The 66,787-nt window shown below is 35.9% G+C and overlaps 1 protein-coding gene and 2 long non-coding RNA genes across 3 annotated transcripts; all 3 read left to right on the forward strand.

Annotated features, from left to right (window-relative positions):
• Nucleotides 1–16,828: 16,828 nt before the first annotated feature.
• Nucleotides 16,829–19,263, forward strand: LOC127839447 (uncharacterized). Its single transcript, XR_008030355.1, has 4 exons — nt 16,829–16,901; nt 17,718–17,789; nt 18,720–18,787; nt 19,205–19,263. It is a non-coding gene; the product is annotated as an uncharacterized LOC127839447 (long non-coding RNA).
• A 386-nt stretch (nt 19,264–19,649) lies between these two features.
• Nucleotides 19,650–30,846, forward strand: LOC127838260 (protein kinase 4-like). The gene is made up of 4 exons (XM_052365886.1): nt 19,650–19,655; nt 20,531–20,812; nt 21,664–22,812; nt 30,787–30,846. The coding sequence occupies exons 1-4, from the start codon at nt 19,650–19,652 to the stop codon at nt 30,844–30,846; spliced, it is 1,497 nt and encodes a 498-aa protein (XP_052221846.1).
• A 317-nt stretch (nt 30,847–31,163) lies between these two features.
• Nucleotides 31,164–44,846, forward strand: LOC127839446 (uncharacterized). Its single transcript, XR_008030354.1, has 8 exons — nt 31,164–31,288; nt 31,575–31,686; nt 32,238–32,339; nt 32,600–34,440; nt 34,718–34,830; nt 35,375–35,455; nt 36,862–36,927; nt 43,478–44,846. It is a non-coding gene; the product is annotated as an uncharacterized LOC127839446 (long non-coding RNA).
• The last annotated feature ends 21,941 nt before the right edge of the window (nt 44,847–66,787 follow it).

The following is a 66,787-nucleotide window of genomic DNA, read 5'->3' on the forward strand; positions in this document are numbered from 1 at the left end:
CAAAAATAGGCAGTAACATTGTGCAAGTTCAACCAAACACATAAAAAGCCGTATTTTGTAGCAGTGTGGTTATGATTACAAACCAGTTTTGTTTTCCGCTTTCGACATTTACCAGGGACCTGTTCACAACATAATAATGATTATTATATATTATGAAATCTACATATTTAAAATACATATTTTAGAATCTTAACCTATCTACTGTATTCGCCCCATTTACGCCCATACTATATTAAGCGATCATGAAAATTTTTTTTAAGTTGTTGGCTTATAACCGCCCAGTTCCTCGACGAGAAATATATATCAACATGTACATGAAATAATGTCATAATGGCATCTAGGTCCGTTTGGGTCGTTTTTATACCTTCGTTTAAAACACCTGAACGATATTTATACACCCACAAACGAAGTTTAAGGGGTAGGTACTGTATATAGGTGTGAACTTGTCGGTCTGTCAGCCGGTTCGTTTCATGGTTTCTGCTCAATAACGTGAGTTTGGTTTGACATGAAACTTGGTAGGATAGTACCTTGTATTTTGGGGTTCATCAGGTCAAGGTCAATGTCACTCCAATCGATAATTTCAATTTCATATGAGATACCGTAACACAACTTAATTGAAAGGATGCTAATGAGAAGGCAGCGCCTCGGATTGCTTTTAGGATCTCTGGGATCAAGGTCAAGGTCACTGTGACTTAATATAAGAGAATTGATCCGTATCATGGTTTCCACTCAATAACTTGAGCTTGGTTTGACCTGTCAACATAAAACTTGGTAGGAATGTACCTTGAACCAAGACTGATTTTGGGATCCGGTAGGTCAAGGTTAATGTCACTGTGCCTAGAAATTGAATATAATTAGCTTTGATTCTAATAAGCGCCCATCGTAGTTATATTCAGGTATTAAACATGGAAGTTTCGTTACTTAAGGTTCATGTAGAGGCTTCAATTTGAAAAATGTGTGACCCCTAGCATTGAACTCAAATTTGACTAAAGGAAGAGTGCCACATTGAAAATGTGTACATATATGCTTTAAAGGATGTTTTTCCTTCAAACTGCTACCAATTTGTACATCAACGTATCATAACATCCACAAAATCAATCAAAATACAAAGCGATTTTAACAATAAAATATACATTATTTTCAAAATTCTGAAACATGTTTATTCCACGTATTCCGGCGGAAAATTATATAACTAGTGATTAATATCGACATTGACGAGGGCAAGTTACGCTAAAATAGTAAAAAAAGTTTACATATTTAGAAATATCAAAACTCGAACACATGTCATTTCATCACCATGGGGGCAGCCATTTTTAAATTAATAAATTAGAAAGAAACATGCTAAAAACTCACTCATCGCTTAATTGACATTCCAAACGGTTGACGATGACAAATGCATTGGATTGTAATCTTTCCGTTGATGTTTGCAAACTGCACGATCAGACCTCATAAACACTCAAAAGAATAACTATGTAAGAAGCATTTCACCAATGTTTACAATCGTTGTCGAATCACATTACTTATATTATTGCGCATAAAATAGTACGCTTACAGACTGACAGAAAGATCGATACGTAACTCCGTTCAATTCATCACGGTATACTATTATAATGATAATATATAATAATACATCGCTTTAACAATCTAAAAGTAGAAATAATTCTTTTAAACGGAGTTTTTAATAACGAAAGTGAAAACAACGGAAGTTGGATGGATATTCTGTGAGATGCACTTCGGCTCCAGAAAAACAATACAAATAAACTAAAAAAGACGTGTGGGATACAATTTTCAGCTGGAAAATATTTGAAATAGGGTAAGTGATGATATCTCTACGTGGTCATTTCTGTTATTTAGTGCGATCTCTTGCTGAGTTATGTTAAAATTTGTTTTACTAGTTGCCACCCAACTGTCAATATAAGTTATGTGTTATCTCAGGTTTGTGTATACACATACCCGGTTTTCTCACCACTGCACGTGGTTTCGACCGATTTGTTTTGCACGTTTTTCTACGGAGCTCAGCGATGGCCACGCTTTCAAAATGGGTAGAAGGAAACGAAATATAAAATCAATCGGTTTGCCAATTTCTTTATATTCCTTTACAATTTTATATGTCGTCTGCAACCTATTTCAATTTGAGATGGTTTAAAATTTGCAATTTGGTTGAGAGGTAGTCTAAATAACAAAATTGTTAAGCCTTTGAAATAGAATTGTGACACTTATTATCCACCATACCTGGATTTTTAAAAAGTAGTTACGTTTTAGTTATTTTTAGAACTTTGTTTAGGAAATTTATCCAAAAAAGGCAGTTGAATAAAAACTCATTTGTTGTTTTATGACAATAATTTTCTGTGAAATGTTGCTAACTTGACCTTGTATATGTATATAGCTTTGTATTTATTCAACTTAAGGTAGTGCATATCCTTCCTAACTTTAGATTGAGATTTTGTAAATTAGTGTAAAAATGTATTGGTTTTAAACCAAAATATGAATAAAACACACAAATATTGAATATCAAAAATGTGTTTATGTTATTCTATCCGTCTTAAGCTTTAAAATGATATATAGTTTGACCATATTGTACCACATTGAATGAAGAAAATCCAAAGCGAAGTTTTAATGAATTTTATCCCCCCCCATGAACCTTAAGCAAATCAGCAGGCTTATCTAAAATATGTGGTTCTTATGGATATGGATATTGCCCCTATTAACATAATGTTCAGTTTAGATTAGAAATACATATTTTGTGCACATACAAATTATTAAGGATGTTGCTCCCGGGATGTTGCTGTTCATTAAGCAGAGCGGTTCCAGATGATGTTACTTGTATCAACTCATTCAGCTCTGAACCTTAATTAAAACGGAGGATTATCATGAATACTTTTAAGTAATTTTAACAATGAGTCATTTAATATGTTTAATACAGTTATTATATCACCTGCTAATATTGTTGTGTGCATCCTTGGGATGCCAAGGGTTCACTAGATTTCCTAACATTACGTAAAAACCCATAAATTAAATAAATGCGCGCAATTTGTCAACCTCTTAGACAGGCGTGAAAGAGGAACTCAACTTTTAGCAAATATACGTCACCGGGATCAATCACTCTAAATATACGGTATACACTGGCCTACATTATAATATACATAATTGTGAAATTTTAATAAGTCGAGAACGATCTTATGACGTCGCGAATTTCGTGACGTCATTGTCGGGTCATTGATCATGTGACTGCTAACCTAATACACGCGTGTAACTTCAGTTCGGCGGCAAATGAGACGGCTGACTGGGAGAGAATGGCAGCTTCACGGAGAAAACGGATTAAAATCAAGTACGTATATATTATTTGTTATTTTCAATAAAATAGTAATGCTAATTATAATAAAATGCATATGTAATACAGGTCTTTATTCATCTACGTGCATTTATATATATGTATTTTGTGTTTTTTATACCGTCGGTATGTACAAAACATATCATTACCACGTGTTTTATGCGCGGTAGAATTTGTGAAATTCTGTGCTATTTGACGTGATCAGGTGCTAAAAAAGTATGATGATTATGTTGTTTTTGATGGGTCCGGCTGCCTGTATAGTCGCTTTATGCCAGACCCTGGCCACAATAACTAAGAATAGTACGACAACTCATTGTGCCGTTTTCCCCACCACTTCTTTTAGGACAGCTGGCTGCTACATGCAGGTAGTTAATTGGTAAATGTACGAAAGCACCAGATGCGTTTGTTAAATGACAGAGAATGTTAAAACGGCGTTAAACCCAGACCAATTTCATTAATCTCTCAGTTAAAAATTCTGCCTACATTTTCGGTCGAATCAATTTGCTTCTGAATCAAAGTGGATTAAACATGTGTTCGACCACTGTTCTGCAACATGTTTTCCGGCATTGTTATTTCAAACTTTTTATATGCCCGTCCTAAGACGGGTCGTATTATGGGAACCAAATTGCGCCCGGCGTCAGGCGGCGGCGGCGTCCACAACGATGCCCGCTCTCTTAATCAAACAGTTTCATCTGATCCTCTTCAAATTTGGTGGCATGTTTGTGGCCATAATATCTCGGTCAAGTTCGATAACAAGTTAGATCTGCCCAGGCACTTCCGGATTATGAATTATCCAAAATTGGCCAAATTGGTTTTGTCCGCTCTCTGTGTCAAACAGTTTTAATCCGATCCCCTTCAAACTAATATCTCGACCAAGTTCGATAACCAACCAGATCGGCACATGCACTTCTGGATTTTGGCCCTTAAATTATCCAAATGGGCCATATTGGTCTTATCCGCTCTCTAAGTCAAGAAGTTTTCATCCTCTCCCGAACTTACTGACGGACGTATATTGCGGGCCGCGGCACTTTATTACATATTTTTTTCGCAGTGTTGATTATCAACTTGAACAAGCGAAGTTAGCGTGCAATGACTACTCTGACCCACCAGGATTTGAGGTGAAATACATAAATTATTTCATAGGTAAGTCTTGTTTTGACAAAAATGAAATGTGTTTTGATATGGATATATGGTAGGATATTATCGCTCACTTAATTCAATGGTTACATATAGAAGGCTGTAAGTGTTAGACTAGTTCTGGCTTCCATAACTGTAAATGTTGTTTTTTATGATTTTTGACTGGCTCGACTTTATAGTTATGGACCAACCCCATTAGGAAAGTCAACCAGAAATTCCCGAAAAGTTGACAGTTAACAAAGACCGGTCCAAAACAGCTTATAAATGCAGTTGTTGGCCCAAATCAACCACTTGATTGGAAAGATTGACATTTTTCACATTTAACTGATATATTCTTTCACAAAAAACTATCTTAAACATTTAAAATGTATCTATTCTGCTCATACATATCGAGAAAAACAGCGATGTGACAGACTTTCTTGAAATGCGAATCTCCCGAGATTTCACGGTCATATGACGTTATTTCTATTTTTAGTAACAAACCATATGCTCAAGTGTTTTCAAATTCAGAATGACATTTCCCGGTATTTTAATTATTCTGGCTTATTTTGTAAACAAATTGTAGTGCCAATACAAAGTCAAAGTAAATATTATTTAAAACTACCTGATTCACATTGAAATCAGTCTTATAATCCACCAGACGTAAGTTGTTAATCACAAATAATAGATTTCAGAAAACGAAAGTAATGTTTACAATTTCAGTATATAAATATTACATGGCTGACAGGGTGACAGTAAATTTGTCAACTTGAGGAAATACTGTCAACCGAGGCGAAGCCAAGGTTGACAGTATTTTTCCGAAAGTTGACAAATTTACTGTCACCCTGTCAGACATGTAATATTTATTTTATTATACCGAATAAACTATTCAAGCATGAACAATTTATATGAACCATGAACAATTTTAATATTCAATAATTGAATTTAATTTCAGCAATGAACAACCATTAATATGTTGAGTGGTTCAGATTTACGGGCAGAGCAAAATGAACTTCGCTTTATTCGGCACCGACCTAGTAATCAATTTATCCCATCAATTTTCTTAGTCGTCAATTATTTCTTTAAAAATATAGATCTATTACAGAACCAGCTTTTCGTATTTTATTTTCATCACTTGATTACGCAATTTATGACGTACTTGTGTGACGTCATTTCGGTGACGAAACATTTTGGGACAACAATATGGACGTGGTGGGTTTTTTTTACAGTAAAATATTTGTTTAAAGCATCGAACGAATCCAAAACGTATTTCGGATTGTGTGTTTGTCATGCATAACACCTTAAGAACAGACACTGGAAGTGTATATCGTTGTAACTTTATTGTTATAAGCATTGGATTAAAGTTGCCTTTGAGGTAAGCGTGTCGTTTATACTAAATTGAGTTTCTTTTTGACTCCTGTCAAAGCTTAAATAATGGCATTAATCTATTCTACAGCACAGTTACAGCTGCAGTCGATATTTTAATTATCCAAATACAACGGACACGCAAAACTGCGTACTGCGGATGCGCGAATGGGACAGTATAATTTTCGAACATTCGGCACGTGATTGCTAAGGCAGCGGGATACAGTATTTTTTGTCAGTAAATTTTTTCCGCTGGTGGCACGTGATTGCTATGGCAGCGGGATACAGTATATTTTGGACAGTAAATTTATTCCCGCTGGGTCTGACAGTATTTCTTTGTCACGATGGCCTATGGGAGTTTAGCATTGTAAATAAAAGTGAGGTATAATAACATAAAATGTCAAGGTTTATCCGAAAGTATCCAAATGAAAACTCGTCACGTGACAAAGCGACAATGGCGTCAAAATTGTGAATTTCAGACTGATGAGAGTTATTTTCATCTAATGTAAGATGCATTTGAAACATCTGAACCTTAAAACATTCCTCGATGCAGTAATTTATATTCATTCACTAATATATGTAGAAATGTATCCAAGAAAATGAGCTTTCTTTGATTTATAGCGTGACATAAATATGTTACGACTCTGGTTGACTTTCGATACGGGGTTAGCTTCAGCGAACAGGTCTGTCAATACGATATAAACTGTACGCTGAAGTTTCTTTAGCTAGTGTTAGACAAGTCAAGATCATTCACTTGAAACCAGAGATACTTGTAAGGCACAAGTTACATAAATAAAGCAACTTGGCTTGGTGTAAGCCATATATAGTTGAAGACATATTTTATAGGTCTATTTCAAAATTACATTTAATTAATATATGAACGAAAGTTTCTACATTTCCCTGTTTATATCAACTGCTAATAACACATATTATAATGCTTAAGCATATTACTTAGTTTTCAGCAAACTTGTCAGAACAGCCTGAAAAATGAAAATGTTATATATTTATAAACTGTATATACAGAGGTCAAAAGGAGTTTCGTCAAAATTCTAACAATTGTACCAAAAATTTATGACAATTATCAACATTTTTCCAGACTTCTTTAATCTTTATTTTATAATATATGTGCTGCATAGTTTTAGTTTATTTAGTTGTGTGTAACCTTTTACTGTAACCTCAGTTGTTTTTTTCGGGAATCGTGAGTTTACAATACATTTTTACCTTAACTTCAGAATTGTTGCCTTATAATGTAAGATATTTGATTTATATCATGTGTAAAATCATTTCTGTGTCTTATTTTTATATTGTCTTTTAAAAGTTTTTCTGAGTTTGCCTACCTTAGACGTTTTAAAGATATCCGAATTTTGACTGTCCGAGACGTGTGCCAGTATGCGCCTGCCAGTATTGTCAAATGCTTGTAGATAGACATGTTGCACTCATTTTTCAGGGCTTGACACTTACTTCTTTTACCTACTGCCCCAAGTGGTCTGACAATTTCTATGTTATTTTACCTAAATTTCAACTTACTTTCCGGACTATCCACAATGTATTGTGCATTTATTCAAAGACCTTTAGATTACAATCTAATCTATAGGTCTTTGATTTATTTACAGAAAACTATGCTGTTTTACCGTAAAACGTTGTGTATAAGGCGCACATTTTTACCCCCAAATTTAATATTAAAAACTTGATGCGCGTTATGCACAACTACCGCCATGCCAAGACATTTTTTCCCTGTCAGTTACCCAGTTACGGTAACTCGCGTCATTCTGTTCCCCGTTGTTTTAACTGTAACTATGTTAATAATTGTGTTATATTTACGATCTGAATATAGATGGACAAAACAAACGTTATAAAGTTAACATTAATATTTTCTATCTTTTTCAGGTACATACAGAGCATTGAAATCAAATAAATTTGAAGAAGAAAATGAAAAACAAGGAAGCCATTTTTATTTAAACTTTATTGTTTTTTCCCACAATATTATACCCTACTGTACTAGGGTTACACAATTTATTTGGGGGGGCACTCGTCGATTTACAATAGCATGTCGGCAAGGTCTTTCACAATATATTTATTATTATTTTTCTTGCTTTTCAAATGTGTTTATAAAATTGATGTTGTGTTTGTTTACACGTTTTCATACGTCTTGTTAAGATTGGGGTTGTGATTATCAAGCAATTTGCGTCATCTGTCAAGTTTTGTGTAGCTGGGCTATTATCAAAACATGCGAACCTGCAAACGACTTCACACCTCCATTGTTTGTTTAACCCCGGATATGTCAGTAATGGTGTTGATAAATTTGAGTCGTTATAGTCTCCTGTCAATTATAGACGCTAGAAAAAAACATGTGAGATGGGAAATGTAAATTGAATGCGCGGTTTTGAATAAGTCATTTGTGAATAACCCCCTGCCAATACCAATACAAAATTTCAGTGTCTTAGTTATACCAAGCACACTAATCGGTCTGCAATGTGTACTCTTCCACGATAAAATCGTAGACAGTTACTTCGGAGACTTGATGGTATCCTCGTGGAAATTGTGCATTTCATGCATAATTAATTTAAATCGAAACATTTACGTGTAATATTATAATTAAAAAAGAAACACTAAAACAAGTTGTATCTTTATCGTTATCGTCTTTAAGATAATTAATTATTGAAAAATAAAATAACAAGTGAGATCGGCAATATAAATTAAACGATTTTCAGTTAACCTACAGTTCGGAAATTTTGCCTTAGTTTTTTTTTTGCTTCAAAAACTTTTTTTCCCGATTTTTTTGCTTCAAAAAGTAGATGCGCGTTATACATAAATGCGCGTTATACACAGCGTTTAACGGTAATTTAATATTCTTTGTACACATGGTACAATAACGTAAGTCTAGCACATAGGCTAAACACTATTACATTCAACCAGAAAAAAATGTGTACCTTAATCTTTATTCAACTACCAGCAAGTCCGTCTTTAGTTTGAAACAGAATCAAATCTTTTTTTTATAGCGTTTTTTTATATAGATTTTTAGATGACTGGCCTCGGCACAGTGCTTTACACAAATTCTACATGTCATATGTTTTTGGTTGAATTATAATCAACCCAATTGAATTCTATCCTTTTCATATTTTTGCTGTACTTCAAGCTTCTCTTCATTAGTTTAGTCTATTTATATCCCGGTCTCGAGTCGTCCCATAAAATAAGGATGAAATTATAGGTTTATTATGAATATATAAAGATGTTTTATTGATGATAACGGCTTTCCACCAGTGTTTCACAATAAGCTGGCCAAGATTTTTTACTGGTCTGACAGATCAACTAAATTTCTAGTTTCACAGGTCCACGCTTTTTTTACTGACCTTGAGTCAACGGACCACCGTTAGTGTCGAGCCCTGATTTTTAGGTATTGAAGCTTTATTGTCTTGTTTAGTTATGTGAAATAAGATCTTTGAATTCTGCTAAATCTTATTTTTTAATTACTGGTAGATTTAAACACAGCAGCAAATGTCTTTATTTTCATATCATTTTTGACATGGTTGTACAGTGATATTTTCTCCTTTGAGTCCTTGGACTTGATAACTTGCAAATCTATGAGTCCCCGAATTGAAAGAATGAGTCCAAACATTAAACGACATTATTTTGTGAGAAATTTCAATGCATTTTTGGGGCTCACACAATTTGAAACTTTGCATCCCAAGAGGTTTTTGTGAGTCCTGCAGGACGTTGGACTCGCAGGTAAAAAAATCACGGGTTGTATTATATTTCCAGTGTCGATTTCATGCGTTGGCCAAATAAAAAGATTTAACCATGTATTACTCTGGCTGTACACTATAAGAAATACATTCTACTCTCGTTATCTCGAAGTCAGCGGGAACATGAAAAAATATCGAATTTACGAGAGTTCGAGATATCTGATAAGGCGTTTGCAAAGAAAAAAATGTGACGAAAATTTACCTTGTTTTTAACATCTTAATACCTGCTATGTGGTCTAACTAAAGCCGTCACCGTGTGGCATAATACTTTCTTCTACCCTATATATTACCTGATATATAGGCGTTTTTACGAGGCACGATTCAATTTGCTATTTAAATGCTTAAAATGATGTTTTAAGTGTTACACAATTGCATGAACACATGCGGTTATCATTTTTCTAAACTGTCGAATACCCAGCGGGTAATGTTGCAGTCAAATCCAAACTTGGCAAATATTTACTGGACAGTAAGTCCTGTAAAATGGGAAAAAATAGAGGACCTCCTCTTTTTTATAGGACCTACTGGCTACAGAATATAATGGTAAAATAACTTTGTTTCATTGCTGGGATCAAGGTGTTTATGATATAAAATGATAAAATTATTGAATAGCTATTAATTTTAAGGTCACACATTTGTATCTGACGTTAAATAATAATACACGCCATACATGGTACTAGTCTTGTTTAGTTGAATTTTTTTTTTTTAAATGCTGAACGCATGTTAACAGTAAATATAAACAGGAATCGCTTCTTTGTAATATCTTAATTTTATAGGAACAATTTCCAAAACAAAAGTAGCTGATACTTGTTTAACTAAGCTACGCTTAGCGTGCATGTCAGGTATGAGTCTGGTCAATACAGCCTAAACCAACAACAGCCTCGATAAATGACAACCGGCCTGTTTCACGCATGGACATTGATAGCCAAGATAATGACGGTTTTAATGACAATGATCATTATTATACATTACTATTGCTATTAAAACCACACAAATTGATATCTGCATCATTTAAATTGTAATAATCAGATTAATGATTATCTTGTTAAGCGACTAGGCCGTCATGGATTGGGACCGTCCTGACCCGCATTCGTAAGATGCACATAAATAGACCAATCAGGTGCCCTCGGAAAATTCCGTCAGCAGAAAGAGCTTTGGTACGGAAAAGCAGGTGTATAAAGATGCTATTGCTATTTTTGCACCTCAGAAAACTTTTAGAGCCATAAACAAACCTATACAAACCTATGAATTTGTTGGGTTTTTTTTTACCGGACAATCGGTCCTGTAAATTTGACAGACAGGCCGGACCTTACACAATTTTACAGGACATGTCTGTCGGTCCGGCCATGTTTGGCCAAGACTGATGTTGCTTTTTAAAGTTACGATGCAATTGATGTAAAATCAAAACGAGGGTTTTCCATCTGATTATGCGTAAATCACATTCTGGAATTCTGAACTGTACATGTACAATTTGTATTTTGAAATACAAAGTTCACTTGATTATTAGTACAGGATAAAATAAATATGGTTGGATACCCTGTGCTTCTCTGAATTGCTCGACCGACAACTCATAATAATCTTTCAAGTTAGCCATGCTAATGACTGTTGGAGTTCAAGGATGAACAACATTTTGCAAATTTGCGACGGTATACATACGCAAAAATATAACTCAATGCATTTGGGAATGTTGTTTATAAAACAATAAGTCTTTCAGCCTTTCTACAGGCTGTGTATTAATTGTAGTTAATAGCAGATAAAGTGACAGTTAAATTGCCAGGCCTTACTCAAGTGTAAATGGCTAAAGACATTACACACGTGTGGTCATTGATGCAATTAACGGATCAATTACCACACAGTATCAGGAGCAGCCGGGAAAAGCGGGACAGTAAAGTATCAAAGAAAAAATTCTCACCCTTGCCGACACAGTTATTCGCACTTCGATATAAACCACAGTAAATACATGTAAAATCGGGACTCAGGACAAATTTTTATATCGAGATATCAAATTATTCGACATTACGAAAATCGAGATATGCAATGTTTATTATTATATTTAAAGAAGGAAAAAAGTTGGGACATTGAGCTTACCTCGAAATATCCAGAAAATTGAGATATCCAATGTTGAGATAACAAGAGTAGACTGTACTTACAACTCAGCTCAATACATTTAAGATATGTTATATTTGTTAATCTGAAAGAATGTTATATTGTACAGCCAAGTTACCATTACCGGATCAGTAGCATAATAAAGTTGTTCTGGTGAAAAGCAATAACTGTTTTGAGACTTCTTTAACACCAGTTTGATTAAATATTACCTTTGCTTACTGATTCAGCACATAGTCTTATTTTTAAAAGCAGGCAAAATGTATTTGTGATACCTTTTTTTTGCCGCAGAATTCATGCATTAACGGATCAGTTGTAGCCATAACGGATCATGTGATCGAAACCACTTAGAGGGCATCCAACGAGCTATTTGAACTGTCAAAATATGAACTGTGTTGTTTACAATGACCAAGTTACATTTCCAGTAATAAATCATATTCATTTTTGTTATTAATTGTTTTTTGTATGTTATCTTGTAGCTACACTTTATGCATGGTGTTTTTGTTGATTTATCTGTTGAAAATCCTTAATGGATCGAAAAGATATGGGCATCTTATAAACTGTGTAATTTGTTTGAATCATATCTTATCATCAAAATTGAACATGGTAAATAAATAAAACATTAAAATTGAGATCATTTATTGTAAGAATCAACAAGATTTGCATATATTTTAGTATAATATTTGATCAATACGCATATTATCACTCTTGATCCGTAATTTTCCAAAATCTTCATTTTATTTAATGTGTTGCAAAATCTTCAATACAAATCAAAATTGAAATGTACTTTTGAAGACAGAAATAATACTAAATGTACTTTAAATTAATGCGTAAACTTCTTACTCTCCAACAGAGTTATAGAATGTAGCGCCGAAAAATGTTCAACCTCGTTTTTGAAACAAGACGGAAGTCAACAAAGTCTTATATACATGTCAGCAAAACATACCAAAATGTTTGTCAAAGAGTAGCTTTGATTACGACTCAATCAATTCGTTTTAAAGATGCCTTGAAGATGCTGTGTGCAAAATATCATCTTATATCAACTTTTTATCGTGATATGCAGTCTTGAACATCAAAGTGATCCCTTATGGGCAATGATCCGGTAATGGTAACTTGACTGTATTGTATGAAAATCGTTTTCAGGTGAAGGCTTTTTCACTTAAAAAATGTTTCAAGAAGGAGATTTCCTTTTGGAATATAAAGGTGACTTGATTACAAAGTACAGAGTTGCCAGACAAGTAGAAAAAGATTATGAGGAGGAAAACAGAGGGTGCTTTATGTATTTTTTTTAAATACAACAGCAAAAGTCTGTGGTATGTATGTTTTACTGTTTTCTTTTTAATTTTTTAATGCCCCCTAGTAGGGTGGCATATAGCAGTTGAACTGTCCGTCAGTCAGTCTGTTCGTCCGTCCTAAAACTTTAACATTGCCCATAACTTTTGCTATAATGAAGAAAGCAACATGATATTTGGCATGTATGTGTATCTCATGAAGCTGCACATTTTGAGTGGTGAAAGGTCAAGGGCATCCTTCTATGTCAAAGGTCAAGTATATGGCTTAAAAGCGGCATAGTAGGGGGCATTTTGTTTCTGACAAACACATCTCTTGTTTTCAAACCTCTATGCAAATTGCTTTGTATTTGTATGTCACTGTCTACAACCATATATTTATATATAAAGTATGACACTGTGACATTAATTGTTTTGCATGTGTACTTTTGTATGTCAGTGTCTATAATTATGTAAGTCGTGTTCTGAGAAAACTGGGCATAATGCATGTGCGTAAAGTTTCATATATGGCTTCAAAGCGGCGCAGTAGGGTGATTGTGTTTCTGACAAACACATCTCTTGCTTATTTATCATGTTCAGTAGATGCATATAGAGTTAAGGTGGAAGAATGCATTCTTTGTGAAAAGCATGCTGTTGAAGCTTCATATTGATCATGCCCGGATCAAGAAAAGTTCAACTAGAGGGGTATGAACATGAGGTCAAAACATCGTTTCGTGTGTCGGTGAATCGGGGTAGGCAAATAGAGGGGTAGTCCGCTCCTGCAAGGGGGCTGGGAATGTTAAAAATACAGGCCTGAAATGCTTACGCCTGCTGCATTCTTAACCCATTATGAGTACCATTAATATTTCATTTGTGTTAATACAAGTATATTTTGTTGAAAAACATTGGCATGTTCCACATAAAAGCTCAATTATTTAAGTTGTAATCAATGCGGGAAAGAGTACTATAACTCTAATATTTCTTCGAAAAAATTGATTTCAAGCAACCAGTATGCATTTATATGGCTGCTGCCTACTAAATAACATTAACTGTCACATTTTTAGCATCGATGCAACGCAGGACATATTTTCTGCCGGCCGTATGGTAAACGATGCAATAAAGGGAGATATAAGAAACAATGCAGAGATGAAAATAGTTCTTGTACATGGAAAACCCCATCTATGCCTGTTTGCCACCAAAGACATTTCAGTTAATGAGGAGCTGCGGTTCAATTACGGAGTGCCAAATTTGCGATGGAGAAAGGTTTGTTGTGTTCATTTGATTTTTATATACTTGTAAACCGTGACATTCATATCATGGAATTTCCCACAATTTTAACTGTATACAAATATGTCAAATTTGCATCTTTTAAAGTCACGTTTGATGTTTAAAGCCCAATAATACTAAGATATCATAACTGAAGATATATTGTATATATCATTCGTACGAATTCTCAATTTAAATGACAATGTTTCCCCACAAAGGATCGGTTATGAACTGTGATATTACTTGTTTGTTGGCTTTATATGTTTTGAATTTCAAATAATTCTATTTTCACAAATGTGTTATACAAATATTGTCCCCAATTGTGTTACGTGTCCTTATTTGGCTGTGCGTTAGTTTCACTTACATGTATGTATATGTTCTTGTGCAGGCTGGTAAAGACCTTGTCAATCATGAGGGAAACGCCGTAACAAATGTGAAGTCACAGAAAGATACTACTCGTTTGGTAAGTTCTACATTTATGAACATGGATGGCATGCTATCTGTGGAGTATGCTATTTTGCTGAAAATTTTAATTACAACAATTGTCTATGTCTTTTGGAATTTCCTCAGAAGTTATACACAAGGTAGACAAGGCATGACTTGTAGTTATAAGCAGACCAGCAGCATGTTTTGTTGCAATGTTTGCTTCACCATGTACTGGAAGACCTGGTCAATGATAAATCAAATAACATTAGAATTGAATAGACGCAGAACGATGCGTTTATATATTTATGGATGTAAACTGGTTGTAGCCTATAGGCTATAATAATATTCACTGAAAGAGTCGATTTGATTTTCTACTATTTCATGAAGTATCTTTTATCAGAGACAAAGAACAACACAACGTAACTTACTTTGAAAAGGATGTTTATTATAAGGCTGAGCGAACAGTACGTCAATGAACGTGGAATTTTCAAGTATGTGACGCTCACAAGACAGCTACATACACCTACAGCATTAACATACAATTAATCCTGTAACATAATTATATTTTACCTGGATACATGCTTTGCAGCTATAGTGATACATGTTAATGTCAAAGTGAGCGTTATAGGGCATTAAAATTTTATTTGTATGGCTTGTTTACCGATTATCTGATATGTATGATCTTGTCTTCATTTGTGATCTCATTTGGGTGTGTATTGGGTGTTGGATGTTCATTATCTTGGTCACGATACCGGTACTGGGTAATCATCAGCTCTACTCCATTGTATGACTATCATTGTAAAAGTATTTATGTTTTTAAAATAAGGTTTTCCTCTACCAGTAATATGCCACTTTTTGTTCCTGGGTGATTCCATTAGCCGCTACTGGAGACTTGAATTATAGTGCTAGGCGTACCATCATTATAGTTTGTATTTGTTATAAGTTTCATGTTGCAACAATATTTGTGGCTTAGGTATATTAATTTGATTCACCGATTATTTGATGTATGTGATAATTATTATTTTCCTCATTTGTGTTCCTTGTCCCCATTTGGGTGTGTGTTATTTCTGCAAATCTGGTCCACATAGTTGGAAATGACATGGTAAATGTAGGGTCAAGGATTATTGTCTTTATCGGCCGCCTGGGGGGGGGGGTGCAAAATTTGTGGCTATACCATATTTTCAAATGAACTATTTCCCACAAAAACGTATTCGATACATGGCTATAGTTGTTTGCGTTGATTGTGTGTGTGAGAACTGTTTGGAGAAAGATTTGCATTACTTTATTCTTTTAATTACTTTTTTAACAATAAAATTGGTAACCTCTCATAATCGCCTATGCGTAACATATATTTCATAGAAATTTGATAATATTACAATAGCAGGTATTGTTTTATGTTGTCCTCTTTCGAGTGGGTGTTATTTTCACTTGTGTACTTTTGCAGTCTGATGAAGACGTGGCCCATGAAGTTAGAAATGGCGTCAGGCATTTGGAGTCCCAAGCCGAAATTTTTGTAAGTTGAGCTTCACCTAACATGTTTGTGATATCAGCAGAGAATGGTATATTTTAGCATTATACATAGTGATACTGTGGCCGTCTCATGGCAGCTTGTCAACTCTGCATATTGCTGGCCCAGTAACTACTATATACAATAATGATTACACTAACATTATTGTATTAATAATATATATTTGTCTGTATCATGTCATATATATCTTTGTTGCTGGCATTGGGACATCAAGTATACAACTCTGGTAAATGTAATTTGGGCCTTGTGAGCTGAGATGAGAGATAGTTTACAAAACAAAACCTGAAGTAAACGCTTAATTTTCTACTTATTGGTTGTGATCACAAATCATAGACACATATACTACACATACCATTCTCATATGTAGAGCAAGAAATATACGCACCTGATTTGTTATATGTGTAAAATTGTCTTCATTCGTGCCCCTTGTCCCCATTTGGTGTGTGTTATTTTAAGTTTTGTTCTTGTGCCCTTGTGAAGGCTGATGAAGATGAAGTCTACGAAGATGGAAATATTCTGAGAACTGTGGATTCACGAAAAAGATACCTTGGTAAGTTCTTGAGAATTCCAATATGAAATTATGATAGGAAAATGTACTCGACTTTCTGATATGTGAAACATTGTCCTCAATTGTGTCCTTTGTCCTCACTTAGCTGTGTGTTATTTTCACTTTTGTACTTGTACAGGCTGATCAAGACATGATCCACGAATTAGAAAATGACGCCAGACTTGTGGAACAGTCCCAAGCCGAAGTTGAAGTAAGTTCCACATTAATACACTTTCAGTGATATCAGTAGAGTATTATATTTTACAGAAAATGTGAAATGAAAACTTACCTGTTTACCTACTGGTAATAAGATGTTATAACATGTCACAGAAGACACATTCGGTTTTTGCTAAACATATTATCCTAACATTATATATTGCGTCAGCATATGTTGCACTGGCAGCTGAAGTATACCCATCTCATTTAATGATTTGTAATGCGTGTGAGATTGTCTTCATTCGTGCCATGTGTCCCCATTCGGATGTGTGTTATTTTCACTTTTGTACTTGCGCCCTTGTGCAGGCTGATGAAGATGTAGTCTACAAAGATGGAAATACATGTAGTCTGAGAACTGTGGATTCACAGAACGATACGTCAATAAGCACTTGGGTATTCTAATCTGACGTTATGATAGGAAAACTACACCGAGTGTCTGATATGTGTGATATTGTCCCCATTTGTGCCCTTGTCTTCATTCAGTTGTTTGCTAATTTCAATTTGGAAATAGTCAAATACACCATAAATAATCTATATATTCGTTGTAAGGTTTTATTTTGAGTCACAGAAGACCCATAATTTTTAGTGCTATATATTTCAGCCAATATATGTTTTGACGCTATTGGTAACTGCAGTATGTTCGTCAGTGGTTTAATACTGCGGTAACAGTTGTTGTTGGCTTCAGTATTATCATTTGACATTATGATAAAAATGTTCTGAGTGTGACTGTCTGATATGTGTGACATTATCCTCATTTGTGTCCTTTGTCACAATTCGGGCTTGTGCTATTTTCACTTTTGTACTTGCACAGGATGAGGAAGATATGAGCCACAAATTCAGAAAAGAAGACAGGCCTGTGGAACAGTGCCAAGCCGAAGTTGAAGTAAGTTCCACATTAATACACATTTAGTGTTATCAGCAGAGTATGATATTTTACAGAAAAGGTTAACACTTAACTGTCTACCTACTGTTAATGGGATGTCATTACTTGTCACAGAAGACACATTTAGGTTATCGCTAAACATATTATCCTAACATTATTTATCAACTGCCATACCCTGTTTCTCATATAATATGACCATTACATATTTTTTTTATTACACATGTGTAATACAACATTTTTAAGCGTTTTCCTTGGCTTAGTTTTCGTTTATTTACCAATCGCATTTTGTTATTTTGCTGAAATGACGTTGCAACGTCAAGTGACGTCACAAAATGTTAACAACATTCGGGATTTATTATTATGTTTGCTTAAATATTTATTTAATTTGCTCATTTAAAAGCGTGTGATAAAAAAGATCTCACACTCGTTTTCATTTCATACCATATTTTATTAAACTCGTCTAGGAAATTGGTTAGTAAGCCTGCCAAAGGCTTGCTTACTAACAAAATCCTGAACTGGTTTAATAATATGGTATGATATGACAACTCGTGCCAGATCCTATATATTGTGTCAGCATATGTTGCACTGGCAGCTGATGTATACTCATCTCATTGTATGATTTGTTATGTGTGTGAGATTGTCTTCATTTGTGCTATGTGTCCTCATTCGGGTGTGTGTTATTTTCACTTTTGTACTTGCGCCCTTGTGCAGGCTGATGAAGATGTAGTCTACAAAGATGGAAATACATGTAGTCTGAGAACTGTGGATTCACAGAACGATATGTCAATAAGCACTTGGGTATTCTAATCTGACGTTATGATAGGAAAACTACACCGAGTGTCTGATATGTGTGATATTGTCCCCATTTGTGCTATGTGTCCTCATTCAGGTGTGTGTTATTTTCACTTTTGTACTTGCGCCCTTGTGCAGGCTGATGAAGATGTAGTCTACAAAGATGGAAATAGTCTGAGAAGTTGGATTCACAGAACGATATGTTGGTAAGTTATTTGGTATTATAATCTGACATTATGATAGGAAAACTGTAATGAGTGTCTGATATGTGTGATATTGTCCCCATTTGTGCCTTTGTCCTCATTCAGTTGTGTGCTAGTTTCAATTTGGAAATAGTCAAATACACAATTCATAAATCTACTTATTTGTTGCAAGATTTTATTTTGAGTCATAGAAGACGCATAATTTGTAGTGCTATATATTTCCGTCAATATATGTTCTGACGGTATTTGTTACTGTAGTATGTTTGTCAGTGATTGGTTTAATACTGCGGTAACAGTTGTTGTCGGCTTCAGTATTATCATTTGACATTATGATAAAAATGTTCTGAGTGTCTGATATGTGTGACATTATCCTTTGTCCCAATTTGGGTGGGTGCTATTTTCATTTTTGTACGTGTACAGGCTAATGAAGACATGAGCCATATATTCAGAAAAGACGTCAGACCTGTGGAACAGTGCCAAACTGAAGTTGAAGTAAGTTCTACATTTATACACATTAAGTGATATCAGCAGAGAATGATATTTTACAGAAAATGTTAAATGAACACTTAACTGTCTACCTATTGTTAATGGGAAGTCATTACATGTCACAGAAGACACATTCGGTTTTTGCTAAACATATTATCCTAACATTATATATTGTGTCAGCATATATTGCACTGGCAGCTGATGTATACTTATCTCATTTAATGATTTGTAATGCGTGTGAGATTGTCTTTATTTTTGCCATGTGTCCTCATTCGGGTGTGTGTTATTTTCACTTTTGTACTTGCGCCCTTGTGCAGGCTGATGAAGACGTAGTCTACAAAGATGGAAATAGTCTGAGAAGTTGGATTCACAGAACAATATGTTGGTATTATAATCTGACATTATGATAGGAAAACTGTACTGAGTGTCTGATATGTTTGATATTGTCCCCATTTTTGCCCTTGTCCCCATTTGGTTGTGTGTTATGATGCTCTCGGATCAAATGATCTCAGGTTTATTGTTTTTGGCCTGTCTGTCTGTCTGTCATTGTATGTGTGTATCTGTCTGTCTGTCCCAAAACTTGAACCTTGGTTATAACTTGCAATATTGAAGATAGCAACTTGATATTTGGCATGCATATGTATCTCATGGAGCTGCACATTTTTAGTGGTGAAAGGTCAAGGTCATTCTGCAAGGTCAAAGGCCATTTTTTTCTAAAACAGCTGCCGTGTAGCTTCAAAGCAAGCGCAGTAGGGGGCATTGTGTTTCACAAACACAGCTCTTGTTTGATAGGGAGATTATTGGTTCTCTTTCCAACCAGGATATGTTTTGAATATTTTTTAAACACATCCAAATTACTGGTTCTTTACAGGAAATTAACTCTTGTCAGCCTTAGGTCTTTGATGCAATCTAGCTGAAATACAGTTTATATTTACAGACTTATAATTTATTTATGATAAGTATAGAATGACAGTTGAAGGAGAATGTTGACAGCATTTTTATGTGAGAAAGTCTTTATAACTTTAGTTTATCACATAAGCAATAGAATTCTTTGATTTAAGTTATGAAAGTATATGGTGATTTTTATTTAATGGATTGTGAAAACAGAATTAAAATAGTGCTGTTGCTTAAATTTAGAATGTTTCAATAATTAATTTCATTTGCATTTGAAAAAAAGAAATTTTTACATTAGACTTTAGACAAACACTTCTTTTTGAGATACATGTAGATTGTGGTATTCCATGATTGTGTGTATTGCAGGCTGAAGAGAAAGTGAGACAAGAAGCGAGGCAGGAAGCTGACAGACTAAAGGATGAGAAACAGAGAGAGGTACAACTGAGACAAATGGAGGAAGAGCGGCGACTGGTGGAGGAGGCAGAGAGGCAGAAGGAGGCAGCTACCAGGAAGCAGGGCTCTGACATGGGCAGCAAGTCCTCTAGTAATAGTCCTTCCCCTCCCTCTGCTGGTCCTGGGACCCCGCAGGAAGGGTCAGAAGGTCAAGATGGGGCCAGGCAGGCTGACACCAGTATGGAGAAAAATAAGGTAGGAGAGTGTCTAGGGTATGTAACAGTAATGTGCTTGCAGATTCTGTGAAATAACTAATGATTTCATTGGTGTGTTAAACAAATACCAAAAAGTTTGAGTTATGAAACAAAGGAAATTACACATGAGGGAAAAGTAATTCAGGACTTTCCTATATGTCAGAAGTAAATTATATAAATAAGATCATCTTACAGTTTAACAACTGTTAAACATTTAGTATTTGTCAGATATTTTACTATTTATTCACATGCTGATTTTAAAAATGGCTTGACCAATAATTGGCCTGTGATGACCGATGCAAAACCTTTAGACCCTTTCGGTACCTCGAACATCCGAGAATGAAAGTGCCATAAATTTTGAACAGCAGCGTATTTGATCAGCTAAAAAACATTGTTTTTCAAAATGTGCAAAATTTCATCGTTATGAAATTCTCTTTTGGTAAATTCTATGCTTACTTATGAAGAAGTTACCAGAGTTGTCAAAAACTTTCATTTTGTCATTCTTGGATGAAAACTAACTTGAGCAATTCCTAAGCTTAACTGAATATTTATAAACTCAATATTCAAGATGTATTTGGACTGTGCTCTGTTAAAAGGGGGTTTAATGCATTTGTGTAAAGTGTTGTCCCAGATTAGCCTGTGCAGTCCGCACAGGCTAATCAGGGACGACACTTTCCGCTTGTATGGTATATTTTATTTGCCGAAAGTCTTCTTAGTTAAAATCCAGTTAAGGCGGAGAGTGTCGTCCCTGATAAACCTGTGCTGACTGCACAGGCTTATCTGGGACGAAACTTAACGCACATGCATTAAACCCCTTTTCACAGAGCCCGGTTCATTTCATTTTATCAGCAGGTACAGACGAGAGGCAAACACAAAGATGATCAGTCGCCACTTCAAGTGGACTTCACGGTTGAAAAAGAGTCCACCTCCAGCACGCTGTCTGTCTCCACAGTCACCCAGTCATCTCACCATCCACACTCCTTGAGCGGTAACCTCAGTAAACTTGTAGTCAGTGGTCTGTCTACAACCAGCGAGAGTGTCTCAATCACAGCTGTGTGCATGTCTGCGTCCTCTCGTGCCCCCCGCCCTGCTAACACAGGAGGCAAGGCTAATACCACTCCACCAAGTATTGATAATAGACTCATTCTCACTGCCAAGCATAACAAGAACCGCCAGCCAGTGAACCCCTCAACCTATGTGGGTAATGGTAATATGAGGCCAGCAGTATCGGAAGCGGCAGAGGTCACTTCTTCCAACAATCATATGGCAATACAGCAGCAAGAACTGCTGAAGAAACAAACCCAACAGTTGATACAGCTCAAGGTTAAGCAAGAACTGAAGAACCAACAACAGCAGCAGCAACAACAACAGCAAGCAAAATTACGGCAGCAGAACAAGCAGTCCCAGCATCAGCAGCAGCGACTGCCACCTGTAGCAGCAGGGGGCCAGAAGGATGGAGCAAAGAAACCAGCAGATATCAACGGTCAACAGAACAGCTTAAACCACGGGAACGCGAAAAATGCCTTCAATGCAAAGCCAACAGTGCAGATAAACAACTCTAAGGAGACTGGAAGTGCATCCTTGAGGACAGAGCCAGTGGTGAACCGAAACAACCAAGCAGCTCCCAGCAAGGCTCCATTACAGGGCATTGATGGAAGCCTGCAGAAAGCTGCAGCACAGCAAGACCAGAGTCAGTCAGCCAGCAAAGGAAAGGCCACTATCAGGAAGCCTGAGGACAATCTAAACCAACAGAACCAGTCTGCACCTCAGTTACTGAGAAATGGGCAACTAGCCAGTGCCCATCAGTCTGGGCCAGCAGTCTGTACCCCTGGTCACCTACACTTACAGCAGAACGGGTTCATAGGTCAAGGGCTGCCAGCAATGGGTCAGGTGAGGCAATCACCCCAGGGCCAGGCAGAGCACAACGGGGAGGCTAGAACACCCACACTCAAGGAGAGAGACAAGGGAAAACAGCTGCAGAACTCGCCCCCCTCTGATCAGGTAAGTAGTATAGAGATTCTCATTTCCAGTAACAAGATGGCAGAAGTTTATTTTTATGCCCCCCAGATCAAATGATCAGAGGGTATATTGATTTTGGCCTGTCTGTCTGTCATTGTATGTGTGTGTCTTTCCCAAAACTTTAACCATGCTCATAAAATGAAAACTCTTGGGCCCATGTTCTTTAAACTTCACATGTGCATGCATCTCATTGAGATTTACAATCAAACATGGTTTGAGATCACTAGGTCAAAGTTCAAGGTCACTGTGACAAGGTCATTAGGAATTTTGTGACAAAAGTGGAATGTGGGGGCATTTGTGGCCTATGGACTCATGTCTTGTTTTTCAATTTGGAAATAGTCAAATAAAAAATGAATTGTCTACTTATTTGTTGTTAGATTTTATTTTGAGTCATAGAAGACGCAAGCTTTGTAGTGCTATATATTCCAGCCATTGTATGTTCTGACGCTATTTGATACTGCATTATCCAAAGGGAATTAAATTCCACATTAATACACATTGAGTGATATATATGGAGTATGACATTTTACAGAAAATGGGAAGTGAACATGTAATTTTCTACCTGTTGTTAATGAGATGTCATTGCATGTCCCAATTATTCCCCATTTCCTACTAAAAATCATACCAACACATGTCAATTTCTCACTTGAAACTCAGCATGTGTATTCGCTATCACAAGGAGGTCACAAGGAATATGTGTATTTTTATGCCCCCCTTCGAAGAAGAGGGGGTATATTGCTTTGCTCATGTCGGTCGGTCGGTCGGTAGGTCGGTCGGTCCGTCCACCAGGTGGTTTCCGGATGATAACTCAAGAACGCTTGGGGCTAGGATCATGAAAGTTCATAGGTACATTGATCATGACTCGCAGATGACCCCTATTGATTTTGAGGTCACTAGGTCAAGGTCACAGGTGAAGGTCACAGTTACTGGAAATAGGCATTATAAGGATTTAGCATGGTTCAAACAAGGGAAACACTACGGTTTATGCATGTTCTTTTTATTACAGATTTGCCTCCCTTTATTTCATTCAACATCTCATTTTACAGCAGAGATTCCAAATCTGACCTGTAAATGAGCCCCATATTTACATGTACTGCCAGTGCTAGGTTACCTTTTCCCATTTGATCATTCTTAAGTATTGGTATTGTACAGGCTTCCTGAAAAGGCCGGACCGCCGGTCTTGTCCGGCAAAAGTCTTTACGGTCCGGCGAAGTTTCTAATATTGCCGGTCCTTGTGACAAGCCAAACAAAATATGACTAAATACCGAAAAGTCTTATACTTGCCAAAAGAACGATTTAACCCAATCGGAATCACTCTTTTCGTTAATTTCGAGCCTAATTGTCATTAAGAACACCAAAGCGTTACTAGTTCTTAAGAGTACTCTCCCTTTGTTGTTGTTTTTCGTAAACGTCAATTTCATTGTTCCGACATATTACCATCTATCCAATTACAAAGGTTGTAACAAAAAAACTACACATGAAAAAAATGATTATACAAATGATTGAAATTGTCAAATTTGAAGTTGTCATCATCATATATAAGCAATGTTTTGCTTTATGTATCGTCGGAACGCATGAAATAACACGGAAATGTGCTTATATCAGTGTAATATCGCATAATGCCATTATCATTTTATTTTTGATAATATAAAACAGATAGTTTTGTAAAAGATTGATATTGTACGGAGAATATATAAGAGCATATTTTGTACAAGTTGACTACATAATTACATATTATATTGAATGAATCCCATATTTTAAAATTACAGTGTGTTACATTTGCATAAGAACACATAATGAATTGATGTTATATGTTCCAAAATCAATTACTTAAAGTTGTCCAATACTTATACACAGGCTGCACATTGCAATAAATATGAGTTAAACTTTACTTAATTCTTCAATTATAAACTCACGCTGTTCGGAACTCACGCTGTTCGGTCAGGTGAATTTTTGTCCGGACAGGCTTACTTTTCCATCAGCCTGTCCGGTTGACAGGCACTGTTTGGGACTTTTCATGAAGCCTGTTGTAATGCTGCTACTGCTGCTGCTACTGCTACTGCTACTACTACTACTACTACTACTACTACTACTACTACTACTACTACTACTACTACTACTACTACTACTTCTACTACTACTACTACTACTACTACTACTACTACTACTACTACTACTACTACTTCTACTACTACTACTACTACTACTACTACTACCAGGGGTTTTTTTTAGAGAAAGGGGACGCTGGACGCTGGGTGAAAGGGGAAAAAAGAGTGCGAAAGAGAGATATTAGGGGAAAAAATAAAAACTGTTCATTTCAATGTCTATAACTCATCAAAAGAGACTTGTCTCTGTCCTTTTTGTTCTTAAACACATTTAACAGGTATTAAAGTCAAAGTCCTTAATAAAGTTGCAGGTGTAGATTTAATAATGGGAAATGTTTTCAACTATATTTTTGTACTGGGGCCGGGGGACGATGTCAATTTTGTGATTTCAATTTCATGATGAATGGGTTGACGATCTTGATCTGCTACAGTATTGGAAGGGAAAGGAGCGGCAGCTGCCGATTGTCTACTTTCACTTTCACAATGTTCGATGTTGATTACCTCGGAATCCTGCTGGGTTATAACGGTTTTCGATGATTCTTTCTTAAAAAAAATGCCTCGATGCGTTCGGTATCTTCCGAGTTCGAATGTTTTATTTTGTTTGTGTAAGAACGCTAATTGTGAGACATTTTTTTCTGTTTTCACGTTTATACCTCGGCTTGCACATAGCCTAGTGTTTTATCCAGGCCGTTTTAGCGTGGCGCGGCGCCACGCCGCTTTTTTGAAGCGCCTCGCTGCCCCTTTCAAAGCAAATCAGCGCCACGCTGCCCTTTTCAAAAGCCGCCGCCCTGTTTTCCGCCGTGCCTCTTAATCAAGCTTCTAAGCCGACTTTTATCAGCGAAGATTCGCGCGGTTGTGAATACGTCATGCGTGAATAACCATGTGTCAATATCAATCGATAATTTCAGTGGCTTTGTAACACCAATCGGTCCAGATACAATCGTGCACAGTTACATAGGAGACTTGATGAAAACCTCGATGTTATTCACGTGGAAATTGTGCATTTCATGCATAATTCAGTTATATCAAAACATTTATTTTTACGCGCAATTATATTTAAAAAAAACAACACCAGTTGTATCTGTAAAATATTGATTTGATTTCAATTTAATGCAAAACAGTTTTAAGTTAATAAAAATTAATTTAAAACAGGGCTTGCACTAAGCGGCGTACGGCCGTATATTACGCCCGATAATTGTTTCCATACGCCGATTACAAAACCCCATGACGTCCACTGTACTTCCTGAAAATTGGCCATACGCCGAAAATAGCAACCCGTGACATTTTAAAGCTGTCGATTAAAATAACGCTCCGCCTCCTATCCAATACAATTGGCGCAGGCTCATATTAAAGCTGTCGATTAAAATAACGCTCCGCCTCCTATCCAATACAATTGGCGCAGGCTCACAGTAGATGTGTGTTGATGAATTGTAGCGGACGGCAATCTTAACACGTTTGCTGTTCACGGTTAGGCAGACCGCGCTTAATTGGAGCACGTGCTTGTTTATTGTCACGATGTTTTGATTACAATAACGTGTGAATGTCGGCAAAGAAGTTGATACCCCGTCTTGGACCCTGTTTGGCCAAAAGTTGTTAATTGTTGTAACAGTAGTAGCCACGCACCATTGGTTCAATTAAGAACATTATGACCCGTTTGTAACTTGTCAAAATATGTTAATTGGCAAACAGATATGAATTTTACAAAAATATTGAACTTGTACCACTTATCATTCGTGTTTAGAATGTCGCAACGTACGCTTTCCGATTTTGGCATTCCACTTTCGACGAAACGTAAATTAGAAATTGATGCAAATTGCTTTGTAAGCAAAACAAGTTTATATCGGAGACCAATTAACGTGTATTGAATTAATTGACAATGAACAAAAGACAGTACGGCGCCGTTCCTAGTTACACTTTTTGCGAAATAAAATGTACACAATACAACACGTGGTCATGAAAACAATGACATTACGCAGAACTTTCTAACTATTCAACAAAGTGTTAGTGTTTGTGAATCTCCATTTAAGATGCATATAAAGGACTTGTTTGTGCAATGTGTGTAACGTTTTAAATATAAATAATTGTTTAAGAGGGTAACTCATTTAACAGTATTCTAAGACTTCTTTGAAAAGCTATAGTTTGTATAAGATATATATCCTAAGGTGTTTAATCTTGTTTTTTGTTACTACATGAAAATAAAAAACACATAATAAAATATACATTCTGGATTTTGTTTGTTTAATTATTCAACAATAAATCTCAAAACTATACATACAATGTTTGTGTGTAACAAAGCTTGTTATTAAGTCACTGTACAGATATATGTATGCCCTTTTTATGGATGTCGCGCGCTAAAGTGCCCTTTTTTGAAATTTTGCACCACGCCCTTTTTCCTTCCTGTATAAAACACTATAGCCCGGATGAAAATTCGACTGGTTTCCGGTAATTAATTGACGAAACACCCTTCTCGCGCAAGACCGGTATCCAGTAAAATAGTCACATGATTATTACGATTAGTTGCCCAGTTTACATGACGTTATTTAAGAGCTATATTTAGAATAACTGGGATTCCCAGATGTTGTGTGTTCGTCTGGAGAGAGAGAGAGCGCGAATTCGTTGTACATGGTGCAAATTGGATAATTGTCGAATGCCCCAAGAAAAAAATAAACATTTCTTTGAGAGAAAATATTATATTTTGGTGAAAAATGATATTTTTGGTGGGGAAATTGTATTTTAAGGGGAAAAATTCTGGTAGGGGAAGACGCCGAATATCGGCTTCACTTTCTTAGTAAAAAAAACCCCTGACTACTACTACTACTCCACCACCACCACCACCACCAATTCTACCATGTCTACTATTACTACTTCTACTACTACTGCCACTACTACTACTATTTTTACTACTACTACTACTACTACTACTACTACTACTACTACTACCACTACTACTACTACTACTACTTCTACTACTACTACTACTACTACTACTACTACTACTACTACTACTACTTCTACTACTACTACTACTACTACTACTATTACTACTACTACTACTACTACTACTTCTACTACTACTACTACTACTACTACTACTACTACTACTACTACTACTACTACTACTACACCACCACCACCACCACCACCACCACCACCACCACCACCACCACCACCACCACCGTTCACAGTGACAAAAAACGTATTCACACAATGGCTGCTACTACAACTTATAGCCCATATAGGGGGGCATGCATGTTTTACAAACAGCCCTTGTTTACATTGCAGTATATTTATTTCAATATGCCCAATAGTCTGCAGTAATTTAGGTGGTAGCATTTAATTTGATTCACTTATTATCTTAAGAATGTGATATTGTTCATCATGTGTGTTTTGTCCCCATTTGGATGTGTGTGATGGTCTATTTTGCTCTTGTGTTGTTTCATCAAGTCCCAGGAGCACAAAAATCAGCAATGTATTTTGTGTCGGTGTTTTGTTTTTGTTTCATTAAATTGGTGTTACTCAACATATTCACTGATAAAAGTTATGAATTAGATATAGTCTTCGTTCTTACCAGTTTGCCCTTATTTCTGTGTATTATTTTTACTTTTTCACTTGTACAGGCTTATAATGATCTGGTTTACGAGGTGGGAAATCAAGTGAAAACAACCATTGAGTCCCCATCGCCATGTGTGTCCGATTCCCTAACCAAAGTTTTCTTTTGTGACACTCAACCAAATAACGTAGGTAATTTTTCTTGCAATAATTAATTTTCACTGAAATAATGCAACTGGTAAAATATATTTACACACAAAATGATTTTTAGCTCATCTATTTTTTGAAAAAAAATTATGAGCTATTGTCATCACCTTGGCGTCGGCGTCGGCGTCTGCGTCGGCGTCGGCGTCCGGTTAAGTTTTGCGTTTAGGTCCACTTTTCTCAGAAAGTATCAATGCTATTGCATTCAAACTTGGTACACTTACTAACTATCATGAGGGGACTGGGCAGGCAAAGTTAGATAACTCTGGCGTGCATTTTGACTGAATTATGTGCCCTTTTTATACTTAGAAAATTGAAAATTTTGGTTAAGTTTTGCGTTTAGGTCCACTTTTTTCAGAAAGTATCAATGCTATTGCATTCAAACTTGGTACACTTACTTACTATCATAAGGGAACTGGGCACGCAAAGTTAGATAACTCTGGCGTGCATTTTGACAGAATTATGTGCCCTTTTTATACTTAGAAAATTGAAAATTTTGGTTAAGTTTTGTGTTAAGGTCCATTTTATTCCTTAAGTATCAAAGCTATTGCTTTCATACTTGCAACACTTACTAACTACCGTAAGGGGACTGTGCAGGCAAAGTTATGTAACTCTGACTGGCATTTGGACGGAATTATGGGCCCTTTATACTTAGAAAATTGAAAGTTTGGTTAAGTTTTGTGTTTTGGTCCACTTTACCCCTAAAGTATCATAGATATTGCTATCATACTTGGAACACTCGCAAACTATCATAAGGGTACAGTAAAAGGACAAGTTGCATAACTCTGGATGTCATTTTTACGGAATTATCGCCCTTTTTTGACTTAGTAACTTTGAATATATGGTTAAATTTTGTGTTTCGATCCACTTTACTTCTTAAGTATCAAGGCTATTGCTTTCAAACTTCAAATACTTTCATGCTATCATGAGGTTACTGTACCTGGCAAGTTGAATTTTACCTTGACCTTTGAATGACCTTGACTCTAAAGGTCAAATTATTAAATTTCTCTAAAATTGCCATAACTTCTTTATTTATGATAAGATTTGATTGATACTTTGACAAAACTACTCTTATCTGACATACCACAATAGACTCCACCCATCCATCGCCCGTGCCCCCCCCCCCAACCCCCCCCCCCCCCCCCCCCCCCCCCTATTTTTTTTTTTTTTTTTTTTTTTTAAATCATCTCACAAATGACCACCACACCCTCACACTATACCCCCACCCCACCCCCTCCCCAATTTTTTTTTTAAACGGTTAAAAAACAAAACTATTTATTTTGATTATTTTATGTTTGAAATACCGTCCAACCATCGCACCCAAGAATCCCCCCCCACCCCCCCTCCCCCAACCCGAATCCCCCCCCCCCCCCTATTTTTTTTTTTTTTTTTTTTTTTTTTTTTTTTAAGATCATCTCACAAATTACCACCACACCCTCACACTATACCCCCCCACCTCACCCCCCCCCATTTTTTTTTATGAAACGGTTAAAAAACACAAATATTTATTTTTATTATTTTATGTTTGAAATACCGTCCAACCATCGCACCCAAGAATCATCCCCCCAACCCCCCCACCCCCCCCCCCCCCCCCACCCCCCCCCCCCCCCCCCGATTTGTTTCTTCCTTTTTTTCGCATTTTTGGAAGAAAATGTAATAAATGTCCACACCCCCACACAATGCACCGCTCGTCACTCCACCCCTCCCTCCTTTGTGATTGAAAATGAGAGTCCCTTCACCTTTAAAAAGAAAATAGATGAGCGGTCTGCACCCGCAAGGCGGTGCTCTTGTTGTCTTTATGCTTTGTGCCATAAAAACCCATATTCTTTGGGCAATAACTGATAATAGTTTATGGTTTTGAATATTTCATTTTTCCCATGTATTAGGATATAACTTCCACTTCAAATGAGTGTAATTGTAAAGAAACAAAATCTCAAATAAGTTTAAGACAAATGTAAGATTTGCATGTTTAGAATGATTTAAAAAAAAATCACTAATTTATTCTTTTCCAACATGTGTAGTGCATTTCATGATGATACGAGAATTTGTTTTGGCCATTTGAGTACTTACTGGTATGATATATTTACATTATTTGCAGGGATTCTTCATGCTGTTCAGTTTTTGCTCACAGAAAATGTGGATGAAGCAAAGGTCATAATTGTCCAGGCATGTAAGTGGGAACTTCAAACTTTCACTGAACAGTTGATGATGTTGAAAATGTTCTACATTTCTGTTCAAATATATACAATGTTAAACAAACATATTTTTGATGTTGTTCTGACATAGAATCTGCAAAAGTTACATTTTGTGCAAGGATTATGTTCATTTGCTACCATGAAGTCACTATAGCACTGTGCTTAGTCAAAAATGCCCCAATAGTTGGTAAAATATAAAAAAAACAATCTTAAGAATACTGCACATATTTTTTCTTCCAAAACGACATGGCATGGATACATCTCTTAATGATCGAATTTTCAGCTGCGAATGGACAGACTGACTGCAACTCCGTCGAACTATTCAACAGCTTGGTACAGAGAAAACCAATAGTGAGCAATAGATGGGTAAAACAGTCCCTGCTTGCTGGTACCACACTTGATATGGTTTGTACATTTCTTATTTAAAAAACAACTACTTTGCTCTAAATGTTTTATGAAACTGTGAGGCGCTGTGGAGGTTGGTGGTTATACCATACCTATAATCGGTGAACCAATTAAATAAAACCAAATTGAGAACATGGTTGTGCTGTTTGAGTGTGTGAGAAATGTTTGGAGGAAGATATGCATTAGATTGTATTAAAATAATAATTTTGGTTGTGACACAATTCTGCGGTGAACACATATTCTTTCCGTTTTAAATAGAAACAATAGTTATGACTTCCCGTTTCAGGAGAACTTCATGGTCACCAAGATTTGTCAATATGGAGAAATCTGTCATGAAATTGATTACCAAGGATTTGAGTTTGAATTAAGGGGAGACACATGGGTTGATATAACCAAAGGTTTGTCATTTTAGCAGCTACTGATTTTGAAATATTTCCAGTTTCAAATTTTAAACATTTTCAGTTTCCAGTTCCAATTATCAGTCCTAATTTCTGGCAGCTATCAAAATGTTTTACCTGCCATTGACATGCATGTTATGTACGGGATCAAACAACCACTTGGAAGAAATAGTCTTGCATAAAGCTCCATAATTGTAATAAATCTTTTTGATGCGGAAATTTGGGTGCCTTAAAATTTTCTTGAAACATGAACCACCTGGAGATTTGATGTAGGTCATAAATTTGGTTACAATGGCTGATTGGTATAGGCATTCTTACTTTGCATTGCTTTGTACTGTTGCTGTACGGTACAAGTTCAAATCCCAGTCAGAACACATGAAAATCATTCACAGTTACTGGCTTTTGTTATTTTTTTCAGTGGTTTGCAGCAATATATTTTCAAGATAATGATCAAAGGTTGATAAATATTTGTCTCATAGAACGTATGACAAAATATTGCATTGATACATTAGGGAAAACTGATTATATGCCATGTTATACATTAATTGTAGGTCAGCTTTTGAGACTTATTAAGGATATTGGCGGCATCCCAGTTATCAACTCAACAGAAGATACAGTTGTTGTGTGTGCAGACAACATGTTGCATACTTCAAGTAAGCATTATAAAAACGCTTAAATGTTATTGTAGTAGCTGATGAATATTTAGTTTCAGTGCTCAAATAGAGCTTGGACGATTATTGTCTGTCCGTTGTTAAACAGCTTTCGTACATCCTATCGAATTTTGTTCCATTAATGAAACTCACAACATTTCCAAGTCATTTACTTAACCACTTATATAGTACTACTCTGGTCTAGTTGAGAGCTTTTCCCTTCAAGTGTTGTTATTCCCTATCAATTTGTTGTGTGTTTCCAGGTCAATGTGTAACCAAAGAGTGGGTGTTCAGGTGCATTGTGGAAGGAAAGATGGTATCATTGAATGAACAGACAACGGATGGGGACATTGTTTATGATATCGATGAATTATGTGTGATTAATGAACCACTGAAGAAAGTAATTGTAGCAATGTCAGGGTCAGCTAATGGGAAAGTCCGGTCACAAAAAGCCCAATGTTGCATATACTGCGAAAAGCTAGATTACAAGTTACATAGACACCTTGAGCAACAACACTCCAATGAAATTGAAGTAGCTAAGATTCTCAACATGCCAAAGAGATCCAAAGAAAGGAGACGGGCATGGGCAGCCATAACTGCCAAGGGTAATAATCTGCACAATTCAAAAGTAAAAGAAAAAGGGATGGGTATCCTAATACCTAAGTACAGACAGAGCAAAGAACAAGATAGAAAGAAATATCTGATCTGTGAGTTCTGTAGGATGCTTATCGTTTCGACAGACCTATACAAACACCACAGAAGTTGTGTCAGTAAGCCTGACGGAGTAAAAAGCGATGCCCCAGTAAATAATTCTAAACTGTTAAAAGCATGTGCCTCTACTGAAAAAGCAGGAATAAAAAATTTTACAAAAAGGTTATTGTCAACATGAGAGAGGACAAGATTGGTAACTATGCCAAATCTGACAGTCTGATTTTACAATTTGGTGAAAGAAGATTTGAAAAAACGGGAAAATCAGAAAATTCTTATTCCCATATTTCTTGTTGTATGCGCGAGTTGGCTAGATTGGCTATAAAATTACCCGCATATAGACAATTTGACAAAATGCATTCAGCCAATCATGTGGACTCTCCTTGAAACAATAAAAAATGTTGCAGGGTTCGAAGCAAGAACCTGTTCTTATGCGTCACCGTCTTACGTTGAAAAAATAGGAAGTAGTTTAAAAAAAGTTGCCAAAATGCTTCGCACAAAAGCATCAGAGGTGGAAGATGGGGAGCAGGAAGAGAGAATGTCCCGATTTATAAAATGTTACGATGACGAATATCATGAAAGAATGGTCTTTATGGCCAAAGAATCAATGGCTATTGAAAGGTTTAATAACCAAAAACTTTTACCCATCGTCAAGCATGTTGTTAAGCTTAACACTTCCGAAATGAAGCCAGCATATTAAGATCCAGTGCAACAACTGATCTCAGCACCCCAGCTGATCTCAAAGAGATTTATTCGTCACTTTGCAAAGTTTCCTTAGCAGAGGTAATACTTTTAAACCGAAAGAGATCCGGAGAGACGGAAAGACTGAAAACGGATGATTTCGTAAAGGGCTCTTTTAATGACGTTGTGGATAAAGATATATCAGAAACATTAAGCAAATTTGAAAGGCATTTGTGTAAATCTCATTATAGGATAGAGACGCGGGGAAAAAGCCTCAAACGAGGCAGGCGAGTATCAATCCTCCTAACAAAAGAGATGAAGGAAAACCTGGACACACTACTTAGATTGCAGTCTAAGCTTCAAATAGAGTCTAAGTACGTATTCATGAGACCAAGTGGAAGAAAGCCATACAGAGGCAATGATTTACTGAATAAGGCGACTGAGAAAGCAAAGGTCACACATGCTTCACCAATAACTTCAACAAGTTTACGCAAACAACTGGCAACTTTGTCTCAAGTTTTGAATCTTACAGAGAGCAGCCAAGACATACTAGCCACATTTATGGGACACGATATACGTACACATAGGGAATACTATAGACTACCAGAAGGGACACTAGAAGTATCAAAAGTTTCCAAGATCCTACATCAATTGAATATGGGAAAAATCACACAGACGGATGCTGCACAACTTTATGGAAACCAAACCATAATTGGTAATTATTTTATTTATATTTAGATACTGTTTGAACACGGACAAGGTCTCTTAATATTAACGTTGTTAATATGAGCATGAAAATGGGGAGTGCAAATATGAAGTCTCATCCTGTGTTATGGTTATACCCAGGGGACGTTTGTTTACTTTTTCAATATATATATATTTTGTGAAGTATATATATTTAAAGAGTTCCATGCTTTGTATTTGACAGGATTTTAAAGTGTTATAATGTGTGCTGTATATTTTGCTCATTTCACCATAATGCTATTTTGCAGACAAGGAAACAACAGTAAGCGATGAGGAAGCTTCAAGTGATGAGGATGTTGAAGACTGATGACCAGCATAATGAAGAAAATAGAGGAGGTGTCTGGGTTTCAACCTCAATATGGTAATAAAATATTTGTGTTTGTGTGTTGGCATTTATCGTAAAAACTTAATGAAACTTGTTCAGTATGTTGCATTGCAAATATTTAGTCCATATTTTATTATTGAGTACACCGGTAACAAATGGGCAATTTGATCAATTGTAATTTTTTTTTATTTAGATGCTGTATATGCTATATATGTAATTACAGATATTTTTTACACTTTGTCCTTGTAGTTTCTCTCTTAACCATATCTAGGTCACTTGATAATTTTGGTCAGTTTGATATAGATTACAAAGTCAAGTTTTTAGACTGAAATAAAATTGTTTGGATTGCTTATCCTATATTGACAAACAGGAATGAAACTGGGTCAGAATATTTGCATTGAGAGTATCTAGGTCAGTTTCAAATCTGGGTAGCCTAGACTAAAAAATAAATTACTGGTGTGTGTGTATTAATTTTTGTTGCATTAATGTTGCAAACAACATACTAATAGTTCATGACTGTGTTTCATAGGTCATTGGTATAAACCAAAATTATACCATTGTTTCGTTTTTCATATCTTAGGATATCAAGGAGCAGGGTATGACACGGATGATGATGATAATATGGGTGATCCAGATTGAATTTACAATAAAAGAAAGCTTGGTAAATTATTGCAACTTTGTCCTACTTAAGGTAGCGCACCTCTAATGATTTCCCGCGATTTATTTTACGATCATTGCCGATCTTCAATGATCGGTTATTTTGAGAGATGCATTTTATTTTTTTCAAACTTCGAATTTTGATATGTGTTTACCTTATTCATTTAGAAAACATTATTTTCACTATAAATATTGACTTTGATCCAATTATCATTTGAAAAATACGATTTCGCGATTTCTTGAAAGATTGTCGAGCCTTTTTACCTGTTTACTTATGGATATCTAATTTAAGATTGCACTGAAGTGAAGTTGTCGTGGCCGAGTGGTTTAGGCGATGAACTAGAAATCTTTTGGGATCTTCCGGCGCAGGTTCGAATCCTGCCGACATCCCATACTTTTTGCGACGCGTTTCATTTCTTTTCTAACGTAATTTGATTTAATATAGCATATAAGCTATGTTTATTGTTAAATATGTTGAAAATTGTATGCACATCCTTCAATTTTTAAAATTAAAACAACGTTATGGCTAAATTGGGTAATTTACTGCTGAAAATACGAATGATGCATGTTGCATTTTTATTTTTATTTCAAAAAGTAAACGGTAAATCTGTCTATTTCTTGTTATTTTTGCTGTATATAGTGTTTCTATAAAAAATAAGTTTAAAATATAACTTAAATGATACTATTTTGAATTTTATGACACTTTGTTTTTAACCGACCCAATTTTTACTTGGCTGAAATCACTTACATTTCATGGCGCTATTCCATAGATAAAAATTTGTAAAAAATGTCTGTAAAAGAATACTTATTTCATCTTGTTTAAACTTTAAACACCTTAACAGCATCTGTACACACCAACTGCATGCCAATATTTGGAAATTTGAATGAATTATGGAACTTTTATATACCCCAGGGGTGAAAATAAACTGGAAAAAGCCGAGCCTGGGGGTGGTTTTGAAAAACTCGGTATATTTTTTTTAAAGCATGGAAAGCCTACCTACAAATTTGGATGTAGTTCAGTGAAATGATGCTGATTAAGAAAATAATTAATTAGATTATATTTGGATATGTGCCCATTAGAGATGCGCTACCTTAATGTAGAGGATCTGTCATATTATTTTGACTGCAACGACCCTCACAATTGATTCATATACAATTCAATTATTGCTTTGTACCCGCACTAGAAATTCCTTTGTTTTACATTCTATCTAATTAGCTAACCAGGTGTTTTACAAATTATGTGTTGTACTTTAATTGAAAACCTGAAGTATCTGGTCATTTACTAATAGAAAGATGGGATTATCGCTGTTTAAACATAAAGATGTTGATGTATTAAAAATTGTTGAGACAGACTGAATTCAATGTGATAAAGAATCTGAAGCTCACGATGCCTTTTCAATATTGTTGTAGCTCCAGACAGTGAAGACTCGGATGAGGACTTAAAAAGGCAAACAAAGAAAAACAGAAATAACAGTGGTATGTTTAATTGCATCGAAATTCAATTAGTGTTTAAAGCCACACAACTTATTTGGCATAGTAAATTTAAGTATAAATTAGAAACATATTTTATCTATGCCAATTAGAATTTATCTGGTGGTTACAAGGTAGAAATCCGTCTTTTGCTTTTTAAAACTTAAAAGTACTCGCTTTTGTTGAAATGGACGTGTATATATAGAAATCCTACTTTCGGTTTAAAAATTAAAAAAATAAATAAATTACTTGCTAACTAGGCTATAGATTTAATAACAATTGTGCACACATTCAAATTGCATCTTAATGTATTGATTAACATGTATTTCATTTCAAGGTGTGTGGCTTTAACATTTTGTGCACTTAGCTTGGACTATGTGGTTCATTTTTAGCTCACCTGATTGCTCAGGTGAGCTTTTGTGACCGGTCTTTGTCCGTAGTATGTCCGTCCGTCCGTTAACATTTGCTCGTAAACACTCTATAGAGGCCACATTTCTTGTGCCATCTTCATTAAACTTGGTCAAAAGCTTTTTCCCAATGAAATCTCGGCCTAGTTCGAAACTGGGTTGTGCCGGTTCAAAAACTAGGTCACTAGGTCAAAAAAAAGATAAAACCTTGTAAACACTATATAAGTCACATTTCATGCCCAATCATCATGTAACTTTGCCAAATGTTTGTCTTAATGATATCTTAGTTGAGTTCAAAAGTGGTTCCGATCCGTTGAAAAACATGGCTGCCAGTGGGCGGGGCAGTTTTCCTTATTTGGCTATAGAGAAACCTTGTAAACACTCTAGAAGTCACAATTTTTGCCCAATCATCATTAAAGTTGGTCAAAACATTGGTTCAATTGATGTTTCTGACGAGTTCGAAAATGGTCGAAATGTGTGAAAAAACATTGCCACCAGTGGGCGGGGCATTTTTCTCTATATGTATATAGTGGCAGTTTTCCCTATTTGGCTGTAGAGAAACCTTGTAAACACTCTAGAAGTCACAATTTTTGCCCAATCATCATGAAAGTTGGTAAAAACATTGGTTTTATTGATATCTAGGATGAGTTTGAAAATTGTCGGGATCGGTGAAAAAACATGGCCTCCAGTGGGCGGGGCAATTTTCTCTATATGTATATCGTGAAAACATGTGAACACAGTAGAAGTCACATTTTTGGCCCAATTTTCATGATATTTGCTCAGAACATTTGTTTCCTTGAGTTGAGTTTAAAAATGGTTCCGGTCAGTTGAACAACATGGCTGATGGGAGGGGGGCAGTTTTCTCATTATGCCCCCCCCCCCCCTTTGGAAGAAGAGGGGGTATATTGTTTTGCTCATGTCGGTCCGTCCGTCCACCAGATGGTTTCCGGATGATAACTCAAGAGCACTTATGCCAAGGATCATGAAACTTCATAGGTACATTGATCATGACTCGCAGATGACCCCTATTGATTTTCAGGTCACTAGGTCAAAGGTCAAAGTCACGATGACCCGAAATAGTTAAATGGTTTCCAGATAATAACTCAAGAACGCTTATGCCTAGGATCATGAAACTTCAAAGGTACATTGACCATGACTTGCAGATGACCCCTTTTGATTTTCAGGTCACTAGGTCAAAGCTCAAGGTCACGATGACCCGAAATAGTAAAATTGTTTCCAAATGATGACTCAAGATTGCTTATGCCTAGGATCATGAAATTTTATAGGTACATTGATCATGACTCGTAGATGACCCCTATCGATTTTCAGGTCACTAGTTCAAAGGTCAAGGTAACGGTGACCCGAAATAGTAAAATGGTTTTCAGATGATAACTCAAGAACGCTTATGCCTAGGATCATGAAACTTTATAGGTAAATTGATCATGACACGAAGATGACCCCTATCGATTTTCGGGTCACTAGTTCAAAGGTAAAGGTAGCGGTGACCCGAAATAGTAAAATGGTTTCCTGATGATAACTCAAGAACACTTATGCCTAGGATCATGAAACTTTATAGGTACATTGATCATGACACGAAGATGACCCCTATCTATTTTCAGGTCACTAGGTCAAAGGTCAAGGTCATGGTGACCTGAAATAGTTAAATGGTTTCTGGATAACTCAAGAAGGCTTATGCCTAGGATCATGAAACATCATAGGTACAATGATCATGACTCGCAGATGACCCCTATTGATTTTCAGATCACTAAATTAAAGGTCAAGGTGACCTGAAATAGTAAAATGGTTTCTGGATGATAACTCAAGAACGTTTATGCCTAGGTTCATGAAACTTCATAGGTATATTGATCATGACTCGCAGATGACCCCTATCGATTATCAGGTCACTAGGTCAAAGGTCAAGGTCACAGTGCCAAAAAACGTATTCACACAATGGCTGTCACGGTGACTCAACTTAGAAAAATGGCTTTCGGATAGTAACTCAAGAATGCTTACGCCTTGGATCATGAAACTTCATAGGTTTTCCCTATTTGGCTATAGAGAAACCTTGTAAACACTCAAGAAGTCACAATTTTTGCCCAATCATCATGAAAGTTGGTAAAAACATTGGTTTTAACTACACAGATTTTCCCAATTTTAGCTTTGTCATGCTAATTTTTCCCAAATGACCTGGTACCAGTACTTTTCTAAAAAGGGCAAACAAATTTCTGTTTCAATACAAAAATGGCAATAACTCTGTTATTGCCAAAATCATTAGAGTAGCGCTTTGTCCTGAACCATCCTCAATATATACACACATGCCAAGTTTTTCAATGAAATCTGCACCAGCAGTTCCAAGATGCTGCTCCAAACACACAATTGTGCTTATTTGCTAGTAAAACAAAGGCCATTACTCTGTTATGCATTTGATGCACATCATTCTCTTACGATATGTAAACTCGTATCAAGTTTCCATGAAATCGGTCCAAGCAGTTCTGAGATATAAACACTTTCCAGACACTAAAGTGTTTCGTACAGAAAATGAATAAACTATATCCCTCTGCCTATGGCGATGGATAATAACATTAGGACAAGAGAACCTAGTTGTTAAATTTTGATTTCAATAATATTATGTGAACAAACTATTATAATGACATGCTAGATCAACACCTGGCCATGTATTAAAGAATATGCATAATTTAAAACCCCAACCAAATAAAATGTAACATTAAACTGCATCCTGATTCAAAAGTTAAAGAGCATTCAGACCTCTAGCAGGCACAGGAAAGTACATGTACGTTGTACTTTAAGTACAGTCCAACCCCTTCTTCTGGTCACCCCTCATCGCCGGTCGCCCTGTGTAGGCGGCCGGTGTGTGCTGCGACCGTGGATAAACACTATAAAATGCACCCCTTTTAAGCGGTAACCCCGTTTCTCCGGCCAGCGGCCAGCTATTTTTAATCCCAAATGTTAAATTTCCCCCATATGAGTGGTCTCGCGCGAGTTAGTCAGTCATGTACATTGGCAAAATTACACCGAAGCAACGGCAATAAAATCGATACTTACGTCCAGTCTGCGGTTTAGGCTCTGTAGTACTGAATCGTGTTGTGTGATAAACATTTTGACAGCCAGTTTGCAAATTGCAATTAATTAGCGGCGGATTATCGGGTTATCGGGTTAAAAGCAATATGCCACCATTTGATCTTTTTGTTTCCGCATGTGCGAATATCACCTATTATTACTGGAAAAGAGATTATTAATTTATAATTTATTATTTGTAGTTGTTGAATCATACTATTTCAAGCACATATTATGAAAATTATCGGCCAATTAAAAGTTAAAAAGAACAACGAAACTTTTAGCCCAAATCAACTGATATACATGTTCTCTGTGCTACAAAGTTTTTATAAAAAAATCGATACACGCACGCTTTTCACGTGACGTTGTACATTGGTTCATAATTTGTGCGCGCTTTTGTCTGGACAAAGGAAATATATGAGGACTTTTTTGATGCTAGATATTGTAAACGTATCGTTAACATAAAACAATCGGGAGTGTGTTTCGGATTACACATTATTGCGGTATTCTCATTTGGGAATTAAACAAAGCATTAATATTTGTTTTTATATTTACAATTATTTCAATATATTAATTTTGATAAAACCCTTTATGCGGCGAAAAAGTGTTTTTATAATTTATGCATGAAAAGCACGATTGCCAGGAGGATTACACTCGGTTGCTATAATCAGTCTCTTAAGTAACTGGCCACAATTTTATCGTGGAGGAGATCACTGTCGGGACCAATTTGTGCGGTAGGTATTACAAAGCTGTAAAACTGCCATAAACCAATGAAATTATCGATTGATAGTGACACGGGAGTTATTCACGCATAACTGATTCACAACTGTTCCCATCTTAAGTGCATTGGGACCATACAACGCGCATTGTGTAAACTTGACTTGATTCTGATGATGATGATGATGATGATGATGATATTGATGATGATAAGAAAGATGAATATAATTTTTTTGAATGAAAATTTTGTTTTATAGCTGATTTTAGAAAGGAAGAAATACAATTATTTAAAGTCTATACATTGTTTAGTATATGTACACATATTTACCATTTTGTTTATACAAAAAGTGAACAGTTGGCCATGCACTCATCAACTCCAGACTCCCTATGACCCAACCCCCTCTTAAGAGGCCACCCCGCTTAAGCAGCCAATTTGGCCGTTTCCCTTGACTGGCTGCTTAAGAGGGGTTGGACTTTATACTTATTCATGACATGCCCATGAAGTTCCACGCTTAATTTCACAACACTATAAATGAGTATAAATTTAATAGAGGTTTGAATTGGTATTTTTAACAAAAAGTACTATTAATATTGTTGCTGGATAAAACTGTTGGACAATTTGGAATATGGTTGTTTAAATACATGTCTATATTTAAACTGCCCTTTTTTGTGAGAATAACTGTAAAAATGCCCATTTCATAGTTGACAAAAGAACAAGATAAATAAATAATGATTAATAAAACAGTACATTTGGAATTCATTTTGTATATAATGGATAATTTTGCTCTATGTTATTATTATATACATAATAATTCAATAAATTATATTACATCATTAAATAAAGTAATAAATTTGTAACAACCATTTATCCACTTAAATGTTAAACAGTTTTCAACAATATGGCTTAAAAAGCTCTGTTAATAATAACTTTTTTTCTGATGTTTGTGTAGAATACAGACTGAAAAATTCAACAAACATATAATTCTTGAGGATTATACACTTATGATGCTATGTTCACCATTCTACTCCTCGTCCTGGAACAAATAGTTGCCAGTAATTAGTCTTGGATATCTTATACTGATTGCCTTCACACAACAGGCAGGTACAGTTCTGCGGTCATCATGTTGAAGGCGTCCATGTATCTCAAAGACCTTCTGGCGATAGGCAGTATGTCGCTTATAGCACTTTGTGTCCTCCACATATACCACCTGATAATGGGACAATTCTACTTTGTTATAAAGCATAAATAAAATGCTTCGCCTAAAACATTTTGTGATACAGCGGTTCATGATTTTGAGTTATTAATAAACAGGGCTTGACACTAACTTTTTTACCTACTGACCCAAAGGACCACCAGCTTTCAAAAATTACTGGTCCTTCAAGATTTTAAGTGGTCCGACAATATCTATGTTATTTTACCTAAATTTCAATTAAATTTCCGGACTATCCACAATGTATTGTGCATTTATATAAAGAAAACTATACTATCTACTGAACTATCTCTCGTCCTTTTCATATTTGCTATACTTCAAGCTTCTCTTTATTAGTTTTAGGGTTTTTAGGCGGAGGTACAGGTTCAACCACCCCCCCCCCCCCCAATGAAATTCCACATCGTGAAAACTTGTTATCTTGAAAATACACACGTTTACTCTCCAGCAATATCAAAACATTATTCGGCGCCCTCCAGTGTAAATTCGTATGGTAAACAAAGTATATTCTAATGGTACTAAGATTGATAAAATGCTGATTATTGCTGCTTTTTCAATATAATAAATACCATTTTGTTAATTTCTCAATCCGAACGCTTCGAATTTTATGTTAATTTGTGTATTGATCATGGCAAAGTCCGGAGACATTTGCGGAATGCAAATCGATTTTTCAATCCGACAACAGGTTTTTGTCATCCGGGCATCTAGAAAAATTGGAATTTCCAATATGTTGCTATTTTTCATCCCGGTCTCGAGTCGGCCCATAAAATAATGATGAAATTATCGGTTTATTATGAACATATAAAGTTGTTTAATTTATGAAAACCCACTTTTCCACCAGTATTTCACAATAAGCCGGCCAGGATTTTTAACTGGTCCGACGGATCAACCAAATTTCTAGTTTCACTGGTCCTCCCTATTTTTTACTGACCCCGGATCAACGGACCACCGTGAGTGTCGAGCCCTGATAAAGCATCAAAAGAGATTCATATATGACTTTTTGCCCAAACCTGCCTACCTTATAGAAGAACATTTTATGCCTGAATAGGTGGTCTACTAAGTACTCCTAGAACAAAACAGATTTCTTTGCAAATAATTTTATTTACACAAGTTATATCATTTAGCTCATTCATGTTTGTTTGTTCACAGTTGATGTACAGAAGACACACTGGTCAGCCAAGGAATCATGTTCTGTGAATAGCAAGAATGTTACTTGAGCCAGGGAATCATGTTCTGTGAATAGCAAGAATGTTGCTTGAGCCAGGGAATCATGTTCTGTGAATAGCAAGAATGTTACTTGAGCCAGACACTGAAACTGTACTAGCCTCATTGTTGTCTAGGTGGAAGTAACTGGGGTTGAAATAGTTGTCTAGTGGGCAGCAGAAATGGAACCCTAGCCGGAGGCTGGACATGTGCTGACATCCAATTTGTCAAGGTGGAAGTGACTGTGCTTGGAATAGGTGTCTAGTGAGCAATAACAATGGAGCTCAAGTCAGACACTTAACATGTACTAACCTCCCTCCTGTTGAGGTGGAACTGACTGTGCCTTTAATAGTTGTCTAGTGAGCAACATAAATGGAACTCTAGCCAGACGCTAAACAAGTACTAACATCCAATTTGTCTAGATGGAAATGACTGTGGTTGGAATAGTTGTTTAGTGTGTAGTGGAAATAGAACTTAAGTTAAACAGTGGACTTGTATTGACCTCACTCCAGTTTGGGTGGAAGTGCCTGTGCTTGGGATAGCTGTCCAGTCATGAATTACAAGCCAAATCTTGTCAGGTAAAATTACATAGATATCAATAACAGCCGCAGCCTCAGTGGCATGCAGCCCAATCACAGATTGCGTGCTCAACTGAGGTTAAGTTCTTAGATGTGTGCTATTGTGATCAGTCACTGTCTGCTTTTAAATGTGTGTTGCCTGTCGTGTTTTGGTAACACAGGAAAGAAGTTTAAAAAAACTGGACATGCGTTCTGAGTTCTCACCCATTTGAGAAACAATCCATATGTGATACTGTGTGTTGTAAATTTGTGCTGAACATTGTAATTTTAGACAAATATTCATTTCAGTGTTGTTAGTAGCAAGTTGGTCTTAGCAATTATCAAGTCATTAAGAAGCCTGTTAATTATTACTTGTATGAACTGGGTTAAATTATTGTGAATGAATATTTAATTAATTCCATAAATTTAACACCAACATTAAAGCAAGTTAATGACATGTTCATGTCTTTAGTTCATGTCTAAAAGCGTATGCCGTATGTATTTCAGTTTTATATAGACATTAAGAACTTCTAAAATTCCATAAAGTGATTGAAAATCTCAATTTAACTTATAATTCTTGGACAAACATAGTTTGGTACAGTATTTTAATTTTGAGTGGTCTCCCTTGGACTTGCTTAACTGAGTCAACTTGTATATGTCACTTTCATTTCGTTAACCAATCCCTTAAATAATGTGAAAATGCCATGAGGTTGGATTAAATGGACAGTCAACAAGATTGAGGAAAAAAAAGTTTTAAAATACCGTATTTTTTTATAACTATTTGTTTATATTGATTTAAATATAACGACTAGTATAATATTCCATTACTTGAAAAATGTTGTTAAGTTTTCATATTTTCAGTATATTTGGTAATAAAATTTTACTGAGTTTGTCTCTCAGGTAACTACCAGTTAACAATAAATAACGCAAGAAGATTAATCATCATCGTCACGTGGTGAAACCAGAAATGCAAATTGTGCATGCGTATATTGTATATATTGTATATAATAATTATTGTATATATTTCATATATAAAATGATCAATCTACTTGCGTTATTTATAGTTAACTGCTAACATATTCCTCTGCTATATTGCTTGAGTGAAAGATGGTAACACAATTGCAGGGCATATACCTTATTTTTGTAAGTTAATACATGCCATTTACCCACAATCTATTTGATTACATTTCTATTTGGTTTATTATATGAACAACAAAAAAACATCTGGAGCAGTATGGCAAAACTTCCGTGTCAAACAACTATAAATAATCAATAAGAAACATCCTTAAGTGAATTGCAATTTTAAGACAGTGTTAATTATGTTTCAGATGCTATTAAAACATGTATTGCATTTAGCCTTTCTAAGGTTTGCTTGTCAGCATGATTGTGGCAGTCCAACTATTTTTTTCCTGTCAAACTTAGCAATGTTTGTATGAATCTGGAGCGATATATATATAGGACAATTGTTAGTGACTATCTGATATATCTGTTAAGTTGTTAACTCTTATCGCGTTTAATTTGGTTGTTATTGTATATATGAACTAGGATATAGTGTACATAATAGCAATACTTAGCTATCGGTCCTCCACATTCAGCATTTAAGTATGCCCTTAGGTTTACCAGATCTTCTTGGCGCTCCTCACAAGTGGTTATTTCCGTTGATCTCGATTGTGACATCCAATTGTGTGTGGTACTGATATAAATATAGTTAAGAGTAGACACAATCCAAAAATATTGTGTATGCCCTGGGATTGACTGATGAGGGGGAATACATATAGATTGACCCGTTCTTCTATCTCTTCACGGTTAACACAAAATGACACATTCCATATAATATCAATAATGTTTCCTACAAAGCTTTCATACTTGCATGGATGTTGTCCTTGAACACTATCAACACACCCACTCTAACTTTACCTCATGTTGCTTTTGACACTGACCTACATTTGGCTCAGACTAATGCAGAGTTCAATCTCTTGTTTAACTAAACCTAAATTTATGCACTCCATCTAACATCTTGACCATTAAGTTGACCAACTTCAAGTCTTAATCTTATTTAGAAGGTCTTGTAACACCCAATTTATCAATCTTTATTTTCACCTTGACAGTTTCCTCATTGTGTGGCCTGACTATGGACAGGGGACATATAGGTGCTACTTTTTGGCGGTGTCGGCAGCGGCGTCACACTTTTTCGAAAAAGGCACATAACTTCTGTGTCCCTTCAGATATTGCTTTCATATTTGGTATACATGTGTATCTGGACAACACCTTTGCATGCACATACAATTTTGTACCCCTGTGAGCTTGACCTTGAACTTAGGTCAGCGTTTAGGTTTGAAATCTGCGACCGCGATTCAAAAAAGGCTACTGTTTCCCTTCAAATATTGCTTTCATATTTGGTACGCATGTGTATCTTTACCTTTCAATGCGCATGTAATTTTGTAACTTGTGGTCCGCGTTCAGGTTTCGAAATCTGCAACCGCGATTAAAAAAAAAGAGAGCTCATAACGTCATATAGGTGCTACTTTTTTGGCGGTGTCGGCGGTGTCACACTTTTTTGAAAAAGCCTCATAACTTCTGTGTCCCTTCAGATATTGCTTTCATATTTGGTACACATGTGTATCTGAGCGAGACCTTTTCAAGCGCATACAAGTTTTGCCTCTGTGACCTTGAACTTAGGGTCCGCGTTTAGATTTTAAAATCTGCGACTGCGACCCAAAACAGGTTCATAACTACTATGTCTTGAGCTTTACTTTAAACATTTTTAATAATATAACTAACTAGAAATGGCGCGGCAGAGGCCGACGCGTATCCCCACGCCGCATGTTTGACCCAAGGGCGCCCCAGGGTTGATCATGGGGCCATGCATAGTTGAGATTGACTGTATTGTCATAAGAGAAGTTCAGTATCAATTAGAAGTGAATGGGTGTAAAAATAAAGAAGTTATAGTAAAAGGCAATTTTGGGAGGGTGTGGCCTATGTGGGCGGGGTGCCCCAGGGTTGGTAATGGGGCCATGCATAGTTGAGATTGACCGTATTGTCATAAGAGAGGTTCAGTATCAATTTGAAGTGAATCAGTGTATTAATGAAGAAATTATAGTAAAAGGCAATTTTGGGCGGGTGTGGTCTATGTGGGCGTGGCGCCCCAGGGTTGGCAACGGGGCCATGCATAGTTGAGTTTGACCGTTTTGTCATAAGAGAGGTTCAGTATCAATTTGAAGTGAATCAGTGTAGAAATGAAGAAGTTAATGTAAAATAACCTAAATTTTTTTTATAGTAAATGGATTTTTTTGGTGGGTGTGGCCTATGTGGGCGGGCGCCCCAGGGTTGGGATTGGGGCCATGCATAGTTGAGATTGACCCTAATGTCATAACAAAAGTTCAGTATCAATTTGAAGTGAATCCGTGTAGAAATGAAAAAATTATAGTAAATGGAAATTTTTGGTGGGTGTGGCCTATGTGGGCGGGGCGCCCCAGGGTTGGGAATGGGGCCATGCATGGTTGAGATTGACCGTATTGTCATAGGTGAGGTCCAGTATCAATTTGAAGTGAATCGGTGTAGAAATAAAGAAGTAAATGTAAAATAACCTAAAAAAATGAGTGATAATTTCTGACGCGGCCCCACCCCAACCCCTATAACTTTTGACCCAGGGGTCAGATCAAAATTCCAAATAGTGCACCGTCGCACATATGCTCATAGCTACCATGTGTGTAAATTTCAAGGTTCTAGTGCTTTTAGTGTAGGAGGAGATAGTGGCCAGGACGGACGGACGGACAGACGGACGGACAGACGGACGGACGGCGGAGATCACCACAATATCCCCACCTTTTTTTCAAAAAGCGTGGGGATAATAATAAACGATTTGATATTTGTGAACTTTGACAGTTAAAAAGATGTTGGTTAACTAGAAACCTACTACAACCACCACAAACCTGTGTGGATAGAAGTTTAAAATTGAAAAGAATGCACAAATTATAGCACAAAGAAAGGAATATTGTGTTTGATCTATCTGTTTGTTATTATATTTACAATATTCATAGAAAATTATTTTGGTCTTTCATTAAAAAATGTTGTGCTTATTCAATATGTTACTGAATAGGACAAACCAGGGTTAAAGTTTGATTGTACAACATTAAGACTTAATGTCCCATCGCCGATATACTAGTACACAAGTAACACAGGTATGCTTCTATAAGGCGACACATCAAACTCGTGGAGATCTAGTTGTGTACTTAGATTTTTCACTCAGACCAATTTCTTTTAATTATAATTGTCATTTGTCATTATAATTGTCATTTCCCATGTTCCTGGCATTGCCTTACATGTATGTTTTATTTCTATTTGCTGTCCATTCATTGTACCCTGTCTGTTTGAGGTTTGAGAGTAACCATCCAGGGCCCTCAATCCATTTTAGGGGAAGCGGGTCGCTACCCTCAAGAGGAGGAATTTTTGCGGCGTTTCGCTTTTGGGGGGATTTTTTTTACTTACTCTCTCATTATTACATGTGTACATGTTGCACTATATTTATTTCTTTTTTCATAAATTAGTATGTTTGACAAGATTAAATTGAAACAGAATTGAGATATAATAATCATGAGACACATCTTATAAAAAAATTTTTTTTTTAATTTCAGGGGGGAATTTTTCTCCTTAAAAAGGGGAAAAAAGTATACTTTTCAGGTGGGGGACTGCGGCTGAAATTCGGCCGCAGATTTTATAGATTGAGGGCCCTGCCATCAATGATATATTTATGCCCCCCTTCGAAGAAGAGGGGGTTTATTGTTTTCACATGTCTGTCGGTCGGTCTTTCCGCCAGATGGTTTCCGGATGATAACTGACCAGGGGTTAACGTAAGAAATTGACACTCACTTGCCCGGGGGGCAAGTTACTTTGAACATCTACTTGCCCTCATTAAAAACTGGTTGCCCTATTTTGAAGTCAATTTTTTATTGTTATTTGATCTTTAAAGCATTGATTCACATGCATTATTATTCTAGATTTAATTTCAGCTATATTCAATGTATCAACAATAAAATAATCGTTTTTATAATATAAAGTTGTCAACAAAACAAAATCTGGACAGTTTTATTTCATTGAATAGTCACTATTGAATACAATACATATGAAAAGTTTATTACTATTAAAATTTAAAAACGATATACTTGTCACTATATCTATACAAGTTATGGTATAGATTAAAAGGGGGGAGGGCTTAAAATAGTACTGTGAAAATGATTGTTCAGAGATTGAAAATCATCATGATGTCTTTGATGAAGAGTTTCTCACTATTTTGAACTGTGAATATGTTACATACAAGTTATTCACAGTTTACGCTTTCGTGATTCATTTTCATATTTTCTCTTCCTTTCCTTTTCGGTTGTTTTGGTTTGTTCCTTTGAGTGTTTTGAGTTACTTTTATTAAAAATAGAAAAGATCGGCTGGACGCTACCGTCCCCCATGTTGAAACGTCTGCCGAGTAGAACTTGTTTTGAGCGTTTAGATTGGCTTATACAATGCAAGCGACCAATCAAATCTCGTTTTACTTGTACTTGATAAACAAATATATTGACCCAAAGAAAATAAATAGATACAAGGGGAAAAGTCGAAAAAAAATACTGCAAGTATGCTAATACGAAACGGACTTGCCCGGCGGACTATCTACTTTAAAAAATCACTTGCCCGCGACGATTTTAACCCGGCACGGGCAAGCGGGCGTCCGCTTAAAAAAAGCCTTGGTAACTCAAGAACGCTCATGCCTAGGATCATGAAACTTCATAGGAACATTAATCATGACTGGCAGATGACCCCTATTGATTTTCAGGTCACTAGGTTAAGGGTCAAGGTCACAGTGACTCGAAATAGTAAAATGGTTTCTGAATGATAACTCAAGAACGCCTATGATCATGAAACTTCATAGGAACATTGATCATGACTGGCAGATGACGCCTATTGATTTTCAGGTCATTTGGACAAAGTTCAAGGTCATGGTGAGCCAAAATAGTAAAATGGTTTCCGGATGATAACTCAAGAACGCTTATGCCTAGGATCATGAAACTTCAAAGGAACATTGATCATGACTCATAGATGACCCCTATTGATTTTCAGGTCACTAGGTCAAAGGTCAAGGTCATGGTGACCTAAAAAAGTAAAATGGTTTCTGGATGATAACTCAAGAACGCTTATGCCTAGGATCATGAAACTACATAGGTACAATGATCATGACTTGCAGATGACCCCCTATTGATTTTCAGGTCACTAGATCAAAGGTCAAGGTCAAGGTGACCTGAAATAGTAAAATGGTTTCTGGATGATAACTCAAGAATGCTTATGCCTAGGATCATGAAACATCATAGGTACAATTATCATGACTCGCTGATGACCCCTATTGATTTTCAGATCACTAGATCAAAGGTCAAAGTAACAGTGACTCGAAACAGTAAAATGGTTTCCGGATGATAACTCAAGAATGCTTACGCCTATGATCATGAAACTTCATAGGAACATTGATCATGACTGGCAGATAACCCCTATTGATTTTCAGGTCACTAGGTCAAAGGTCAAGGTCACGGTGACTCAACTTAGAAAAATGGTTTCCGGATGATAACTCAAGAACAGACAATACCAAACTTCCAGATTGATGTCAGACATTCGGTCTGACGGATTGACAAATTCTGTCAGACTGGATGAGTGTTTGTCAGACCAAACAAAAGGAGAGAAAACTCATAATAAAATGAATGTTACACATAGTATTTATTTATATCATGATGACATATATCAAGTATGTACTATCTAGTAATATAATAAAACAAGTATGTTACTATATATTACTAGATATTATCAGATATCGGAATAGAGATTGGAATTCCTCATGAAAATCTGAACAGTAATCACTCTTGTCATCTTTACAGTATTGATAATTGATTTGTTGAGTTTCTGCGTCAAAGTCTACGACATTATCAGGTTCAGCAGTCTCCTGCTCATCTGAGGTACCTTCAATTAATAGATGATCAATCACTTGAGTCTCGACAAATTTGTTATGCCAATATTCTCAATATTATAGTATTAGTACCAGGTAATACCTTGGTAAGAAACCTCAGCATATCTGGCAAATCTAACAATACAAATATAAAGACAATAAAATTAGTTGTGAAATAATCTGTTGGAAAGAAGACAACAATATTTTGAAAACGAAATCACCTGAAAACAATCATACGGCAACATTATTTTCGCTTCGCAATGCTGTTTACATTGAAGACAATTGACCTCTAACTTATGCGAGCACCTTTAGCTGCATGGTCCCTGCTCTCGCATTTTGCGAATTGACGTGCACATATTAGCGCGGAACTTGTACTTTATAAATATCCGTTTGGAAATTTCCAGACACTGTCACAGAATATACCGTATTTCAGATACATCGGAACACACTCGGCAAATTCTGTCTCTACGTTTTTCAGAATATTTTACGAATATAGTATCGCGTGATCTGAGTAATTTCGGAAAATAACGCGTAAAACCGAACACGTGTGAGCTATTCTTTGGAGGACACAAATAGATCGAAAACATAAAAACGACACTGGTATTAACCTATTTAGTTCTACATGTTTTGATGGCAATTATTGGAATCCCACGGAGCATCATACGATGATTATTAAAGATATTTAACCAGGTTTTCCGAAGGAAAAAACTGGTTATTAGATTGGCGAATGCGGGCTGGCTGGCGGGCTGTCTGGCGGGCTGGCGGAATAAGCTTGTCCGGGCCATAACTATGTCGTTCATTGTCAGATTTTAAAATCATTTGGCACATTTGTTCACCATCATTGGACGGTGTGTCGCGCGAAATAATTACGTCGATATCTCCAAGGTCAAGGTCACACTTTGAGTTCAAAGGTCAAAAATGGCCATAAATGCGCTTGTCCGAGCCATAACTATGTCGTTCATCGTCAGATTTTAAAATCATTTGGCACATTTGTTCACCATCATTGGACGGTGTGTCGCTCGAAATAATTACGTCGATATCTCCAAGGTCAAGGTCACACTTTGAGTTCAAAGGTCAAAAATGGCCATAAATGAGCTTGTCCTGGCCATAACTATGTCATTCATTGTGAGATTTTAAAATCATTTGGCACATTTGTTCACCATCATGGGACGGTGTGTCCCACGAAAGAATCACGTCAATATCTCCAATGTCAAGGTCGCCACGACTAAAAATAGATTTAAAAAAAAAAAAAAAAAAATTACAAAGGGGGTTAATTTTTTTTGGTCATTTCAAAAGTTCAGTTTGAGTTTTCTCCCTTTATCAGATTTTTTTTTCACAATGAAAACCTGGTTTTGTGACAATATTGTCCCTTGTTATTATATTTTTTTGAGTCCGACATTTTGGTCCGACGGAATTGCAAAATGGATCAGACCTTGTCATAATCTGTCAGATATGTCCGTTGGTCCGACGAAGTTTGGTATTGTATGCAAGAACGCTTACGCCTAGGATCATGAAACTTTATTGGTACATTGGTCATGACTGGCAGATGACCACTATTGACATTCAGGTCACTAGGTCAAAGGTCAAGGTCTCGGTGACTTGACACAGTAAAATGGTTTCTGGATGATATTGACTCAAGAAAGCTTACGCCTAGGATCATGAAACTTCATAGGTACATTGATCATGACTGGCAGATGACCCCTATTGATTTTCAGGTCACTAGGTCAAAGGTCAAGGTCACAGTGCAAAAAAACGTATTCACACAATGGCTGCAACTACAACTGACAGTCCATATGGGGGGCATGCATGTTTTACAAACAGCCCTTGTTTCCATCGGTAATGGGGCCAATACCAGACCCAATTTTGAAAGAATAAAAAACCTGATGTCTGTCTCGAAGATATTCCATGTACTCATGTTTAATAACTACTTGGTGAATCTATCTCAAGCTTAAACAGTTGAATAACTTAAATATGTAGATGATTGTTAAGATTTTTAACTGAAACACTTTTTGGCAGAATCATGGTCCTTGCTATCCCCCGCCAAGGCAGAGGGATATTGAAATGGCGTTTTCCGTCCTTCCGTCGTCTGCCAGTCCTTCAGTTCGTCAATCCGTCTGTCCTCAAACTTGTTAGGGCTCTATCTCAGAAACTATATAAGATATCAACAAGAAACTTTTTTGGTTTATAGATATCAATGAGGAAAATGCCATGCACAATAACCATAACTCTTCTTTCTTTAATAAGAGATGTTGCCCTTTGTTTGTTTTCGTATCAAGGAACATGTCAGCGCTATATCGCAGAAACCATGCAAGACTTTAACATGAAACTTCACAGGTGTATCAATATTAATTAGGAAAAGTGCTATGACCTTCACTCTCGTTAATAAGAGTTATTGTCCTTTGTTGCTTTTGTACTATGTAACTTTTCAGGGTCATATCTCAGATACGATAATTCGTGGATGTGTGGAACTCATAGTTATTGTCCTTTGTTGCTTTTGTACTATGGAACTTTTCAGGGTTATATCTCAGATACGATAATTCATGGATGTGTGGAACTCAAAGTTATTGTCCTTTGTTGCTTTTGTGCTATGGAACTTTTCAGGGTTATATTTCAGATATGATAATTCATGGATGTGTGGAACTCATAGTTATTGTCCTTTGTTGCTTTTGTACTAAGGAACTTTTCAGGGTTATATCTCAGATAAGGTAATTCATGGATGTGTGAAACTCATAGTTATTGTCCTTTGTTGCTTTTGTACTATGGAACTTTTCAGGGTTATATCTCAGATACGATAATTCATGGATGTGTGGAACTCATAGTTATTGTCCTTTGTTGTTTTTGTATGATGTAACTTTTCAAGGCTATATCTCAGATACAATACAATATTTCAACATGAACATTCATGGGTGTAAATATATCAATGAGGAGAATTAATAAAACAATTACCCTACACTTAATTATTATTTATGGGTATACCTTTATATCCAATGATTTGCATCCATCCACAACACAATTTATTTTGCGGGGTATATAAATTCAACGAAGGTGCTGGTTCATTTTTAACTCACCTGAGAACAAAATGCGATGAGCTCGGGTAGTAGCTTGCCCAGTGGCGTGTGGTCTGTTGTCACTTGTGAGAGATCACTTGTCAGTTAGTTCCAAACCGCCAAGCATATTTTAACCAAATAGCACAGATTTAATAGTTGTTATGTTACACATCATCAATCATCCTTTATTGTATTTTGTTCAAATCTAACTCAGCAACCACTTTATATACCTGCTTTGACCACACTGTCAGAACGTTCTCAGACCAGGAATCGGTTGACGATAGTCCATGCTTACTGAGGTGGAAGAGCAAGTGCCCAGTCTGAAGGTAGAGAAATCTTATGGAGTGGACAACATCCCTTCTGAGCTGATTAAGCACTGATGAGAAGCCTTATGTGTAAATGACATTAAAGAAAGGAATTTTGATGTGTGGAGTGTTGCCAAAAGTATGGCATTTTGTCTGTTTTTTTCCACTAAAGAATATATATTACTTAAAAAATGTGTTTTATTATTTCCCCTTTTACTTTTGTGTGAATCTTTCCCTAACTTCATAGTTTAATTACATCAATGATCGTAAAGAACAGAATTTTGACAGCCACCCATTTGGGCTGAGTTATGGCCCTTTGTGTTTTTGACATTTGTAGAATATAATAGTCGATCTGTGTGTGTCCAAACATGTACCATGGGGGCATCAGTGTCTGTGACGCATTTCTAGTTTTTTTGGAAGAATATATTAATTTAAAAACATATGTTTTTAACTCAACTTTTCTTTAAATGCTGGCAAATTTCACTCAAAAGCCTAAGAAAGATCATATTCAAGTGATCTTAAAGGGAGGCATTTTTTGTGCAATCAATTATTGCAAAATTATGTCTGTCATTTTGCATGTGTTGAGATAAATATATATATATATAATATTTGTGCGCTTCATAAAATTATGACTGTTTGTAGTATGTTGCTCAAGTATTAAGTATATTAAGAATATTTTTGTGTTTGCTTATAATTTTATTAGATGAAATTAAAATTATAATTTGACTGTGTACAAGCATGTGTCATGAGGGATCAGTGTCTGTGACATATCTAGTTCTGTTTGATATTGACTAAAAGCAACACATACATATAAATATTTGTTCTCTTTTTTGTGTAAGAATTTTTTATTATACCCCCGTTACCATTGGTAATGGGGGCTATATAGGAGTCACTTTGTCTGTCTTTCGGTCAGTCTGTTGGTTTGTCGATCTGTCGGTCTGTCCCGAAACTTCATCCGATCTTCACCAAATTTGGTCACAAGTTGTATGTTGATGATGTCTAGGATATGTTCGAACATGGGTCATGCCGGGTCAAAAACTAGGTCGCGGGGTCACTTAGTGTGTTTTAAACAGAAAGTTTAACCGAACCAAAACTTCGATATTTATCGTTAGATTTAAAAATTACTTTGTACATTTGTTCACCATCATAGGACGGTGTGTCGTGTGAAAAAAGTATGTCAATATCTCCAAGGTCAAGGTCACACTTGGAGTTCAAAGGTCAAATGCTTTTCTGGGCCATACTAGTGTTTTTCCCAGGCCGTTTTAGCGTGGTGAATCGCCATGCGCTTGTTTTGTTTCGCCACGCTGCCCCTTTCAAAGTCAATTATCGCCACGCTGCCCTTTTCAAAGGCAGCAGCCTTGCCCTTTCATGACATAAGCACCCGCTGTTTTTCGCGCCCTTATTGATAACGTATTAATAGGCATAATAGCCCTTTGTCCAAACTACCTGGCCAACTAGTGTCAGAGTATGGCCCCAAGGCCGCGAAGATTGGCTCGGTTATGAATTAGTCATGTGTGAATAACCCGTGTCAATATTTATCGATAATTTCAGTGGCATGGTAGTGTTATTTATAAGACGCGCAAAGAATTTAGAGATACTTATTATATGGGCTAAATTCGCTCCAAATATTACCCATATAAAAAGTAGCTTAATATTAAGAGCGTCAAAAATTTGGGCTAAGTGGCATGGTAATGTATGCATACTAGTCAACAATAAAATTATGGACAGTTACTTCGGAGACTTCTATTGAAATCAAGATTTTCATGCATAATACAATATCATCAAAACATTTATCTTAAATTTAGATAATTAATTATTGACAGAATTACTGTCACGTTTTCTTAACTTATTAATAGGCGGACATATTATACGAGTTTACGTTGCTATGCGCACCTGTCCATTTTCATTTTAACAAGATGGCGGACAATACAGCTAATGTATTGTGACTCTTGGCAAAAATGGCAATTTTACGATTGAGATCACACATTTGGAAGGGATAAATGAAATGCACGTGCTAAAGAACGATGTATTAATCGTTAAACACAAAAACAACATATTTATCAGTAATCTGTTTATTTGATGTATGTCACTGAAACGAGTGTTTGCAAATTGTTAGCGTTCAGTTTACTCATTTTACTTGAAAAACTTCTGACAAGATTATCGTTAGAAAATGGGATAAGACAAACATGGTTAGTGGATCTGTGTATAATCAGATTCATATGCATATATTGCTTTATTATGCTTGTCATTCTGTACAGTTTACTGCAACAGCATGCTACTTTAATGGAGACATAGCAAGGTAAATGTATTAATATTAATTAAAGAATATTTAATATACCAATTACCATTAAATATGCTTGTTTATATGTTTATGTGTATATGTTTCTCTCTAAACCACTTAGTCACGTAAAGTTTTTGCCCTTTTTACCTAAACTGTGCGTTAAAATGCCCTTTTTTAAAGTAATGCACCATGCCTTTTCCCTCCTGGGAAAAAACACTACATACCTTTATAATTTATTGTGAGATTTTTAAATCATTTGGCAAATTTGTTCACCATCATTGGACAGTGTGTCGCGCGAAGAATTACGTCGATATCTCCAAGGTCAAGGTCAAACTTTGAGTTCAAAGATCAAAAATGGCCTTAAACAAGCTTGTCTAGGCAATAACTATGTCATTCATTGTGAGATTTTAAAATCATTTTGCACATTTGCTCACCATCAACGGACGGTGTGTCGTGCTAAAGAATTACGTCAATATCTCCAAGGTCAAGGTCACACTTTGAGCTCAAAGGTCAAACATGGCCATAAATGAGCTTGTCCGGGCCATAACTATGTCATTGATTGTGAAATTAAAAAATAATTCAACGTATTTGTTCACCATCATTGCACGGTGTTTAATGCAAAAGAATTACGTCGATATCTCCAAGGTCAAGGTCACACATTTAGTTCAAAGGTAAAAAATGGCAAAAAAATGTCTTGTCCGGTCCAGAACTATGTCATTCATTGTGAGAGTTTAAAATGACTCTGTACATTAATTTTGTTCACAGTCATTGGATGGCATGTCAATTGTGAAAGAATTCAAGAGTTCAAAGATCAAAATGGCTTTAAATGATAATGGCATAATAATTCTTACAACTTGCCATAAATTAGATTCTCTTGTTTTGTGAAGACAGCATGCAAAATAGTCTGTGTCAATGCGGCACATGGGGGTATACGTCAAGTCTGTGACAAAGCTCTTGTTTTGTTAGCAGGTTTCAGTCTGGAGACCAACTTTTCTTTTTCAACATTTATGCTTGAAATTGTTCAATCTATTAAAACACACCTTTAGTTAGTAATTTTGTTATTGCCTCTTTTAAAAAGCACTTTTGATATTTAAACATTCAGTCTGGATGAGGATCTATGGTACATTGTTCTTTAGTGGTTCAATACAAAGTCGAGAATGCACACTCCAACCACTAGTTAATTACAATCAGTGTTCTCCGTAACAAGGACGATTTTAGGCTGGTAAGTCTATTCATAATGACAATTTGAAACTGAAACTGAAAGACACACTCCACTAAACAATGCTTCCATTGTGACTACTTACTTGGAAAAGTATTTTTAGTATTACTCATAATTGGTTAAGAGGTTTGTTTTTAGAAGATTCAATTCGTACTCTTATTATGCAATTTTAAATGAGCTCCACATGATACTTTGCAAATTATTTGTAAATGACAGGCATGTTAATATATTAACATAGAATATATCAATGTGCTATGTTTCTCCTAGACCATCTATGACAGTATAGTACTTGCATATTACTGCATCATTTATTTCAATGGTTTTCGTACCTTGATTATGTAACAAGCAATAATTTGCCTTTAATGCCTTATACAAAATTAATGTCTTGAGCAAATGTTTTGGTTCAAATTGTAGTCTAATGTGAATTTTAACAAGTTTAAAATTCCACTGTAATTTATATTATATTTTTTAACTTTGCTTTAATAAATTATCATTCTACCATCACCCGCGATCTATTTTTGTACACAGAGTATGAAATTAAAGGGTGTTTTGCAATAAATCATGTAGTTACACTGCAATAAATCCTGGAGATATTCTGCAATCAAAACCGTGAAAATGATGTAGGGCTTTTTTTCTTCTTTGAGTGTGGTCTTGGTCAGCCATCTCATTATTTTGATGCAAGCATTTTACAGATAAAATATATCAGCGCCCTCACACTGCTTCGGGGGAAGGGGTCCGCAGCCCTTAGGAGGGGGAATTTTTTGTACCTTATAACAAGAAACAACAACTGTGTTTAACTGTAATAAACATATATTTCTATATATGTGACTGTCTATAGAAAAGAAAGGTGGACTTTTACTCAATCTATATAACAGTAATCTTATTTTAAAGTCCACCATTATGTCATTTTTGTGTCCTGTTGCATGCAAAGTTTGTCTTTAACTTGTATTCACACTGCAATTCCAATATATCCGGTGCGCATTAAAAATTGTCAGTTTATTCATGCATGTTTTTGCATGCATTAGCATAGTTTGGCAATCTCAAAACACGCTTTTTACCTACCTTATTGAAGTATGTGTTAAATCCATATATTGTTCATTGGTTTAACACAAAACATTATTCCATGTAAGTATTTTTATGTCCCCCACTATAGTAGTGGGGGACATATTGTTTTTGCCCTGTCTGTTGGTCTGTTGGTTGGTTGGTCTGTTGGTTGGTTGGTTGGTTCGCGCCAACTTTAACATTTGCAATAACTTTTGCAATATTGAAGATAGCAACTTGATATTTGGCATGCATATGTATCTCATGGAGCTGCACATTTTGAGTGGTGAAAAGTCAAGGTCAAGGTCATCCTTCAAGGTCAAAGGTTAAATATATGGGTCAAAATCGCTCATTTAATGTACACTTTTGCAGTATTTCAATATTCAAGATAGCAACTTGATATTTGGCATGAATGTGTATCTCATGGAGCTGCACATTTTGAGTGGTGAAAGGTCAAGGTCATCCTTCAAGGTCAGATGTCAAATATATGTGGTCAAAATCGCTCATTTTATGAGTACTTTTGCAATATTGAAGATAGCAACTTGATATTTGGCATGCATGTGTATCTAATGGAGCTGCACATTTTGAGTGGTGAAAGGTCAAGGTCATCCTTCAAGGTCAGAGGTCAAATATATGTGGCCCAAATCGCTAATTTTATGAATACTTTTGCAATATTGAAGATAGCAACTTGATATTTGGCATGCATGTGTATCTCATGGAGCTGCACGTTTTTGGTGGTGAAAGGTCAAGGTCATCCTTCAAGGTCAAATATATGGGTCAAAATTGCTCATGTAATGTCACTTCTGCAATATTGAAGCTAGCAATTTAATATTTGAAATGCATGTGTATATCATGGAGCTGCACATTTTGAGTGGTTAAGGGTCAAGGTCATCCTACAAGGTCAAACGTCATAATAGGGGGACATTGTGTTTCACAAACGCATCTTGTTAAATACGTATAATAAGTCCCCTACCGATTTCACCGGAGGGGACTTATGGTTTTCACTCTGTGCATCTGTGAGTCTGTCACACTTTTCTGGATCCTGCGATAACTTTAAATGTTCTTAATATTTTTTCTTGAAACTTGGAACATGGATAGATGGCAATATGGACATTCATAATGCACGTCATTTCATTTTGTTCCTACGTCTAAAATTATGGTTGCTATGGCAACAAATATATATTTTTATGCCCCCCTTCGAAGAAGAGGGGGTATATTGCTTTGCACATGTCGGTCGGTCGGTTGGTCTGTCGGTCGGTCCGTCCACCAGGTGGTTTCCGGATGATAACTCAAGAACGCTTGGGCCTAGGATCATGAAACTTCATAGGTACATTGATCATAACTCGCATATGACCCCTATTGATTTTGAGGTCACTAGGTCAAAGGTCAAGGTCACGGTGACCCGAAATAGTAAAATGGTTTCCGGATGATAACTCAAGAACGCTTATGCCTAGGATCATGAAACTTGATACGTAGATTGATCATGACTCGCAGATGACCCCTATTGATTTTCAGGTCACTAGGTCAAAGGTCAAGGTCACAGTGACCCGAAATAGTAAAATGGTTTCCGGATGATAACTCAAGAACGCTTGGGTCTAGGATCATGAAACTTGATAGGTAGATTGATCATGACCCGCAGATGACCCCTATTGATTTTTTGGTCAAAGGTCAAGGTCACAGTGACCCGAAATAGTAAAATGGTTTCCGGATAATAACTCAAGAACGCTTATGCCTAGGATCATGAAACTTTGTAGGTAGATTGATAATGGCTGGCAAATAAACCCTATTGATTTTCAGGTCACTAAGTCAAAGGTCAAGGTCACGGTGACCCGAAATAGTAAAATGGTTTCTGGATGATAACTCAAGAACGCTTATGTCTAGGATCATGAAACTTCATAGGTACATTGATCATGACTTGCAGATGACCCCTATTGATTTTCAGGTCACTAGGTCAAAGGTCAAGGTCACGGTGACCCGAAATAGTAAAATGGTTTCCTGATGATAACTCAAGAACGCTTATGTCTAGGATCATGAAACTTGATAGGTAGATTGATCATGACTCAAAGTTGACCCCTTTTCATTTTCAGGTCACTATATAAACGGTCAAGGTCACTGTGACCTGAAATAGTAAAATGGTTTCCAGATGATGACTCAAGAACGCTAAGGGCTACGATCATGAAACTTTATTGGTACATTGATCATGACTTGCTAATGACCCCTATTGATTTTGAGATCACTAGGTCAAAGGTCAAGGTCATGGTGACCCAAAATAGTAAAATGGTTTCGGGATGATAACTCAATAACGTTTATTCCTTGGATCATGAAATTTGATAGGTAGATTGATCATGACTCGCAGATAACCCCTATTGATTTTTAGATCACTAGGTCAAAGGTCAAGGTCACGGTGACCCGAAATAGTAAAATGGTTTCTGGATGATAACTCAAGAACGCTTTTGGCTAGGATCATGAAACTTCATAGGTACATTGATCATGACTGGCAGATGACCCCTATTGATTTTCAGGTCACTAGGCCAAAGGTTAAGGTCACAGTGACAAAAAACATATTCACACAATAGCTGTCACTACAACGGAGAGCCCATATGGGGGGCATGCATGTTTTACAAACAGCCCTTGTTTTTAATCTGAAAATGTTGGAATTTCTGTAATGGTGGTGCCGGTAGGGGACTTATATTGCAAATTCAAGAGAGAAGGGTAACACCCTAAATGACCTGTGATGTTTGCCAAGTGGAGTTATTGTTTATTGCAATACACAGGTGTTAAAGTGATGTACAATGAAAGCAAACAATCTGGTCAAAACTGGATTATGAATGTCGGATTATACAGAAAATTAAAGTGGGTAAAATAGGGTAAAATACTAGCTTGAAACTGATTTTATCTGAGCGAATTCTCAGATTAAAACATGTTATTTGGGTATTTAATGCTCGTCAGATATTTGGGAGCCATAGCCGATTCACAATATATTGGAAAACGTGATATTACGGACCTTGATATATTGGAGTCAATTTTCAAACATAAATCAGTGATTTTTTTTTCATTTTCTGAGGAGGAAAAAAAGCAGTTTTGTTTGTATTTCTGATTTTTCAAACTGTGTTTCCTACTCAGGTAACAGGCTATACTTGTCTAAATGCCAAAGGTGGAGGGATATAGCTTTGTCATTGTCCCTGTGTCAGTCTATCAGTTCGCCTATCAGTCCGTCCACCCGTCTGTCTGTCACTAACGTTTTAGGGCTGTCTATCAGACACTATATAAGTGTTCAATATGAAGCTTCATAGGTGTATAGATATAAATGAGGAAAAGGCAGGGGACATCCATTCAACAAGCGTGCTTGTTGTTAAGGAATTACAAGTTTTTTGTAACTAGTGAAACCAGTGTTGTAACGTAAGCACTGCTTATAAACCACACCATTGCATTAGACCATAAGAAAATTTTATAGTAAAACTTGGGATCCTTTGTTAAAAAATGTCAGTCTAGATTCTCTCTAAAGAAATCACAGTAAGATAAAAACATGCACTTTTTCAACGGGAATATCTTGAATAAGAAAGATCATGTGATGAAAGTGAAAACACATGAGTAATGTAGTGATGACCTAAAGCAAGACAAGTGCAGCAATCTGGAGTTGATTTTGTATTAATATCCATTTATATGTGTAAATATTGTTTGAATCATTTCTTTTCAAATTGATTAAATTGCATTTTCATGAAATGCATTAACATTTCAGACATTATAAGTATTTATGATTTGTAGGGAATCCTGTGGGCATGTGACATGGAACAATTGTTATTGACAAAGGGTTTAAACTTGGAAACAATATTTGGCTCACATTTTTCACAAGATAACTAAATTCAATGTATTACTAATGTGTCAAACCAAACAATAGACATAACATAGACAACATTTTAGTGTTTGTCAAAAGTATTGACTATGGATCATTGACAATAAAGTTAACCTGTCAGAATAATGTTGCTCATATAATATATGATTTATTTTTTTAACGCAAAAGTGCCCAGCCAAAGAAAATATAATAATAGTGTACAATATCTATGCATAGAAACATAATTTTTCAATTTCTATGCGACTTTTGTTTGTAACATTTTGAGGAGATTGTGACTAAATTTTTCACAATTTTGATATTTTGGGGACTTTTTTCATGATCTTGCATAAATAAATGTGTTTTCATGACAACAACACACCCTTAATTGCAACAAAAATTGTCGAAGTTGACAGTAGTTAAATACAGATTGACGACGAACCTGACGAAGCTACAAGTCCTTATAATGATACTTCAAACTGTTGATGACAAAGTCTATGCACTGAGCACTGGTGCTCATGAAACACCGGAAACAGTGGGACAAGTTAAAGATGGTAAAGGCAAGGTCATTAAAGTACCATTCTTCAATTGGTACAATTCACAACTTGAATTTTCTTTCTTAGGGACTTCAAATGAGTCAAAATGTGCATCAAAGTGGTAAAGCGATACTACATTCGAAAGCAATCATCTATACACAACATGTAGTACTTTTTAACGTAATATATTATTTGATACACTTCTAAATTGCTGACTGACATGGAAATTACATTTATTATAAATATATTTTAATATATTCATCAAAAGGAACTTAGCATAAAACAGGGATACTACATTATGAAGTTAACATTGACTTATCAATACCAATTTGAAGTTTAAAACACTGAACTTGTCAAATATATAGAAGCTTTTAGTTGAATTTGCTATGATAACATCACCAAATTGTAAGAATTTAATATTCACTCTCTACATACACACATACTCTCTACATACTGCTAAAGGAAGCTTTTAATACTTAGTCATGCCAGCACACTTAAACCGCTGCTTGAAAACCATTAGTGTTCTTCTTAACAAGGAAGATTAAGCTGGTCTGTTGATAGTGAGAAGTGTTCAATCCTAACTAAGTGATGTCGGAAGAATATACAGACTAGAACAATACCCTCATTGTGAGTATGCACTAGAAAAAGTATTTTGCTTTTATCGAATGAAAACCCCAGTCCGGTCAACAACTTTGTTTTCAGAAGATTCATTGTGTACATTATTGTATTATTATGGTAAAACACTTTTATTTTAAGTCAAGTTTATAGCAGAAAAAAATAGATTCCATTAACCAGTTTCAGTAAAACGCCTTGCAACACAAAGGACCCCATCCTATTTACAAACTTGTTGAATACAAACCCTGTTCACAGTGCTCTGTCAATTCTAATACAGCTTGTTTTCCTCTTAGCTATCATTAGCACGATGTGTTTACGTAGTGATTTTGTGATGACATTTATTCCCATTGTTGAACATGCAATGTCTGTTATCAAAAATTACACTGTTAACACGCTAGAGATTATATTTATTTCAAATATTCACGAAACTTTGTCACAACATTGGTCTAAATAAAAAATATGTCTATTACAAAACAAGGTCCAAAAACTAGATCGCTACGTCAAATGAAAAAGGAAAAACAGAGCATTCTAGAAGTAACATGTTTACCCATTTACCCCTTGATGATCTTGTCTTCAACCATGTCATACCAACATTCTCATGGTTTTCCATTGTGGCTCTTTCCTGCTTACTACTCAGTACTGCTTTAAGATATTCTCATGGCTTTCCATTGTGGTTATTTCATGCTCAGTAGTCAGTGCTGATTCCCTTAACTTACTACTCAGTACTGATTCCCTGCTAACTACTCTGTACTGATTCCCGGCTCTTTCCTGCTTATTACTCAGTACTGATTCCCGGCTCTTTCATGCTTACTACTCAGTACTGATTCCCAGCTCTTTCAAGCTTAGTACTTAGTACTGATTCCCTGCTTACTACTCAGTACTGATTCCCTGCTCACTACTCAGTACTATTTCCTGGCTCTTCCATGTTTAATTCTCAGTTCTGATTCCCGGCTCTTTCAAGCTTACTACCCTTGTCAAATAAAAACGCACTTGTTACCAAAACACACATTTAGCGCACTTAAAAGTGCGTTAATTGTGTGTTTTTTGTTAATATGTGCGTTTTCGGTGTTCAAAAGTGCATTTAAGTGCGCTTTTTGTGCGTTTTTTCTTTTCAAATGCGTTATTTTAGTGAAAAAGTGCGTTTTTTGTGTGTTTTCTTCATCTGTAAGTGCGCTTTTGAGTGTAGATGTGAGCAAAATGTGTGTTTTTTATCTAAAAAGTGCGTCTTTTATTTAGGAAGTGCGTTTTTTGTGTGTTTTCTTCATCTGTAAGTGCGCTTTTGAGTGTAGATGTGAGCAAAATGTGTGTTTTTTATCTAAGAAGTGTGTCTTTTATTTAGGAAGTGCGTCTTTTATCTAAGAAGTGTGTTTTAAGGTTTACAGATGTGGGTTTTTTCTCACAAAAGTGAGTTTTTCTATTTTGATGTGCGTCTTTTTTTAGCATAAGTTAGTTTTATTTCATAAGTGCGTTTTTATCATATGATCTGTTTTAAACGGATGTATCTAAATAGACACATGTTTAACACACTTCTTAAAAAGTGCGTCTTTAACAACCGTTTAGCAAATGTTGTACAGAAATTGAACAAGAAACAAAATTGTTGCAGGCTCTAACAATTTATTTACATCAAATAAATAAACATAGACATATATCTCAGTAACATGTTACAATATAAGGGGCAGTTTGAATAATTACTGGTTGTCCATATTAACCTGTTTAATGTTTACATACTTTATCATACAATTTCAATGCATACCCTATTGCTTACGTTTTAATCTCATACATTTCTAAAAATTTCCACCTAAATCAGACTGTGTGTAACTAATTAAAAATATTGCAAGTGTCAAAAGTATTATGTGAGCTTGATAGTATCAATTATATTTCCTCAACATAAATAAGTATTTGAACTTTCTTATACTGATATGTATACCCTAATACAATTTATGTCTACCACATTGACCATAAACATACATTTTAAAAGGCAATTAAAATAATATTCAAACTATTAATATTATTTGCTAAAACCATTCAGCATGTTATATTTAAATATTTACAATTAAATATAATGTGTTAAGGGTGCTGTGTATTATTCAATAAATATTTTGGTGCTGAAATGACTGCCTTATCAGTATTTCTCAAATTATGCAATTTTTGGCTTAGACACAGCATGGAATCAGATAAGAGAATAGCCAGTCCCTATCAGTCCTCCATTTAAGCCTAACTAAGGGGTGTTGATATACTTTTGATTTGTTCAGGCACTATCTATTTGAGAACCACAGATAGGAAGTTATTTTTTGAAAACAAGCAGCAACAGCAACTGACTTTAAGCTAGAATTAAGACTTATTATTCTAGTGTAAAATGTCTTGAAATACTTTCAGCATGAAGTATTGTGTGATGAAAAAAATGTGTATTTACTACAATGTGAAAATCAACAATAAGTTTGTTGCAAAGGAGATTAAAAGTGGGTGGTTAAAGACATATAAAGTGATATGGTCTAGTTCAACAACTGCCTGTATTTTTGGAATACTGAAGAACAGTCTGTTGTAACAGGTTCGTATTTTCAAGTCTGCATCCCTTTTTTATTTAGTTTATTGAATTAATTATGATCATTTTCATATTTATGTATTGTCACTGGGAAATGTAAATGGATGAGTAAATGTAATGCAATTTTAAAGAAAAACAACACCATTTGAATTATTATGGCTGTATTTTATGGTTATTGTCATCTTAAAGTTATTTATACCTATTTTTGGTCATTAATGAACAGATTTTTCCCCCATATTAAATGAGAACTTTTAAATTTAAAGGTTAAACCCCATGGTGACCGTGAAATTTACATTGATCAGAAGATC

The sequence above is a fragment of the Dreissena polymorpha genome, chromosome 7 (genome assembly GCF_020536995.1).
Source record: "Dreissena polymorpha isolate Duluth1 chromosome 7, UMN_Dpol_1.0, whole genome shotgun sequence".
NCBI lineage: Eukaryota > Metazoa > Mollusca > Bivalvia > Myida > Dreissenidae > Dreissena > Dreissena polymorpha.

Excerpts from the sequence above, each read along its gene's own strand:
- LOC127838260 (XM_052365886.1), top strand. Across the intron at positions 20,813-21,663 it reads CCAGTATGGAGAAAAATAAG|GTACAGACGAGAGGCAAACA; the intron begins GTAGGAGAGTGT and ends TTTTATCAGCAG. Across the intron at positions 22,813-30,786 it reads ACTCGCCCCCCTCTGATCAG|GGATTCTTCATGCTGTTCAG; the intron begins GTAAGTAGTATA and ends CATTATTTGCAG.